The sequence below is a fragment of the Fringilla coelebs genome (genome assembly GCF_963513975.1).
Source record: "Fringilla coelebs genome assembly, chromosome: 2".
NCBI lineage: Eukaryota > Metazoa > Chordata > Aves > Passeriformes > Fringillidae > Fringilla > Fringilla coelebs.
Window position 1 is genome coordinate 97,952,943 of NC_140029.1, and position 72,089 is coordinate 98,025,031.

General features: G+C 39.8%; 1 protein-coding gene across 1 annotated transcript; it reads left to right on the forward strand.

Moving 5' to 3' along the window:
- Positions 1–12,793: 12,793 nt before the first annotated feature.
- GUCA1C (guanylate cyclase activator 1C) lies at positions 12,794–54,479 on the forward strand (the record flags this gene model as incomplete). Its single annotated transcript, XM_084201060.1, has 4 exons — positions 12,794–12,997; positions 48,841–48,990; positions 51,690–51,777; positions 54,349–54,479. The coding sequence occupies 4 exons, from the start codon at positions 12,794–12,796 to the stop codon at positions 54,477–54,479; spliced, it is 573 nt and encodes a 190-aa protein (XP_084057186.1).
- Positions 54,480–72,089: the final 17,610 nt, after the last annotated feature.

Sequence of the window (72,089 nt, forward strand, 5' to 3'; positions counted from 1 at the left end):
CTTGTTCCCAAAGCACAAGCAGACATTTAATACTTGAGGTATTTTCACTCCACTTCTTCCAAACTCTTCCAACCCTTTCTCTTTTGGAGAAGTATTAGTGCCACCATTGTTTGGAAGGGCTCAAACCTACTTGAACTTAGTAAATTTTCTGTCAGCTCTTTGCTTTCACTTGGCTGTTATGCCCAATTTTGTTCTGCCTGGCTGAAGTGGCTGGGATGGTCATCCCTTGCTCCCTGCTTTCTGGACCAAGTGTGCTTTAGGGTTGGAGAAAACCGGAGTTCCCCAGCGCAGAGCCCTGGGAACAGCATTCTCAGCCTAGTGGAGGTTTCACCTGATTCCAGAGCCCTGACTCAAAAATAAGGACGGCGATTTCAGGTTTTATTTTGACACCAACTGTGGTAGCTGTAGCATGTTAACAGCCATAAGAACTGCTGAGGAAGAGAACCTCTAGCTTTCTTTAAGTTCTTCTTCTGCTCTTTACTTATTTAGTGTACTGAGGAAGTCTGTACCACCACATGGAAGCTGGAGCAGTAACAGCATTCACGGGATCTTGGCGTCCTCCTTGTGCATGCGTAGGAGAACACTGGAAGTGCCAATCTCTCATCCAAGACAAGCTTTCCTATGCAAATGCTTTAGAAATCCTGCTGTGCTCACCTAGTGCACAGATTGTTTTCAATCATTTTTCAGTCTGTTTCAGAGCCTTATGGGCAAATATAAACAAAATTTGAGTGCTGTGAAAAACACCCAGAACATAATAAACCTCTGACCGAGTTTCCACCAGTCTAGGACATGTGTCCTACAGTTTTATTCTAACCAGAAATCCTCAGGCACTCAGTGATCACTCTGGAATGGGATTTTGTAACACTATGCTTGGGTCAGAATTAGTTTTGAGGGCTGGGCTGTTCGTTTCTATAGGGGCTGTGCTGTTCATCCGTGTGAGCAGCGATTTTAATAAGGAAGGGAACTGAGAGATTCCTCCCTTCGCACGCTGAACTCCTATTTTACAACATTATATAACTCTAATCCCTGTTTCAGCACTTCAGCAGGATGAAAGTGGCAGGTATTTGGCACTTTTCCTGTCACTATCTCTATAGTGTAATGGTGGATTTAGCAGGGTGAAGTGAGGATTTTCATCTCTTACTGCCTCTTATGTATGTCTCTGAAGCCAGTAATAGGCATCCCTCCCGTGGGTATCCAGGACTGGTGTTCAAGGGCCGAAAGACTGTTCCTTTTTCTGGACAGTGAGTTGAATAAGCTGCAAGTAGTTTGTCCTTGGATGAAGAAAGAAATCTTTGCTTTAGTGCTGAACTCAGCGCTCGGGAAATTATGTAAATTGAATATGTAAGTTTTTGGCAGATGTTGTATTTCTACCAGATTTGGAGGAGGAATGTGGATTTGAGAGTATACCTTTGAAACACTGCACTTAGAATTTAAAACAGATGCATCGTGGTAGCAGTGCTATCTAAATTGTCTTTGTCACTCTCTTTCACTTTTTATTGCATTTTTAATTTGGCTTGTGATGCACTACATGTTTTACTTAGGCATAAAACACCAAATTTACTCATTTGGCAGATTTGTCTCATGAGACTGTCTGGTGTGTAGTAAAAAGCAAAGTGTTAAGTCAGTTTCTGAATACAAAAGCAGTAAGAGCTTTAGATATATTCAGCCCATTTACCATCTGAAAAAAAGGAGCAGTATACTAACTTCTTATTTAAAGATTATCAACTTGTGAAATAAAAAAGTGGAGATATTAAGAAGTTTTAAATGTAGTTATCAGCAAAATGGTGACATTTCTGTTCCAGTGAATACAGCTGCTGTGGCCAGCTATTTCATTAAGATTGTTAATATAATGACTCTAGGTTATTGTCTGAGGGAGAAAAACAGTTTCTTAATTAGAAAAAATGTTGAAGTCACTCAAAAACTTTTTAGTAATTTTGACAGAGGAAAAACTGCTGTGTTTTGTTTTGTTAGTCTTTTATTCAGTAAATGCAGTTTGTAGAAAAGCGAGAGCATGCTGCAATTGAACTGACAGATTTTATGTCATGCATTAAGCAGACTCTTCAAATGTATGTTATAAGCATGACACAGCAGCCTTATCATTATTATGTGCCTGAAACTGAGCAGGTGCCCAATAAAATTGTCAGAAACACCAGTGGTTCCCTAAAGTGGCTTTTCTGCCAATAGGGAAAAAAGCACTAAACCCAGCCTTTCAACCCAATTCTGTGGGAAAAGACAACAACCTTAAGGCCAGAAGCACAGGCATCTGAAGTGCTACCAGTGCCAGACTTGTTGCAGGTAACACTAAGTTTGCACAAAGCTCATTTCCCTCGCTCTCTGAGTGCAGGGGCATAATAATTCAGTGTGTAAGGCAAGGTCTCACACAAGCTTGCAGTACAGTTTCCAGGTGTTCAGCCTCTATTTGTCATTTTGGTTGCACTTCATTTACTGAAATGACATCATTGACTGCTTTGCATCCCTCTTAAGACCTTCAGTAATTCAATCAGAGTTATTAGGCAGTGCAGATTAGGCAACATGAATATTCTGTCTGAAAGAAGTTCCTCCTCCACCCCTTTTCTCTGCTGCTACTCCTACTCTCCTTGCCGAACTCACAACCACTATGAAAGCAGAGCCTTGAGTAAATACCCCCTAAATGGCCAGAGGGAGCTGCTGCAGTCCTGCAGCAGAAGGCAGCTCTTCATCACCCCTTCCACAGATGGAGACAGAGCTGTGGGAGGGGACCTCATCCCCAAGATGCCAAGTGACTAAGTCAGGTGTCAGATCTGCACACACTCTGGCACCAGCATGGTTTTACTGCAGCTCAAACCTCTTTCTGTGCTGCAGCTTCTTATCTGAAATAAAGGAATTGGTTTTTAAAACATGGACTCTTTCCATCATTGAAGTAAAATTAAAATAAAAAAGCTTTCTGCACTACTGGCACTGTGTGGAAGGCACATTGATGGTGTCAGTGCAGATCCAGCGTGAAGACACATGACATAGCAAAAAGAGTTGGCCTGCTGTCCAGTTCTTTAATTTTAATCACAGCACATTATGCACTATAGTGCCCAGATGGTTTGGTTTCACTTTATACAGCTGGCTGAAAAAAACCAGAATTAATTATCATAAAATTGAAGTTTTCAGCTACTTAAAAGTGTACTAAATGAGAAACTGCCCATTAAGGACATTTTCTGCTACGTCTTCCGGTGGAATGGTGTGCACTGAAGTCTTGTAAGCACTTTGTAGGTATAATTTTAATCTTTCTCCATAAAAGCCCTGACCAAGTTACAAGAAGTTAAAGCTTTGTGGAATTTAAAAGCATTGGTTCCATTTGTTGCACAGTTTGTTTCCCTCCACTGTATGAGGAGATAGCTGCATTACAAAATTCTTAGTAAGATGCTCTGACTGAGTGACCAAGACACGGCTTTCCTGGCCTGGCTTTGGAAATCTTCATCACTGCTGTACATGTACATCATTCATGTATTTGCTTTTATTGTCATTGAACTTTTCAGAGATCTGCTGCTGGTTTTTTTCCAAACATAGAGAGAGAACTGTTAAGAGAACAGTTTTCCTGCACACCTGGAGAAGGTCTTACATCTATGTTTACAGTCTGGGAACCCACAGCTGCCTAATTGTATTCACTCAGAACGCAGCGCTCCTGTTTCATGGAAAACCATGGTGACCCTGACTGTGGCATTGCCATAAGTTTTCCAGTGAGTTCTGTATGGGAAGTGATTGTTTTTCCATGCAGACAGGGTCTGCTTTTGTCCCCATCCTCAGCTGCACTGACATTGTGGTTGAAGCAATGTCCAGGGTGCTGGGGGGCTGCAGAGTAGCCTTGGTGAGGAGGGGTGGGGACTGTCCCATGCTGAGCACAGCCAGCTCCAGCTCATCCCACCAAAAGGCACAGCTGAGCCCTGCAGCCACAACAGCAGTGCCTCGGGGAAAGCCCACATGAGAAAGGGTCAAATGCTGCACAGTGAGTGAGGAGGTGTGAAAAAATAGCCCTGCAGATAGAGAAGTCAGAGGAGGAGAAGATGTTCTAGGTGTCCAAGCAGAGATTCTCCCTGCAGGAGATCACACTGGAGCAGGCATCCACACTGCAGCCCGTGGAAAGGACCACACTGTGGGAGGTGGACGTGCCCTGAAGGAGCCATGGTCCATGGAAAACCCATGCTGGAACAGGTTGATCCTGAAGAGCTGTAGCCCATGGGAAGGAGCCACTCTGCAGGAAAGGAAAAGAATGCAGAGGAAGGAGAAGCAAAGAGGAGCTGTTATGGACTTACCACAGCCCACATTCCCTGCACTGCTTGGAAGGAGGGAGTAGAGGCATCAGGAATGAGAGAGTGAAGTTGAGCATGTCAAAAAGAGGGACTTTGGGGAAGGTTTTGTTTTGTCTTTCTTTCTCTGGTTGGTACTTTATTTTAATGGAGTATAAACTAAATTAATTTTCTCCAAGTCAAGTCTGTTTTCCTCATGAGAGTAATTGGTAAGCAAACTTCCCCTCTTAACTTGACCCTTGCGCTTTGTCACCTTCTTTTCTCCCCTGTCCTGCTGAGGAGGTGGAATGAGAGCACTTGGGTGGCATCTGCCAGCTGGCCACAGACAACCCACCACAATCACAGCAGAAATTGTTACACTTGGGGAGTCACTCTGGGTAAGTACAGCTACTCAGCCTGATTACTTTTACCACTCCAAGTTACATGTGCTTAGTTGTCATGTTTTGCCTCTGTGGACAAATTGCCACCCAATTGTTTCTACAACTGTGCAGATGGACAAGGAACTCAGAAGACAGCACTGCAACACCATTCAGAGAAGCTGCAGCTCACTCTGTTCCCATTAATAAGTTGCTTTCCTGCAGCTTCTGGAAACTGCTAATTTAATTTAGAATTAAAAGCTTTCAGATACCTTTACAGTGAAAAGTAAAGATCAGATATTTACATGCAAAGTTTGAATTGCTTCCCCATCAAGGACCCAGGAATTTTTTTCAGACACCTTTACTCCAGTACTGCAGACTTACTATTTTTAAATACTCTAATGCCATCTTTAAGGCATGAGAGGAAAAATCAACTATCAGTATTCACCTGCTGATGATAGAGTTAATTTGCTCAGCTAGGGCTTCTATACCCTCCTGAATCTAATTACTGTTCTCACTCTATTAGCTTTTATTCAATTGTTTCTTCTTTACAAATTTTTTTTATTCCTTTTATACACACACAATACCTTGTGAATGTAAATGCTAATTATTTTTCTTTCTAAATAAGATTCCTCCTAAACAATTAAAATCTTACTATGTCCAGGTAAAAAAATTTCTTTTAAAGACATGCTACTGAATAGGTGTTACAATGCTTTGTGGATGCTCTTTCCAAGAAAAAGAGCATGATTTTATTTCTATTCTTGAATTTATTAATAAAACTATGTCTAATACTTCAAGGAACTTTCGTAAATTATGTGAAGTAGACAAACAGGTCAAGCCTAATTCATGAGCATGGCTTTAGCTTTCAGTTACTGTTGCAAAATATTTGGCAGTCAAAACTACCAAAAGACTAATGAAGACAGAATTTATTTCGCTTTACTGGTTTTTGTGATTTTTTTTTCTTTTTTTGGGGGGAGCATGAATACATTAATTTCTTTGCTAACAGCCTGGAAAATTGGTTTCAAACTCATTAATGCAAAGCAAGGACTAATTCTGAGTAACTCTTCACACTGAGAGGAATTACTCTAAGAGGTGTACCGTATGTTTTAGACAAGTCATATCAACATGGTGATTTTTAAGAACTGTGATAGAAGAAAAACTATTAAAGGGTCTTAGTTTAACAGCTATGGGGAACCTACCTGGTTTCATAAACAGAATATGAAATGCCCACTTCTTAAGCTAAAGAGCACATTTCTTTTCATGAAATTAAACCTTCAGACAGCTTCAGAACTCCAATCTGGTTTTTCCCCCCCTTAGTTTCTTTTCAAATTGTGATTGCAAGTCTGAGCCAAATTTTTCACAGCTTAGAGTTCAAGTGATTTACCCTTAATAGTGAATGCTGATATTATTACCTGTTCCATGATGACGAACACATTTTAAAAATGAAAAAAATAAGTCTGAAATAGATCAGCAAAAATGTCTGGAAACAAGGATCTTTGCATTCTAAATGCTAACAGATTTCCTTGCCTTTATTTTAATTGCATGTGCTGATTAAGCACATTAAGCACATAGATTCCTCCTCTAAATACACTGGAGCTGTGCCTTCTTACTCATAGAGCCCAGCTTCTCAGTGCAAGTTCTCTAATGTGTATTTTTATCAGCTTCTCAGACTAAAACACAAAGCAATACTCTTTGTCAATACTCAGCTAAAAGAACACTCAAATAAATGTTGTGCCTGCTGGTATTTTTTCATATCTTAAAATTTGTTAAGAATTGCAGCATCCAGGAACTACCTTGAGATTGCTGTGGCAGCGTGAGACAACTTTAGAGCACAGTCAGAGCTGCATAGCACAGTAGTGATAAAATTCCTCTTGAGGAATATAAACTATAAAAGATTGAAAGACCTTCATGCTTCTCTTTTTTTTAATTACATTCCATGCTGGTTTTATTTTTGTGCATTGCCTCTGAGGATGTAATATCAAATGCTGATAGTAAGATAAAAATATATTATTTTCCTTTTTGTTTTCTTTGTCCTATCCCATCATTATACTTTGTTCTCAACTCTTCAGGGTCTTTCTGACAGAAAAATACAGGACTAACAAAAGTTACCAGGTTCTTTCAGTCTGAACTCACTAACATAAAAAATTGGCATCATGGCTGGCCAAAGGTTTTGGATATGGTACAAAGTTACTGGAATCACACAAGTCCATTCTATATCAGCTGCTGCTGACCAGGCATGAACCATAGAAGGACCTTACAGGCCACTCCTGGCATGTCCTCTGTTGGGGATTATTAACCATGCTGACTTACTAGCTTGTAATTCTCTACATGCTGAAGAATATTCATAGGAGTCCTCAGTAGTTCTCACTAGAAACGTATTTTGAAGGGACTTTTGGGTTGACTATATTCAGGATATAAAATGAAACGTCTGTTTAGATTTAAAAGACCTCATACTGTTTAAAAATGAAAGAGAAAAATTCTACCCATCACCATGTCCACAAAGCAGACTATGCTTGCAAACTGCAGCAAAGCTGTGAACTGCCAACACAGCTTTTCAAGGAAAACTTAATAGTCTGAGGGGAAAGATGGCAGAATTACTGAAGTCCCTTCACAGGGTAAATTACATTAAATTACATTTAATTTTCAAATATTTCTTGTCATCTAACCAAAGAAGCAAAATGTGGCTGGTTCTGGGCTCCAGAGTTAGTAGCATGTTCGGCTATAAGCACAAATGCACACAGGTAGCGCAGATATCCATCTTTGGATTTTTAGTAGGGAAGCATCTCCTGCTGCACTGGACTTGAACACGCTCATGTTTCCCACTGAGTCCCTGTGGTTTGTGAGAGAATCTGGTGCTTTTTGTGCCATGAATTCCTCTGCCTCTTCACCTTGCACTCATCTTGCCACTTAGATAATCCCAGACTCTATCCCAGGGAGGGACTGACAGATTCCATGCAAATTGCTATCAAGTCAAATTGTAATTTATTAAATGTCAGAATTCATTTAAAGGTGGTGTAAGCATGTTATATATGTTCTTCAAATTGTGTTTAGATAATGACTTACTAAATATTATTTGTTAAATTGTTTCATTAATTCCTTTTGGTGAATTTTATGATATTTACTATCCTTCTGAAGAAGAAAAAAATTTTTTTATCCTATCTCTTTTTTTATACTTAGGTAGAGGAAAGGGGGTGGCTGCCTTTTTTTTCTTTTTTCTTTTTTTTTTTTTTAATACAGAGTAGTGTGTGTTGTGTAAGAGTCCCAGAAAGATTATGGTGTCACCTTAATACTTTATAAGGGGCTTTAGTAGCATTAGAATATTACTTAAGTAACCTTAACAACAACTCAGAACCAACTTACAAAACCAGTTTTAAAAGGCATCTAATGAAGTTTAAGAACCACAAGAAATTATTATTAATTATAAAAAGAGAAGAGGAAGAATTAATGTTTAATTGCCATCTAGTCATCTCCTCAGAGTAGACTATCACAACAATTCGTTCTCTTATTAGTTGATATCAGTAGAACTTTGCTGCCCCTTTATGCTTCATGACTTTGATAGAAGACAGATTTCTCCATAAGTATTTTTGTCCTGTGAAAAAACACATACAGGACCTAAAACAATAACAAGGCATTAATTTACAGGTTTATTATTGTGTATTCAGACTTATGTATTTTCACATACAAGCACACTGTGAAGCTTACAAGAAAATTAAATCAGAAAATGTCCTAATAAAGAAGCATTAAACCTGTGTAAAAGAATTATAGTAAGATGCAAATAGAAGCTGTAGAGAAAATATAATTTACATGAATGCTTTTATGGTAAATATGCAATTTACAAATAAACCTGTTTATTTACAAACAAACCTGGGTACAATACAGGTTTGCCTGCATTGTACCCAGACATCCATCTAAGACATGTTTCAGAACACCATGATTTTTCCAAAATGATTGATCTTCAGTCAGTCAGTCTGACCACCAGCTGGATAAAGGTAAGCCAGTTAAACACTCTCTGGGTCATGTCTGGTGTAAAAATAGCCACACTTCGCTAGACAAGCCTAAGATACTCAGGTCAACTCTCCTGTCTCTGGCAAAAGCCAGGAGACATGCCTAGGGAACAGGCACCCCTCAGTCACCCTCTCTGCTTCCCGCAGCCTATGGCCACACATTCAAAGAAGAGATTCAACAAATCAGTTAAATGGGCTTTTCCTGCCTGAAATTATCTGGATTTTTTTAACTCATATTTACTTTTAGCCTCCATACCACCTTGCGCTAATCAGTTCCACATTATAATTGCACTTTCTTCTTTTTTTTTTGTTTTTTTAAGAAATCCAATTCTTTCTCAAATTGGTTTGCAGGAATGTTTGAAGGAATTCCTGAAAGGTTGCCTTGAGGTTAAAGGAAAATAAGATTTTAATTTCAGTGACCTGTGTGTTTTATGTCTACAGATAAGATCATTGCCTGTCACTGTAGTAAGGGGATCCAATTAAACTTTTAAATGGTGCTGTCTTCCTACATATGTATCCTTCCTATGTATCTCTAAGTCCAAATGTTTTATTCCTGTGGCTTGCAGAGGCTGATGGTGCTAATATATAGCTATGAGAGAGACTCAGTGTGAATTTTGCTTTGGGGAAAAGCTGGGGTCAGAGTTTAGTCTCTTGAGCTTCTCCCTATAATAGATGTGGGTTTCTGTGTACTGATATTGTTGTCCTCATCATCTGCAATTCTTAAGTGTCAAATGCTTCATTGAACTTTCCCCTACATTTTATAGCATCATCCATAGAAAACTTGCAATTTCCTAGATACAGTCTATCACACTCTTAAGGCTTTTTATTTCATAACTTATGTTAGTAGCCTTGAGTCCCCACCATCACATATGAAGGTCCAAGTGCCATCTGGAACAGGGCTAGGAGGTTCCAGGTGACATGGGTGGTTCTTTACAATCATATTCAGAGGCAAATAAGCACATGCCTATTTGAAATGGCAATGGGTTTCTGTGTGTGGAACCATTGATACTGGATTTAAGTCATTGAAACTAAATTTTGTTTTTTACTGTAAGCATAAGTTCAGTTTTTTCTTTTTGGGCCTCACATTTATGGCGTAATTTAATATATATTTTTTTCATCCTTTCTTGAAGCACCTTGCATTCAGTCCCTCTGATAGGTGTTGCTTTTCTTTTCCATCTGCCTTTCCTCCCTTTTGTATTACATGGCTTGCAGATCTACAATGAGAGTTCTCTGCCTCTACATTCTCCCTCATTCTATGTCTGGACTTTGTTGGAGGGTAATACACATGTATTCCACAACTAATGTGGATGTGGACATGCAGTAGGTCTGAGAAAATTGTGCTTTAAATAGAGAAGAAACTTTTCCTCAGAGTGAAAGTGAGGATATTAAATGGCTAAAAAGAACACTGTTGCCAGCATAGCCCTTCTAATCTGTGTGCCCTTCACCACTATAATCCCTTAGTAAAGCTATTCTAGCAGGAACATGGCCAAGAACTCCTTGAAAAGCAGCTTCTTCTCCTACTTGTACCTAATTCTAGCTTCCATGTTTCCATTTTAGTCTGATTTATTGCACTGCTTCTTGAAGTCTTCTCATGTTTTCTTTTAATTTTTTTTAAATAATGACATTGCTGATAATTTAGAATAGCTTGATGATTATCATAAAGAGTTGTTTAAATAAAATGTAGATTTTTTTTTTTTTTACATTTTTACCTTGTCTTCTAGAAGGACAATAACAACAGAGTTCAGAGAGTCTTCCATGCTATCTGAAGGACCTATGCACACTTTCAAGGACGGAGATGGCTTATTGCTTAATATTCCCATTTATGCTGTTGCTTTTTTCAGAAGAAAGTTTGAAAATAATTATGTACAAAACAATTGTCTATGGCTTCTGAAACCTGTGGTTCAAAGCTTTGATTTTTTTCCTTTTGAACACTGCTGTTATTTCAGGAGGGCAGGGGAGCGGGGGGAAAGAATACTGAGTAACATTTGCGTTTTTTGAAACTTCCTCTTTTCATTGAACAAGAAATTTGGTAGATATACACTTGGGAAATTCTGTTTTGGCATTTCCAATTCCTAACTGCATAAAATTTAAATTTTATTAAAAACAATAAAAGACTGAAAATTGCTATTTTAAGCTACCTTTGTTTTGCTTGCTGTTCTTTGTTATTTAGAATATGATATTCTTTGCCGGCTAGGGATATTTGAAGTGACATATTTCCAAATACCACTTCACATGTTTCAGATTCTGGTTTTATTCAGTATTTCATAAAGAAAATCCCTGCTGCTTCTCAGTATTGAAGGTCTTGATCTTATAACTGACAGGATGTTCCTGGGCAGCTATTTTTGCTCTGTTAAAAGTGATGCAAGGAATGAGTAGAGATTAGGAAAAAATCACATTTTAATAATAACTACAGTATATGTCTCTGTTGAAGTCCTTCAGGCATCCATGTGCACTTTTTTCCCCCTTCTCTCCCTCCTCAACAGCACTGCCCTGACTAGCTGCAGACTCTGGCTTGTGCAACATAGGAGCAAATTTGTGCTGAAAGTTTGTTCCAGCAACAGCCCAGATTGCTGCCCTTTTACACTGAAGGTGGGTACCCGTTTCTGAAAAATATCATGGATTTCTGATCTTACATGAGTAGCACATCACAGCTCTTTATTTGCCTAAAAATACTGGAGGACCACATGAACCTGCATGCTGTGGCCCTAAACCTTATGTATCAGAGGCAGCTCGCCCAGCTGGTCCTGCCACCAGTGCACACCCCATGGATGCACCACCACAATGCTCGTCGCTCCTGGCACCTGAAAACCAGGACTCATGATATGTCCAACAGCAGCATTCAGTTCCTTCTCTGTCTTGAGACCAAATTTGTGTCTCCTGACTGGTGCTACTGCTTTTGCAACTGAGCATGCAGGAGCCTTGGCCCAGAGGAAGGTTGATCTTGTGCAGCGGCACAGCACTTGAGGGCAATAGGACTGTGCCCTGCTCTCCAGAGCAAAGCTGCTCAAATGGTGCTCACCTTCCTCTGGTGAGACATCACTGCAGGGCCACTGGTGAGACCACCACCTTGGCAGTAGCCTTAGGTGTAACAGCTGTATTTTTACATTCCACCTGTTTAGTTTCGAACTACTGTATGCTATAGTATCTGCTGTAGGGCTGTGATGCTGCAAACCTCTACACTGCAATGTACTGCAATACAGCACAGCCATTGTGACACTACAAGTTTCCACAAACAATTTTGAAGCAGCAGAAGCAGCAATCCTGCACCCCCCCATACTGCTGGCCATCCTTTTCCACCCTCACTTTTTCTGTTCTCTTGTAAAGCCCACTATTGTGACACCAGGCAATGCAAAACTGTAAGCAATGTTTTCTAAAGCTAACTATATTTATTGGTATTCAATCTAATTGCAAGCTTTTGCAAGTCTGTTCTAACACTTATCCCCAACTCTTCTGCTGGCCTAAGGGAAGGGAAAAGATGGGATTGAAAGAGCAATGGCAGTGGTGAAGCAATTTTCAAGACAACATTCACTAACAGGAGACTCAGTTGCTTGTAGAACTGCTGTCTAAAGACAAGCTTTTTATGCTTAGTGTACAGCCACTTTCAGTTTTTTCAGGTTATCCAAGTCAAATTGTGTTGCAGTTTTAACCTGTAAGGTAAAATTTGGATCCCCTTATATACAGAAATAATAAAAAGGAAAAGTCAACTGCACAAAATGGATACAAGCTCCAAGGCAACTGCACAAAATGTATGCAAGTGTTAAAATGGTTCTAAGTTTTTGTTAAAACTTTTTAAATTGTAAAAATGAAGGTTTAGAAACTACCCTCAAAGTTTCTGCATGTTGCTTTTTCAATATTCATCCAGTTTAAACACCTTTAGCACCACAGATGCAAGTACAAGATAAGAACTGGTATAATCAGTTCATCTGAGGCTCTGCAGACTGTCTGTGCACAAAGACTCTAATTAGCTGCTAAAACCACAGGGTACTAAAACTGGGTGCCAGTAATCTTTCTAGGGTGCTATATTTACTTAGTCTATCTTGGTAGTGATCTGTAAGAGGTTTAAAGTAGCTCTCAAAGGCAGAGTTGGTGTTTGAATGATCATTGTTGGGAAGCAAGAATCAACATTTGGATGAATTAATACTGAAAAAGATTACCTGGTATGTTTGATGCAATGGGTGCTGCTGGATCAGCAGATGACATTAATGCTATGGAAATTCATCACTGGTACACAAAGTTTATGAAGGAATGCCCATCTGGACAGCTTTGCCTGCATGAATTTAAACATGTCCTGGATCTACATGGACTTACTCCGGAAGCTAACAACTATGTTGAACAAGTATTTCACACATTTGACATGAATAAGGTAAGAATTCATTCTTGACTTCTGGGCTTTCTTATGGCTGTATCATTTGATGCACTCAGAGACATGTCTCAGAGGGCTGCAAGCTCCCTACTCAGACGTAATGGAAGCGATTCAATAGAAAACTCTGAGCAGATAACCAAGAATGGCTGGCAAATAATGTTGAATGCTCTGTTCCCCGTACATTTTGCCAATTTGAAAGTTTCATACAGTCATTCTAATACATGCTGATGGTTTCTCATCTTCGAAAACCAGATTTTTATAGTTATTTTCAGTGTGCATTAATAATTTAAACTTTTATTTATATAGCTGCTTGAAAAATCTTTCTACGGCAGTGAGTGTTCAGCTGGATCCATAGGGATTAATGTTTTCAGTTTATGCAACATAGACACAAGAAGATTCCTTCTGTCACGGATTCATTCTGGACACCTTTTGTGGCCTAATTCAGTATCAGTCAATCCCCCTTTTCCAAAGGCACATCTGTTTGGTTTTGATCCATCATCCCAGTTTCACTGGTTAACATCCTAGGTCCTGCTAAAGATCTGTCCAGCAGCTGTAAGATGCATTGCTGCCTTATGTTATTCCAATGCAGCCTTCGTACAGGCTCCTCCTAGCCACGAGACTCACCCAGAGTTATTTTCCCCTTAAGCCACAGTAACACTTTCTACCAAATTTGACAAAAGGAGTGAAGAGTCATCCCTGAAAGAGTCACAGAATTTAGGTTTAGGCTGAATTGTCAATAATACAAACTCAGCTTTCAGCTAACAGAACACATGGGCCCATCTTGGTATAAAAAAATATTTTCAGAAAACAATAAAGCATTAATGTTCTCTACCCACATTGTTTATCTCAATGAGTTCAGAGATACAGACTTATGTAACTAATTATACGTGTTTCAGAAAATGCTGAGAGTATAAGGTACATTGTGTGTTTCTACATGCAACAGTGCCTCTTTTACACTGTTTTCTTCTGTTTCCATATACATCTCCACTCCCAATTCAGCTTGCTTTTTTGTTATTATATAATTCTTTCTTCCATAATCCTCAAGGATGCTTCCTATAAACAAGGCTCCTTGCATGCTCTTTTCTTCCCACTGCCAATTACCAGATGGTTAAACATACTGAAATTTGATTAAGTAGTATCACCTAACTCAATAAATGTGCTAATTACAGATGATGAGCAAACTTCCAGTCTGCCTGACTGGCAGAAATTGTTAATTTGCTGTGCTCTTTTGAATTAAAAATTTGACGCATTAAGTTCTCCAGAAAAGCTTTATGAATGCTAACCTTCCTGGACAGCGCACACGGACAGTGTCTGAGCTCACCTAAGAGCTTCTCCAGTTTAAGTTGTTTAAGCATTTCCAGTTTAAGTTGTTTAAGCATTAACGTGCACTGCAAAAAGCCCTTGACACTTCAGTGATCTTGAAAAGTGTGGGGAGCTTTGGGTGTTGGGCATTTTGGCTTTTTATTTTATGGGGGAACATCTTTTTGGTATTGTTGGTATTTTAGAAGTTCCTAATAACTTTTCTCCCACTACAACTAGCTTATTACCCGTGGGGCAGTTTGCTCAAGTCACCTGAGGAATATTAAGATGTATGCCCTAAACTTCTCAGGTTATATACACATCAGTTAGACTCTTGCTACCAATCAATCTCTCATCCTCTTCTCTGGTATCCCCAGAACTTTTTAATCAATTGGCATATTTCCACCAAATTTCAAAGAGTAGGCATTTCAGTTAATCACTTCCTAACGTTTTCATAAAATTTGGCAGCTGGGTAGCAGGGACACACCCAGAATGAATGCCCCATTCATGCAGAATTAAGTTTTTATTCATTGTTTAAGGCAACAGTTGGCTGACAAAATGATCAGGCACTTGTTTTCTTTTGCCTAGAGAAAATACAGGATGGGGCTGGGGTACCAGTGTTTGGGGTTTTAGGAGACAAAAGACATAGTATGTATGGGTGTAGGCTTTTGTTTTGCTCTTCCCAGAAGAGCTTTTTTAATTAATATACCATGTGAGACAGAAAAAGATGCTTCAGTTTTCTATCAGTTTGGAAGTTTTCCCCCATTTTAATGAAATTTAACAATGATTTGGCCTTTAGGGCTTCAAAAAATCCACTGTAAAACTGCTTTTGCTAAGCTTAAAACCTCATTATTTAATAATGTGCTCCCACTAAATATCTGATGTTCATTTCCTGTTCTGCAAGATGCTGTAACAATCCTCTACTAGCTACTACTAATTTGAGGCATAGATTTTATTGTGTGCTTTCTTAATTGAGCTGTTGCTCAGCTGCAGCAATAGGACCAGGCAAAGTTATTTAGAAGGCAGAACAGGAATGGCACATTTCGAATGGTCAGTTACATAAGATTGTATAGTCTATATATCCATTTGGAGAAGGAAATAAGATGAAGAATGGGGCTTCCATTCCCAGAAAAACGGCCGGCAAACTTTAATCCCTGCCCAATCTATTTGCATAATTTAGTAGTTGGAAAGGCTTAAACACTTGGGAAAATCAATCAAATGAACCAGAATGATTTATTAGAATGTTTTACATTTTTCCTTCAAATACTAATTAAAAAGTCTATTTTTTATTAGATGGCAACAGTATAGCTACATTATTCAGATACAGCACATAGCACCTAGATAAGCTGTAGCTCAGTTTTATTCTTCTCTTGCCTTGAATAAAGTCTTGTGAAAGCCTCATTTGAAAACCCTGTGGCAAACGAGAACCAGAACCTCTCAAACAATGTGCCAGGATTTCATAAGTTTCCTCTTTGGCATTTACACTGCATCTGTTTAGTTAGACATGATGTGTATATTTATCTGTTGTAATTTATGTTTTCTGTGAAGTCATTCTGTGGGGCTGCAGGCTGGCTTAGGGGACTGCTTTACATAACAAGCAGAATGAACTCTGCTCATACCAGCTTGCCAAGAGAAATGCATTTGTGAGTTCTATGGCTTGGCATGGCTTTCTCAGTAACAGTATCCTCACAGAATTTTTGGTCATTCTGACTGCATCAACACTTCTAAGGAGAGCATGGCTCAGGCAGAGTACAATGGAAAAGAATTTGTCTTCTGGATTCTGGTCTTAATGCAGAAATCCAGCTCAAGGCTCCTTTCCATGCTTAGCAGAGACAAAGGATCTTCGAGATGACTCAGCTCTTTCCAAGTTAGATGAACCAAGTTTCTCCACCCTGCCTCATACACCAAGGGAAAAACAACTTACCTGAATCAGTGGAAACTAACTCTTGCTTAACAGAAGATTTTTTTTTTTTAATCAGCTTATGAAAAAATCTTACACATAAATCAAGATTCTGAAGTGGCTTAACACATATAGATGTAAAAAGCCATAATGCCATTTTATTTTGACATTGAAAATTGCACCATTAGTTTTTTGTTTTCTTCACCCTGTCCCCTCCAAACACACTCTGCCCTGAATTCTGCATGTTAATTTTTTCTCATCAAGGATTAAATTTTCTGTGCTGCCATGGTGGTAAAAATCACTGTCAGATCTATGACATTAGTGGATGAGGAAAAGAATTTGAGATGAAATTTCTTGCAGCAGTCATGCATTTATTTAGGAAGTGAGATTCCAAGCAAACAACAACTTATGTGAACGCAAGCTTCTCCCTGAACCTGAAATTGCTGAAGATGACTCTGTCATCTTCCAGTGTCTATGATAACAAAAGTGCTATGTTTTAAATATCAAATTTCTATCACTTTATTAGCTGAAAACCCATCACTGAGCCTGTGAACAGAACATGTGTGTTAAGTGGATTGTGCAAATGAAGCAATATGATTGCTTTTTAGAGTCTCCCCATGCTCTTGCTGTTTCAGAATTATATACATAAAGACTTGTTGCTAGTTGTTTTTAACCTTAGGATTATATTAGGAAAAGTACTTATATCATGCTTGGTTTAGATGGGGTGTTTAATCGAAGTATGTACTTTTAATTGAAGAGCCATGAAGAATCTGTTTTCCATAATAAGTTCCCTTCCCAAATTTCACTAGCTCTGATTTATACCCTTTCTTCAGGTGCTGTCATGCGAACTTCACCCATGTTTGTATTTAAATAACCTGATACTTCTGTGAGACATTTCTGTGAGATCTGAACATTTTTTTCCCAGTGCTGATGATGGTGTATGGTCTATTTCAAGTCTAGCAAGAGTACCGAGGCTGCAAACCTGACACAAGCTCTTATACAATATGAGCAAAAACGTCATGTTTTGTCTTCAAGAGTCCCTGCAAAAGCACCTGAGAACATGTCAAGGTCACTCCAGACAAAGAGAAGGACCCACCTATTGACAAGCTCTTAAAAAATCTCCTAACCAAAGGAGTCTGTTTCCTTGTGGGTGAGGATGGATGGGAGCCTTAAAACGCTCAGGTTTTCCCCTTTCACTACTGGTAGATTGTGTGAATATTTTCACGCTCCTTTTTCAAAATTACTTTTCCCATCATTTCTAAAGTAAATGCTGTTCAGAGGTGCATTTTCAGTCAATTACAATGAATCTTTACTAGTTTTCTTCTTTATTATATCATTGCCATTTTTATTCTAATTTAGAAAGCTTGTAAAAGACATGCAGCTGTTTTACTTCCCTATTCACAACTTTTAAAAACAACTTTTAAAGCTAGGTGGTGGGAGGAAGTCAGACTCCAATTTTTGCATAGATCAGAAAGATTTTTTTACTTCAAGAAGATAAATTGAAAGAATTGATAAGTGCAGTCAAAAAAACCCAGGAATAAACAGGAATAAGTAGATAACAGCTTTTGGGGGGAGGAAAGAAACAAGTGAAATGTAAAAAAAGTAAATTTACAAAATCGAGGCACAAGTATAAAGAGATGGGAATAAACGTTCAAGGAGTGGAAGGAGGAAATAGTGCCTCATCCCTCCTTTGTACATTCATTGAAAACCTTGTGGAACTGAACTGCCAGCTACGGAGAAAAAGTGTTGAAAAGATAGTTAAAATCTTAACCAGAGATTCATTCTCCGTCAGAAAGAGAGCTGATATTTGGATAGAAACAACACACAGGAATAAATACGGTTGTTTGCTTGCTGCAGTGAGAGGGAGAAGGGCAGGCAGCGGCAGCCCCAAGATCCAGCCTCTGGAGATGTCTCTCCAGTGTCCCAGAAAAGCATTGGAGCAGGGATTACTGGACCCAGAAATAACACCAGGAAATAACATCAGCAAGAACAAGAGCCCCTGTCTTGCGAGCCCAGGCCACTAGGAGATGCCAGTGGCTCAGCGTCTGCTCACCTCGGGAAAGACTGCTGGCGCCAGGAAGGAAAATGTCTCCAATCAAAACAATGGCCCCTCATTAGGGAACACAGCCTCGTCTTTGAATTAAATGTTTGCTTGTGACTCTATTGCATTGGCTTTCCTTTTCCCAAAGTGCTTAACTCAGGGGATGCTATTGCTATAAAGAAAAAAAAATGCAAAAAATAATTTCAAATTTCTTGCAAATAGCCATGCTGTGTAGGCAGATAAAAACAGGAAGCCAGGATTTAGAGTTGTTTAAGGATCTATATGTAGCATTATTAGCTGGCAAAATCCAATTTGTCTAAGTTGAAAGCCTTCACAAAAACAGTCTGTGGCATCAAAACTTTGTTGGGGATGAGAGTGTATTTGGATCTATTACCATTAATAATAAGATTTCTGGAGATCTCCCATCTAGTTCATCAGCATGGAAAAGTTCCATGATTTTTTTCTTCTTAGTTGTCCCATTTGGAGCCAGGACATTTCATTGGCCTCTCAGATTTTCCCTGGATGAGAGAACTCTTCCACTTAATTTCTAATAAGACCACTGAAAAATAGCAGGTTAGCAATAGCAGGGATTGTTAGTGCCACTTGCAGTTCCCTGATGCCCACCTGACACGGTGCAGCCCAAGCTCTTCCCCACCCTGAGTTTAGGAAAATCAATGAATTCAAAATAGCTACTAAAAGAAAGTATTCCTGACTTATTCTCCTGACAAAGGAGAATGCCCCTCTTCGGCAGCTAGAAACTTTGATGAAAATAACAGCTTCAGCAGCAGGTCTGCATTGCAAATCATGAACTAAAAAATGGAAAATGTAAAATTGGTATCTCAGAGCACTTCCCATAATCATTGAAACTAAAGGAACGGCACTACAAATGATTCTGTGGAAAGGGAAACTTGTTATTTCATTATGCATGGTTCGCTGGTTATTTATAGGTACAGGCACACTGTAGCATGTGTGGCTAACAACACCCACAACATTACATCTGTAACTGGTTTAATGACCAAAAAAGCCCTCTTAGACTGGGGTCTGCACAATTAAGATAAGCACAGCTGACTTTCTCATCACCAAGATATGTTTCACTGAGCTACATTCCTAATCTCCATGTCAGGAATAATGAAGCAGTACTACAAAAAGAAATCAGACATAATAGGCTGTTATAGCTGTATTGCTTTAAGAGCCTATTATGTCACTGCCTTCTTTATCAGTTTTAAAGCTATACAAAAACTCAAGGAGTTAATTGTTTGTCCGGCAATGGTAGGAGGCACACAAGGAATGTGTCTGTGAACTAGCAATGATGGGCCAGTGCTTGACCAGTGTTTTCAATGAGAGAATAATTGAGCAATTGTGCGTCCCACAATGGTGCCAGTTTAAACACCACAGAAAGCAGCAATGATCTTTCTTTTCCCCACCCTCACTCTTGAGTTAGTAAGAATTTGTGAGTCCTCTTACCTCAGGCATGGGGGTTGTGTCCTCCTAGAAATTTGTCTCATTGGGGCAAAATCTTTCTGGTTCATAAAGGAGAGAAGTACAGCTCTTAAAAGCAAGCTACATTCTGATGAAGATAAAAGAAAGAAGGTCAGCTTGGTCATCCTTGTATCATGCATAGAAGAAATGCAGAATTTAGAAGCTAAACACTCATTCAAATTGTTAGAAAACTGTAGAGTAGTCCATAGGGAAAAGATGGTGATGGTTGGGGCCTAATAGTTTGGGTCTTAAAAATCCTCTCTCTTTCCCCATTGCCTGAGGTACTTGAGAGGTACAGACTTCCCAGAATGCCTGATACCAGAGATTCCCTTCTAATGTATAACCCTCCCTTTTAATTTTTAATTCTTATGGAATTTTAGGGGTTTTTCTTCTCCATTGTTTCTTTCATCTTTCAATGTCTAATTTCATTAATCAGCAACCCTGAAGTTTATTTGTAAAAGCAAATATCTTTTTCCATTCATAAATCAGTGGAATCCTTCCCATTGTATCTTTTACCTCCCAGTGCTAGTTTTATCTACCAGCAGACCCACAGCTTGTTTGTAAAGACAAATCCACTATTCCTTTCAATCCCTCCTCTTTTATTTTTTTAATAATTGTCTTTACAAACTTTAGTTATCATTGACTTAATTGTCTGTTCCTGGGTCTTTTTTTTTGTTGTTGTCGTTTTGCAATTATTTGCAGAGACATCAATTTCTGTCTTTTTGTAGCCATCTTTGGATCAGTAGGCATGGCTATTACCTGCATCCCTTTGATCACATGTTGAATAAATTGAACTAAGCAAGGGATCATACATGGTAAAAATATTAGAGTTGCTACAGTACAAATGAGGAAAAATGCAGTTGTTTAACCCATAGTCCACCAGGTAACTACAAAAACATGTCCCATTCCTATTCCCGTTCTTTCCATGTTTGGACCGGTACATGAGCTAACTTTCTTGTTTCTTTTGTTATTTGTTTCACTACCTTTCCATTGTCATCTATTTGCAAACAGCAGTTTGAGTCATTTAATTTGCCACACACTGCCCCTTCTTCTGCTAATAAATAGTCTAATACCATCCAATGTTGTAATATTGCACTTCTCATCTGAGTGGATTGGTCAGCAAGGAGGTCAAGAGCTGCACCTGTCTGCTTCATTATTACTTCAAAGACGGCTTGTAACCTAATTATCTGATTTAAATTATAAATGGGTTTTCTGGAACTCTATTTTAATTCACTAGGGTTCCATGTTGCTGGTCCATAGTGTTGTATAATTTGTTCAGGTAGCTATTCCTCTTCACCCCATTTTTGGGTGCTTTCTCTAACTATGGACAGATCAATTAACTGCTTTTCTCTAATTAGATCATTACACACTTTGATTCCTAACTGATTTCCCTGAACTTGTGGTAGCAGAAAGAACAATGGTCCAATCTACCCTACGCAAAATATCCCTAACCAGTTTGGGGGCAACCTGTGGTAAGCATATCATCCACAAATCCGGGAATGCCCTTTTAAAGCCCAGGTTCTGGAGGCAAAGGGACCTTTCCAATTTTCATCATCAATGTGTGAGTTAAAATATAGCTTGCTTCCTGGGCCTAGTGGTCCCCCGACAATGGTTGCCCCAGCATAAGAATCACAGTATATTTGCATCTCTAAGCTCCCACCTGGGGTTTCCACCTGCAGTTACATATCAGGCCTGTTTTGTTACATCTGGACCAGAATTTAATAAAAAGGGTTTGAGTTCTAGTCTGGTGTTGCCACTTCTACTGATAGTCACGGACTACATGTGTCCTACTTGTGGAATTATCTTGGGGGCAGCTTTATAAGGGGTCAAAAAACTTCTCCTTCCCCACTGCTTTACAGCCTTCAAAATCCTTTTGGTAATTATGGAAGTAACATAGCTACCATTAGTAAGCTTAACATGTGTTTGATTCCATCTACCTTGACATCTGGAACAATCATAAGGAGAGCAGTTGGGGGTCCAACAATCTAAACCTACAGGTAAAGTCCAGTCACAAATGCTTTTTTCCACATATATGTTTCCTGTTCTATTTAGACAGTAAATGCCTCTTTCAGAAGAATGAAGCTGCCATGGACTTCCTTCTTTATCTCAAAATCCTGTTCCATTATGGACCTCACTCAGGGTCCTAACCTATCATTTAGGCTCAACTGGGCTGGCCACCCATGGCCAGCTTTCAGATCCCCCTGGCCCTCCGCAGACTCAACAATTGCTAAGGTTAAAGTTTTTCGCTACTTCTTCTCCTAAGGTTAAAAAAATTATTTTCCCACTTTTGGCCCCAACCTAACTGACAATATAAGGATAAGATTATTAAGAGAAACATTCTAATGATGTAATCTAATCTCCTAAATCTAAACTACATGATCCCTTCTAAAACTAAGAACTTGTAAACCATTTTCAGAGCAGAACTAAGGAATCTGATCTTTTTTTTCTCGTGGTTCCCTACAGAGACAGTTTTGCTTTTCCTGCAATGTGCATTTTCTGTGTGCCCATGTTGTTCCATTGATTGTCCTTGAACCAAAAATCTTTATTATGGGACTATCATTTTCAGTGTAAGTGTGTAGTCCCATTTTCACCTGTTTGTATGAGGTTTTTTTTGATTCCCAGGATTTTGAACAGGTTCCAGAAATGTTCTTGGCATCTCAACAGATACTGTAATTTTATCTTCACCTTTTAGAATCAGCTTTGTTTGGTACAGATAGCTCATTAGGAATTGTTTCACTGTGTTTTCTATACACAAAGTAGTCTCTACACTCATGGTTTCAACATTCTTTGAAATCTCTTTGTTATATTAATTTATTCAGTTTGGCTCCACATTGTTATCAATTTTCTATTTTTATTTATAAATAGAAATGCTCCAATGCCTTTGGCTTCTGGAACAGGTGATTTCTTTAGAATTTCTACTGTCTCAGCACGTGCTTTGTCTGCAGCTCATTAAGTGCCGTCAGACTATGCAGAGGGTTATAAATTTTAATCTTTTTGTGCCCCATAAAACTCACCTTTCTTTTTATGTCAGGTGTTATATCAACCAAATTATACCGTTCTAGTCCCCTGCTAGGGGTGAGGGATGCTGTGAGACTGAACTGTAAATCAGGTTATTTTTCACCCAGGCATTTTTGCTGTCTTTACAGGTGTTTTAGTTATTCCTATTAAGCTAAAGGGATTCTGAAAACAGGCGTTACTTTAAAAGCATTCCAGCCTTGGCTTAGCATACTCTTATAAGTCTTTTGCCAGAATGTACAAAATCTGACACAAAGTTGGATTTCTAAGGCCTTTCTTTAAGGCAGTGCAGCAGTCTCTCATGTGCTTCAATCACTGTGGACACACCTCCCCAAGACTTGCTATTTGGAAACAACAAACAGAAGTAATGTATGATTTTTTCAGGGGGAGAAAAGAGGAAGGAGGGTAGAGGGATCAGTATGTGTGAGCAACTACCAAGTTCCCTGTGCCTAGAATGAAATCCAGTGACCAGTGTCTCTACAAGGTCATGTGAAGAGATGGAAGGGAACTGTTATTGCCCAGGAGAAAAAGAGAAAAGAGGAAGAATGACTAGCACTGGGTGACTTATTGATGGACAGTTCTTAACCTAACCATATCATGTCAAACTTTCAGCTTGCTTAAGTCTTGTTCCTGATACTCTGTTGTCTTGGTTTCAGCTGGGATAGAGTTCATTTTCTTCCTAGTATCTGGTGCAATACTGTATTTTTCATTTAGTAGGAGTAATATTGATAGCACACTGATGCTTTGGTTCTTGCTGTGTAGTGTTTATCCTAAGTCAAGGGCTTTTCATTTTCTCATGCTCTGCCATTGAGGAGGTACATAAGAAGCTGGGAGGGATCACAGCCAAGACAGCTGACCCAAACTGGCCAAAAGGATACGCCATACCATGGAATGTCATGCTCAATATATAAACTAAGGGGAGCTGGGAGGGGCCAATTGCTGCTCGGGGACGGACTGGGCATTTCTCAGAGGGTGGTGAGCAATTGTATTGTACAGTAATTGTATTTTTTCGTGGGTTTTATTCCTCTCCTGCATTATTAGTTCCTATATTTATTTTATTTCAATTATTAAACTATTCCTATCTAAACTCACTAGTTCTACAATTTTTTTCCTATTCTCCTCTTCATCCCACCAGAGGCTGGGTGGGGTGAGAGTGAGACCACAGCTTTCTACAGTTGCCACTTGGGGTCAAAACACGATACCTGTCTTTGCTGTTTGACGCCATCACTGGTCATTTCTTTAAGAGCAGGGCAGGATGGCTGAAGAAGAAAGTTCAGAATTGTCATCAGACTGTGCATCCCCAAGAGTTTGTCTGCTTTCCTTTCACTTCCCTTGTCCTTGCATCCCCTTCATTCACCCTCAGTGCTCTAGCCAGCACCCACCTGCAGAAGAAATGCCTACACAGGATGTGTTCCCACTCTCTCACTCACTGGGATCACACAGCAGGTCTAGGGCTGGGATGTGGTCTCTGCAGGAAAGGCAACACACTGACTATCCACTTTGCTCTATGTTCTTTGCCTATTGAACCAGTTAGGGCTAAACTGATGGCAATGTCTGTATCTTTCTGTTTGATCTTCAGAGGTTCATGCGCACCTGAGAAGTGTCCAAGGTTTCTTACTCGAATGCCATAATTTGAAGAATATTATAATAAACTTATGTCCTTGTGGAGAGAGCTGAAGCACAGACCATTAGGAGCATGGAAGTCCTTCTCAAAAACTGACCTGATCCTATAATATTGATTGTTCTCTGGCTGAATTCAGACTGGAGGATGGTTGCCATTTTTCATGGGCACTCACCACCTCACAGGACTGTGCTCTCAAACTCCCCTGATTACAAATGAAAAGGATGAGTGGCAGTGTCTTGTTTCTGAGTCACTAACATCCTGTATGTTTACACCGGTATTTATAGCTCCTCATTTCTTTGTCCTATAGTAATGCCCCTGAGCTGCTCATCTCCTTGTATAAAAGTTAATCAGTACAGAAGTATTACTGATACCTAACCCCTTCCCTGAGCCTATGGAGGAAGAAGGAATTCAGCTCCTGAAAGCTGTAAAATAAAAAGCAGGACTACAGCACTGACCAAGAGCAAACCTTTTTTTAATTTACTTACCAGAATAAGTTGATTCCTGTTAAGGAAGTTACTGTAAAAGATTCCTTTTCCACTCAAATTTTGTAACAAGGCTGCTGACCAAAACCGTGTGTTATATCTGTTATGCTGAGAGGGGAGAAATAGGATATGATTTGCACACAAATACAAGATCCCACACAGCATATTTATGATAAAAGGTATATCGAGGAGGAATCCAAAGGGCTCAATTTTTAGAAATGCTTAATCCACTTACAGCAAAGAGGACATAATTACAGGCATTGCTGTTTGCACTCTCAACTTTTCCATCCTTATTTGCAGCAAAAATTATAGATATTCCTTACAACTATTCCAGAATTAGACTCTTGTGTATTGTTAAGAGTTTGTATATAATTCAAAATCGATCACTTTTATAATATCCTCTTTATTTTTTTTAATAACAGGCATGTTTGTAGTCAATGGAAGCGTGATGAACTATAATTTGACCATGGTGCTCTTTGCAATTTGAAATCCCATCTATTTTAGACTTGGGCATTAAAGGTAATCTCATGAGCAGAGATAGGCACTACATAAAAATAGAAACTTATGCTGTAAGATGTTTAACCTAGCCATTTAAAAGCTATATTAACCTGAGCTGTGGTCATGAGCAAGACTTTCAACCTGGGAGATAGAAATGTGAACAGACAAAAAGGGACGCTTACTGTGTAACAACATGGGCTCCCAAGAATCCGTACCAGATCCCCCTGCACAGATGCACCATTATTACAGCAAATTTATGAGAGAATGTCCATCTGGCCTGCTTAGTCTGCATGAATTCAAGAAACTTTTGGATCTTCAAGGGCTGGATCCACAGGGAGACCTATACATTAAACGAGTGTTTGATATCTTTGATCTGAACCAGGTAAACCTTCTTTTCTTTTCTTTTTTTTCTTTTTTTTTTTTTTTTAATCTCATACTATTGCTTTGTTTGTGAGTTGTAGTCTGCAGGCTCTTTTTTGTACTATCCTCCCAAAACTGCTCTTGTGGACAGGTTTGGCATTAAGGTGCACTAGAAGTGAAAAAGTGAGACTGTGCTTTGAGGGTTTGGATTAGGACTTCTCTCAGTACTTTCTGGGGACACTTAAAAAAATTTCAGGAAACAATTCTTAAAAAGAGAGGCAATTTCCAGATCACTGGTTATTTTTGTATTCATTGCTTATCTGGTGCTTGTATATAAGCATACGAAAGGCTGGTGCGCTCAAAGTTAATAAGTTCTTACAACAATGTTAGACAAAGGGGAAATGTGGTCTGCACATAACTGAAGATGAAGTGCAGTGTATATAAATAGATTTGAATGGATTTTCTCAGAGTACTATACTGAACGTGTGGCAGAGGTGAAAACAACTCAGATGAGAAGTTCCCACTCAGTGTACAAGTCACAAGACCAAATACTACTGAATGAAGAGGTTCAGCAGTTTCTCCAGGCTATACTTCTAATTTACCCTCTTTTCTACTGCAATAACTGCTTATGATTGCAATCAGCTCTCTGTAATGTAGCTGGCTCCCAGACAGACAAGATATATTTTCCTTAGTAGTACAGACAAGGTGAGGACAGGTGCCTGGGGGGACTTAACACACATTTTAAATGTAGACAGGAGGTATGTATGGCGTCAAAACCAGAGAGGCATGAAGACTGCACCAGGACTGACAGCTGGAGAACACACTGCCTTTTGAGCACAGCTTTCAGGATTGCTGTCCTGAAAGATCTCAGCTGCCTCATCTGTGTCACTGAACTCCGTCTTTTACTGCCAACTTTCTTGCTACATCTTTCTGAACTTTCGTCTTCATCCTTGTGCTAAGATCAACCCAGGCTAATGAATGGGGTAATGACCAGAGTAATGACCAGGGATTCAGTCTCACAGAAAAACGAGTTCATCGCCCATCCTGTTGCTGACTATCACAACTTTCAGGAGCACATCCTCGGGGGACTGTGGGGTATGGCTGTACAGTCACCACAGGAGAAAGCATTTCCCCCTGCTGTCTTATCCCTTGTCTGTACTTTGTAATTCTTGGGGTCACATATACCAGACCAGTGAGGGGTGTCCTGTTGATTACACAGACTGGGTAGGCTGGAATGCAGTCCCTTCACCAGAGAAGGTCATGTGTGTCTAGACGGTGTCTTAGTGTAGCACCTCTACCAGTCCCACCTTTCTTTTCAGGTGTTTCATAACTAGTTCTTCTAAAAATTTCAGCTTTCCACGTCATGTGGAGTTGAATATCAAGGACATCCCAACCGGTAGATCAGTTTCTAAGTAAAAAGAAAAATGAGGGAAAAAACCCCAGAAAACAGAGCAGAGAAATAGGTATTAAACAGCAGAGCAGCTGGGAATCAAGCTAAAGTGCAGCAAAGCTCAGAAATCTATGCTGATCTATAGCCTGTGAGCATTCGTAAAGGTATGTTAGATATTGAGAGGATAAACCTTGCTAGGGAAGGCTGTCAGGCAAACGAAACTAAAACTGGCATATTTGAGACCAACAGATATTTTTATTCAGAAAAAAATGAAAAGGAGCAATTTAAGATGCAAGATTTATATCCTGTGCCCATGGCAATTTTTTACAGAGCTTTACAGATTTGCTGTATTTTAATTTCTATTCAGTATAATGACTGTATTACTTTTCTTCTTCTAGCATTGTTAAAAGCACTCTGTTTTCATGAATTTAATTTTTTTTTTATTTATTACCATGATGAATCGCCACTATGTTTAAGGAATACTTTTAGAAACAAGAAGCATTGATCAAACACTTTTCAAATACATAGCTGTGATGTTTTTTATGTTATTAAGCTGCCAGCTTCTTAGGGCAGGAAGAAAGGAATGCTGTATGTTGTTGATGAGGTAAAATAAGAGGATCTCTTTTTTCCATATACTTGCTTTTTGTCCTATAAGCTTTCTACAGATTTTTATCTGCCCCAGGATTTTTGGCAAAAATGTAGGATTTCATCCTGAAAAGTTTTTAGCTAAGTAGAGATGCGTGAAGAGCAGTCAATGGATGGCTGACTAGGGGTATCACACTGTGGGCTCCGAAATGACAACTATTATTGTACAAATAAGGGGTCTGTGACATTATGTCAGAACATTTATGTAGAGGAATGGTTACAGGGTAGAGGTCACTTTGACCTTCTCTCATTAGCGGACCCAAAACTGGGAAAGTACCGAACCCAGCGTATCTGAGTTCCTTGCACCTGCAAAAACATTGTGTCCTTGAGCATAGCTATGGTACAATAACAGTAAAGAGGATGAGATGTGAGAAGTAGAAATTTAATTTCTCAAGAATGAGGAAGAGCTGATATTGTAGTATAACCAATAGATTGTTTAGCTTACAGAATATGCATGAGCTTATTACATGTTGTGTATAAATGTTTGGTGCTTATCAATAAAGTCAGAGCTTGCTGATTCTTACATTAAGAGTCCCAAGACTTGCCTCACCGTGACACATTTAGGCACTGTGCTATGTTAAACAGATGAGAATCGTTCATCTTCAAGCCGCAGAAGTTATTCTGTGCATAATGCACAAATTCAGAAAAAATTTGGTCATTTTTGCTTGCATTCAGTTCCTTCAGTACTTTAACAGTTTCTGTGGTCTAAAGATCAAAATTTTATTTTATTTTCTGCCACATTCTGTCGGTGATGGAGAGAGATGGGGAGACTGACTCAGTGATTAGAATCCAATTTTATTGTGGGATACAAACACTTCTATACTAGTTCAGGGAGACAAGTAATGTGTCCTACAATGATTAGGTTAAAATCACATACACAAACTTATGCATATAACAACACCTCTTGATTGCAGAGATTAATGAGATTTTCTTTCTCCGATAAACCTGTCTGATTTAATCTTCTTGCAATCTAGGTCTAATTTTCAAAGTTCTTTTTGCTTTTGCCAAGACATCCTGTTATCAAATCTCTTATGTTAACCAGGTCCAAAATCCATAGTCTGTCTTGTGTCTCCCAACATCCCAAAATCTCCCCCTTTCCTTTCAACCAAAAATACTCCTTTAATTGCCTTACTTATTAATCTCTGCACAGATTGAAAGGTAACATGATTAATACAATTATTATCATCAAAATTATCACATACAAACCTATCCTAAAAAGAATCTTTTAGTTAAAAAACTCCAGCCACTAAACAGTTCAGGCTTGATCTTTATAAATTAAAAACATTCCTGATGGCAGCCACATGGGGGGCATTAATGGATTTAGAAAGGCTGCCAGAAGTGTAATTGTACCAAAAGGTTTGATTCTTATTCAGGGTGATAGGGGATACATCCCAAGCTTTAGACTGATTTCTTCCCACATATCTAAAATTAATACAAAAATCCAATTTCACAGGACCCAAGAACTCTAATTCTTGGGGTTCCAAAGGTGTTTCAGGAAGGTACGGGATTCATTTTGATATGATATGATTTGATTTGCTTTCAAAGAAAAAATCTTTTTTAGTGTAAAGTTCTGGAGGAGCTATATTCCCCCTAATTTTTTGGTTTTTAATAACATGTGTGTTTCTCATTATGAACATAAAGGTAATATAAAAGCAAAACAATATGTAACATAACAATAAACTTATACTAATTACAAATAAATCAGATAATGGATACAATTAGTAGCACATGAAAAATAGAATGGTGATTTAAAACAATGCATTGCCAATTTCTTTACTATTGTACTATTACTTTGAGTCTATAGTAATTGGGAAGCTTTATTTTTTAAAGTGAGGGCTTGGAAAATCATTCCCGGGTGAGATTTTCAACTTCACCTTAAAAGGAGGTTTAGCTGTTATAGGTCCAAATTTAGTAAGTCAAAATTACTTGAATATAATTTTGGTGCAGAAAAATTTCTCTACTACTTAAGGCCAGGACTTGGCCAGGGTCCAGGCTTCTAACTGGAAGAGTCTTTTTAATATATTTTAAAAACCTCTTAGTAATAGTAGTTAGAAAAATAATATATGTCTAATAAATAGCTATAAAACAATATGTGAAGGTTTGTAAATCAGCTGGCTTTGTCATTTATGGTTAATTAAACAGTTAAACATAGACAAATAGCAAATTAATAAAGTAATACTTGTTATAAAAAGTCAGTGAACTCACATCATAAAATTAACAGCATAATCAGGGTTACTTAATATATCAATAGAAATTGTCTTAAGAAATTGAGGTTATATTTTCCTAGACATATATGACATTAAAGCAAAAAAGTAAAAGAAAGCATTTAATAACTCATAACTAATAACAGTCATAATATGGAGACTCATTCTTCAGTACTACTTATAAAAAATAGAATAGCAAAAACTGTTCTTATTTCTATAGCAAAATAGCTGTATCTTGTAATTTAAATGAGCAAATTTTAACAAAAAATCACTCCGTCTTTATGTTATTCACTTGTACAGAAAAGGAATTATAGTTTATAACTCAAACAGGTATATTTCAACAAAACTTCAAATCAACTTCACTAAAACTTAACCTTAATAATTATATCTAAAAGAACTTCAAGTTAACATCACCGAGATTAAACAAAAATCAGTCTTAACAAGAATTAACTTATTTAAACTGTATTATTACAAAAAGGTTACTGAAAATTTGTCATATAGCAGTTAAACATCAAAATAAACAACATGCAAGTAAACAACTGTACTGAAATCTTTACAATAAAATTGCCTTGTTAGAACTATGGAGTAAAAAGCAAGCACTTAATAAACCTGACATTGGAGTTTATATATTAATTATAGTTAAGTCTCAAATAACTACTGCAGATCAAGTTCAAGGTTTGTCGAATGTGAGCTGAAGAATTTTGAATTTATGACTTATCTAATTTCTCTCAGTGAACTATGCAGTTTTGCTATGTTATTAATAGGTAAACAGACACCACCTCTATACCTTTCAATACCTTTGATTTTTTTCTAGTAACAATCCTGTTAAAAATCACAAATCACAAATTAGAAGGTAAATCTCAACACTGGCTGGTGCCAGGCGGGGCCACACCCCTGCAGCAGCTTTAAAGATTACTCGTAGGATAGACTTAAGTTTGGCTTAATAAAGAGTAATGGGATATAAACATTGAAGGCTAAAACAAAAAGAGATTTAGTTACATAGTACTAAATAGCTCTACCAAAAAAATTCACAACAAAATACATTGTTTAAAAAACAAGCGACTGGTAATAATAACCCACTTGACAAGGGCTTAGGTGTCCCTCAGGGCTTCAAATCTGTATCAAGCGTCCCTTTGGTAGCCGCTGCTCCAAAGTGCCTGGGGCACTTCAGCCAGGGACCATTGTGGGGGCATCGAGCGTCCCAAATGACTCCTCTACAAAATCCGAATGCATAAAAATTCCCCATTGTGTTAACACATACCTCCCCGACAAAACCAGGGGCACAGACGTCACAAAAAGTTTAACTGCGGCCATCAGCCCATCAGGCCCTGTTATTGGCGCCGAGTGTTGGCTTTGTAGGCTTTCACGATTCCCAGCCATGCCCGGGAATACCGGAGCCACAGTCATTAGCGGCCACTCACTGCCCATCGGCTTTTTGAGACAGCAGTGGGCTATACATCGGCTCCTGTACCAATGAGTCCCGTCTGGACCACGTCTTTACCTTCCAATGACACTTTGCATTGGCAGGCTGGACACCCAGATGTCATAAGTTGCGTCCATAAAATATGCAGGACTCCTGTAGAAGCAAAACCCCCATCCTTCTGTTCAGCTATCGGGGGTGCAGACAGGGGTGCTGCAGCAAAGGTGTAAGTTGAGCTATATCGCTCTCGGCCGGGACTGCACAGGGCAGCTGGAGAGTCCATGCCGTGAGTGGGAGTCAACAGCTCCAGGAAGAGCAAACAAACAAAGTATGCATGCGCTGTCCAGGTGGTCCAGAAATCCCGTGGGAATCCAATGAACCGATGAATGAAGTAACATTACTGTGGCGGTGGTTGGTATGTCCAGTCCTGCGCTCCCTGGTGTGGCTGGTCATATGTCAGCAACAGTGGCGTGGCCAGGGCCACCTGCAGTCCGGCAAAGGCTGCTTGGAGAGACTGGGCTGAGGCTGGCGGCGGTCCCTCCGAGGCATGGGCTGGGATTTCACCTGCTGCCGCTTCGCACTTTGGCTCCGGTTTCCCGGTATCAAAATCATACTTGGACCAACATTGCTTACGGCACCGAGGGCAAATACCGGGAGTTTTGGATCTGGCTTCCCCCTTTCGAAACAGTCCTTTTTCAAATGCCCAGATTTCCCATACTCGAAGCAAGTTTTGGGGTCCCCCTCCTCAAGAGCCTTTTTCTTTAGTTGCATCCAGTTATATACCAGGAGGGAATGGATCAGTTTCATAATCTGAATCTATCGGCCCAGGATCGAAGGGCTCCCCCTGCTCCCTGCTAGATACGCAGTCAGTGGTATAAACTGCAAATGATTGTGAGAAAGGATGCCTCCCCCTCCTTTGGCTGGGCAGGGGCCAGGGTGATGGCTGTGGCCGCTCTTCAGTACCAGAGGTGCCAGATTCGAGCGCGCAGGGAGAGTCAGAGTGAGGACAGCCGGAGCAGGGTAGGGGCCAGCAGCATCCGGCCGCTCTAGCTTTTTCAGTGTCTTAAAAAGTATTCTCCAGGACGGGAGTAAAAGTGACTTAAAGTCCGGCTTTAGGATGGGGGAGTCATGCCTGCCCAGAAGGGCAAGCATGGTTTCATAGATGTCTCTTTCGTTGGAAATGTCCTTTCCCATTTTTAGCTCTCCTGGCTCACCTGTCAGCCACAGCAGGGTGACAGGGATTGCGGGCCCAGACGCGGTTCTCCCAGCGTCACGATCAGTTCCAGGGGCTCACCAGTCAGGCCAGTTCATTTCCTTACAGAGAGGCACCAATTGTGGGCGACAGAGAGAGACGGGGAGACTAAGTGACGGTGATCAGAATTCTGACGGCAATCAGAGTCCAATTTTATTGTGGGATACAAATGCTTCTATACTAGTTCAGGGAGACTAGTAATGCATACTACAATGATTAGGTTAAAATCACGTACACAAACATGCATATAACAACGTCCCTTGCTTGCAGAGTTTAATGGGATTTTCTTTCTCTGGTAAACCTGTCAGATTTAATCTTCTTGCAATCTAGGTCTAATTTTCAAAGTTCTTTTTGCTTTTGCCAAGGCATCCTGTTATCAAATCTCTTATGTTAACCAGGTCCAAAATCCATAGTCTGTCTTGTGTCCCCTAACATCCCAATAACTTTCTTTTCTGGTTTTTGCTTCCTAATCAAGGGGTCACTATCCCAGTGACTGGCGGAGTATACAAAACTTCTTGATAGAAATTATTTCCTTTGTCTTAAAAGTACCCTTCATACTAAAGTGCTGTTATAAATAGATGGCTGGCAAACTTGAACCTCCTCCCATGCTTCCTCCGGCTGACTTTTTATAGATATATGACCTGATTTTTTTCCTGCTCTAACCATGGTTTAATTGTGGCCTTTTACAATTTAAAATTGTTGTGACTTCTATTGCTGAAGCTTATAAAAATAATATTGTTTAGTGACTAGTTTACAGTTGATCTAAATCTAGAGAAACCCAATATGGAAAACTTGAGTCATTTGATGTGGTCTTCTCAGCATAAAATATATTTTTCACATGTAGACTTCCATTTTCTTAAAATAGGAATCTGCTCAGAAAGCTCTGCTAAAGAGTTAGTCCTGTGATTAATCTACAATTCCAATTATAGCAGCCTAATGCCTCAAGTTAATCTGAGGACATCCATGTTTGGAGGTATTTAACATAGATCAAGATGATAAAACACTCTTGAAAGATGCACAGATTTTCTCCTCTGTGTTTCATGTGTGCCCAGTTTAATACCTCTAGCATGTAAAGTGTGGAATATTAACCTCATAGGCTGCCAGTGTGACTGTAGGATGTAATTACAGTAGTGAATTTCACATTCTCATCAGCTTTGCTGCTTCCAGCTGAAGCCTGTTACAGACGCTCTTCACACTCTTAAGATTTCCAGCAAAAACCCTAAATTCCAGTGAACTCAAAATAGTTTAAAAGGAATAATAGCAGCATGGTAAGATTTATATGACAATTTTTGATAGATTGAAAGCCCTTTCAAAACTCATTACACTCAAGTCATCCATACAAATACCAACAGGAATACAGTTGCAAACCAAACCTTATAATTCCCTGCCTTTCTATAGATTGGAGATAAAAAAGTAGTTCAGCTCCCCACTCATAGAAATTAATGGCCAGTGGACAAATGACAGGGAAGAGGACATCTTCACAGAGTAATTTAATGCCATGCAGAGATTGTGGTCTCCTCTGGTCTCAGCAGCAGGGAAATAATTTCATGCCAAAGAGGCAATGGTGCTGTGGCCGTTTGGCTTCTTCTTGGGCTCAGTTATCTCCCATGCTATTGTGCGTACAGGTATCTCTGTGAGGTGCAGGTACCCCTGTGAGGTACAGGTACCTCTGTGAGATGCAGGTACCCCTGTGAGGTACAGGCACACCTGTGAGATGCAGGTACCCCTGTGAGGTACAGGTACCCCTGTGAGATACAGGCACACCTGTGAGACGCAGGTACCCCTGTGAGGTACAGGTACCCCTGTGAGGTACAGACACACCTGTGAGGTACAGGCACACCTGTGAGGTACAGGTACCCCTGTGAGATGCAGGCACACCTGTGAGGTACAGACACACCTGTGAGGTACAGATACCCCTGTGAGTACAGGCACACCTGTGAGGTGCAGATACAGCTATCAGCACTGCACAGATATTTGTGACTCTGGCTCAGCAGAGTGCCCCTGCTCAATGTATAAAGGCCATTTCCAGGCAGTGCCTGTTTCTGTAGGAGATTAGTGACAAAGGCTGTGTCTGAAAACCTTTCTTCTCAAGAGCATAGTAAATCAGCACTAGAGTGTCTCTTATGCAGACCACCAGTGGTTTCAGAACTAAGTGACCATATGCACCAGGAACACAGATATCTTTTAAATGTTTTTTTTTAAATCTATCTATAGATTTTTTGGGGGGGTGGGGACGACAATCATGTGATGGTTTTTTCAGGCCTTCCTCCCCCTTCGTGGGATGCTTTCCTTATAAATAAACATACAAACAAGCAAACAAATAAATATGCTAGTGAAGTTTGAAAGCTGTTCATCATTCTTAACAGCATTGAAAAATAAAGGTGCTGAACATTCAGAACTGTAATTGCAAAATTCACTTCCTTGAGATTCTCACAAGGAGTGCAGAAGGTAGCATTTCAGCAAACATTTTGTTGATGACTCGTACATTAATATTTGTAAGCATTACTTATATAATGACATTGGCAGGATAATAAGTGGTAGATTTATCTTTTGCCACAGCTTTTCAATGAAAACTTTCAAAAATAATGTGTTTATTAAAATACAAGCACAACCAAATTAATTTTTAAAGTATTTCCTTTCTTAGATTTGAAGAGTCCCTTCTTAGGGAAAAATTATCTGTCTTCTTCACCCCTAAGCTATTTGTAATACAAAAAGCATAAATCTGCAAGCACATACAAACACACTTAATTCTTCCTACTTTTTTTCCTTCCCCTGTGTCTCAGTCCACTCATAACTGGAAGTCCTAGTTCATGGATCCTAATGATGAATTTTAGAGAGGAAACAGTTATGTTCACCTAAAATATCTCAGTAGTTGCCAAGTATACTGATGTATATTTGGTTTTCAGTAAGAATATATGAGGTTTCACGGACGTTAAAGGAGAAAACGTATATGGAAAAATAATGTGTATCCATAATACATTGCAAGTGTTATTTGCTCTTAGGCAGAAATAAGGATAAAATCTACAGTCAGCACTGCTACTATGGAACACTTATTCTGAAATATCCTCTTTCTTTAAATCAGAAACCCAGATCACTGCCATTCATTTCCCATTAGCTTGCAGATAGGTTTTGCCACCACTAAAAATAAAAATTGAACACTGTGATTGATTGATTGATTGATTGATTGATTGATTGAGTTCTGATGACCGCTGAAGGACAAAATTTGCATAGCCATTTAACAAGTGAGCAATGGACTGAAAATTGGATGCTGCTGTTGTAGTTCTCTTACTGCTTCTTTTGGCATTAATTGAAACTAGCTACAGAAATAAGTGTATGTTGCTTTGTAAGAAAATTGGATTTTAAAAGGTAGGATTACTGTGAAGAGTAAAGAAGATTAATAGGTATGTGGCACTGAGGAAAAATTATGCAAGTTCAAGGATTTTCTGTTAAAATTTATAAAGCATTGGACAGACCATGTCAGAGAACAGTATTTTCTGCTACTTCTTATGCAGAGATAAAGTTAGTAGATGCACAGAAAGGACACTCCACAGCAGTTTTAGAAATCTTTAGATAAGGAGCCACCAGCTGATGTCAATTCTTAATCATCTTTCTACTTTGTGTTTTTCGTTTAAAATGTAAAGTAGTTCTCTGATAGAGTTCATCTGACATCATTATGCAGATTAGAATGATAAAAAAGACTTTAAAATTAATCCATTTAAAATATAAAGAAGAAAGTTTTAAAAGAATATTTGATGTAGAACAGATATTAAGAAATGCACAAATATGTTACTTCAATAGAACTTTGTTGTGTGTAGGGATGACAACATAGCAATGTAAACTAAATCTCAAGTTAAATCTTTTTTTTCCTTTTCTCCTTTCTTTTTTTCCTGAAGAATAACTGTTTCCCTTCATGCCTTATACTTTGAACAAAGCTAAGAAGTGTTGGGAGGCAGACACTTTTCCTTTTTTTCTCATCCTAGCTCCTTCCCCACTGTCCTGCTGTGTCTTTATAATTCAAATCATCAAGTAGACTTTCAGCATCTGATTTTGTGTTCTGGATATAAATAGATGTTATCTTCTGGTTATAGGGGCATGAATGTGGTTAGCCAAGTACAACATCTTCAGTACTATAATAGAAGGAAATGAGAGTCATTTGGCCATGAAATTCTCTATTAAAGCAGTGCTTGCACCTCATATTCCATGAAAAGCATACAAATGTCCACAGAAAGATTTCATCATTTTCAGAGGTCTTTTGCTGCTTATTGTAATTTATTCTTCATTTGACTTTCAGCTGTTTTTTTCCTTCCACTTTTTCCATCTTGAGAATTGTGAGAGAGAGAGAAGAATGTTATTTTCATCTCTATGAAGCATCTAGTCTGGAGATTATGGTGAAGATATAATTTTGTTAAAGACTACAGGGCCAAACTGAGCAATTGGTACCTAGCATGATTGGAATAATTACCAATATAGCCGGACAGGACGTGCCTCAGCCTGTCTGGCCCTGCTGCTGAACCAAATAGCAGCAACAGTGATGTTTCACTCCAGAAAAACTTTTGGTTAGCTGTGTGCTGCAGCTGGGCGCTTGGAGACAAGGCCAGGCATGCAGGAGCTCCAGGGGCTGTGGGATGGAGCTCTCCCTGTAACAGGGTCTGCTCCTCAGGTTTACCCCTGGCGGAGAAGCTTTAAGGCGAGGTGAAGGAAAGGAGTTGGTTCTGCTGGAGGGTTTCGATCCAGAGCTTTACTTTATTCCGTCCCACATGCCTCCAAATCCCATAACAGCTCTAACAGAACCTCCTGAACCTCGTGGTTGCTTTTCCTTTTAACCCCAGGGAGAGGGGGAGGGAAGGGGTAGCAATCCCACCAACCAGGTACAGGAGGGGAGGTCTTAAGGGACAAAGGACACCTGGATAGCCCAATGCCCCCCCAGGGGTAGAGGGCATCCTTTGAATCTGCCAATCACTCGATGCTCTTCTGGAATGCCAGGATTGACAGACAGTGCTCAGCAGGGGTCAGAGAGGGAAAGGAGAGGTGATTGACACACCTGGCTGGGAATTATCAGGGGAGGGACTGAGGTTCTGAGGTAAACCCTGGAATCACAATGCAACATAGGGTGATGTGTTAGCTGCCTTCCACATGATCATGGAAGGTATGAAGAGCTCTTAAAGGATTAAAAATATGGGTGCTAGAGAGCAATGCTTCAAAAACTACCAGGAACCTAAATATTAAGCATTTCCACTTCTTGTGGGATTAACTATAATGGCTCAGGATAACTTTGCTAACTGTCCTTTCCTGGAAAATATAATTTTCAGTTGGGCTTCTTTTCCTAGACTGTCTTGCTCTGCTGTGTCCTCAGAACAGCAATAGCTGTTCTGGAATAGCAGCTGTGATATTAATTGTCAGGCTGCCTAAGCAGCCACTTAGCCCCTTTGCTACATCCTTACATGTTTGCAGGCATTACCAGAACTGACACAATAAAATTGGGCGCAATATGTTAATAGAAAGTAAGGATAATAATCAGAGAAAGATTTTCCCAGACTTTCCTGAACGATTTTTCTCTTTTGTGTCATGAATCTCTGAATAATTGAGCAAACATAAATTCAGCAACACACATAACTTTAGGGATGTCTTCAGCCTGAAATTATTCCTTGGTGCCTTTTCTTAGCCTACTCTAACCAACCAGCTTATGTAAATCAACAAGGTTGCAGCAGCAACATCTGCATGGCACTATGGGGCCAATAACCATATAAACTGATATTGCATTGAGGTAGGATGCTTTATGTTATTCCTTTTCCATGGTTCTTGCATTGGCCCAGCACTTCCACTTTGCCCAGAGAAGTCTAACTCTTGCTTTTTCTGATTTTGAAGATTGTGTCACTCTCAAAAATATCTCCACAACAAGAAAACCCCAGAAAGTTTATTTTTATCACAGTCATTGCTATCACACTATAATCTGCAATAAAAGCCTGTATGTGAAAAAATTAATCAGCTTCTAAACCAAGGGCTAGAAGAAAATAAGACTCTAGGTCAGTCTTAGACAGAAAGAATTCTTCTGTCAGAAGTAACAAAAATCTACAGCTTTTACTTCCTGATATATTTGGACTTTTTGAAGCTGACACTTAAAAATTCCGTTCCCATTAGTTTCAGACACAATCTAACAAAAGAACAAAGTCAAATCATTTGCTTTTCCTTAATATGGAGTAATGCTGCATAAAATTATCTCAAATGTAAACTAGCCTGATTACTGTAAATGAGGAGGCTAAATTATGCTTTGCTGTGTTAAAGGCAGTATAGTCACCTAATTTTTCTCAGTATGCTTAAGTGCCTTTGAAAGGTGCAGTGCCTTGATAAACAATTCCATGTTCTATGAATATTTCACCCGTTTCCAAATACTACTCTATTAATTTACAGACTATACTAAAGAATGCCTGTGTTTTCCTTCTAAACTGTCTCCCAAAATTCTTACATTCAGTTTTATATCTTGGTCCCCCCCCAAAAAAGCATTCTGTAATATTATAAATACTTCACACAGTTATTGGTGCAATTCCATAATCTTAAGTTTGTTTTCCTTTGGTTTGTCACAGGGCACACTGCTGTGATAGTACAAACTTATGCTATAATAATGTGTCATTACCAGCTAAAAGCCTACATCATTATTAAAATCATCACTTGCTTAATGCAAGTACAATTGAATTCTTGACTGAAGGATTTAACATTATGAGTTTTGAGTTATGAGCTAAAAGTTTTAGACCAGAGGTAATTCCCCAGTAGTGACACAGCACCATCAAGCATGGGAGACCAATTCTTTACATAGGACATTAAAGAAATGCCTGCTACAGCACTGCAGAATTCAGTGGCCTTCTTTGTTCTGTTCTTGGTTTTTTGTTTGTTTTTTTTTTTCCTTTCCAAAACGGTAATCTGAATTTCCAATAAATGTTTCTCTTTAAAATCCAAATTTTAAAACATTCAAGTAGGTAAGTGTTACAGATTAATACTCCATTGAATTTTCCTTGCATCATACTGTCTTGATATGTAACTGGTTTGGATTAGGTTAGAGTTTCTTTGCAATGTTAATTTAAGTGCAAATAAATTAGCATGTATTCTGCAGCTGTCACTGAGTTTAAGAAGCATTTGGAGCATGCCATTATCAGGTAACACTGTAATTTTGTCATGTTATGTGAACAGGCAATGGAGATTGACTTTGGACAAATAATCATAATTATTTTTAAGCATTACTTTTTAAATTATTTTTAAGAAAAGGGGGAAAATAATTTTAATGGGAAACAGTTAGGAAGGTGCTTTTATTATTCAAAGAAATTGTAAGATTTCTTTTAAGGCATAACTATCTTTTTTATCTATTTATTTATATGTTAATTAAGAATAAACCAGTTATTATAGTAACAGTCTACTATAATAATACAAGTAGTTTAGGCAATGATAGTATATGCATGTAACTTTTAGGAGCTGTCTTTCATACATCCCTTGAGATTCACAGAGCATTATATAGAATCACCCAAATCTGCCCAATAGAACATCTTTGCCACTAGAAAATTGGTATGTTTTCAATGTACCTTTGTTGGGGGTTAGGATTTTTCCTTTTGTTTCTTTTTTGTATGGAATTTTGTCCCATTAGTTGGTAAGAGACAGACTAATGACTGATACCTTGTAGGTGTAGAAGAAGGGATTACAAGTGCCCTTGCCCCTGATAAGTCACAGTTGTACTAATTAGCAGAAGAGGAAGAACAGTCTTGCCCTTAATGGGTTGCAGCTGTGACTAATAAAGATAAGTGTGATAAAAGGGGTGGGTCCCCATTCAGGGGGAGCATAGAGGAAGAAGACCTTGAAGAGGTAGAGGAACCCTGAGGAAGAAGTATTGATCCAGAGAGACATGAAGAAGACTGAAACAAGGATGAGAGTTGCTACTTCAAAAGATTTGCTATGAAGTTAGTCTAGGTCTCATAGAGCTGGAGCCTGCAGTCATAATTGAGCTAGTAAAAGCCTGTAGTCAGAGGTAGCGAGGAAGTGCTTGCAGTCATATTCCAGCAGGATATAGCCAGCAGTCAGTCTGTCAATAGTAGGAATTTGCTGTAGTCAGAGTCAGGATGGCTAAGCTGTAAAGAAGAATAAACTGAGACCCTTTTCCCGTTGTTAAATGAGAGTCTGTGTCTTGGCTCTAATGAAAGGTCTGCTGTTAACAGAGAGACAAGAGAAATAGCCAAGGTGGAGGAATTCATGGAAGGGATGGACAGCATGGTAATGATGCTGACAAGGTCAGGTGCACAGGGTGAATGTTGTGGGCTCTGGAAGAGCTAGGGCCATCTCAATAAAGCACCTCCATTGCAATAATTAATGCCATGCACAACCAAGAGACAGTGGGTCCATTGCTGACAGGCTCAGGTATCAGAGAGTATGGTCAATGGCCCAATGCAGGCTCATGTCTCTGTTTTGATTTAGGACCTTAAATAGATTAGGGAGGTGAGGAAGAACAGTGTGGTACTAGTGCGAGTCACAGTCCCCAATATCAGAGCCTGATGTGCCCCAGCTAGGGAGAGACAGTACTTCCCATGAGCTGTGGTTCTTCCTGTGTGACCACGGGGAAGACATGGGAAGGTGGGGTGGGAAACCTACTTCTGTCCTGGTAGCATGGGTGAGTGAATTCGAAGAAGAAAACAATTACTGAGGGAGTTCTACTAAAGTGAGCAGCCTCAGTCTCCCATGACCAAGCTGCCAGGTAAAAGAGAAAGGAGGATGATCTGTTGGATCCCCTTGAAGGTACCTCTATCATGTATGCCCAGGAAGAAAAGAATAACCTGGGTTAGAGGGTTATCTGGCCAGGGAGAGGCATGGGAAAACTGGATTTTCTGGACGGTGTGGATCCGATGGCCTGGCACATCAGAACCACAAAGATACAATGCTTTAGTTGATACTGGTGCGCAGTGTACCCTGATACCATCGGGACATGTGGGGGCAGAACCTGTTTCTATTGCTGGGGTGACAGGGGGATCACAGCAATTGACCCTTTTGGAAGCCGAGATGAGCCTGACTGGGAAAGACTGGAAGAAACATCCTATTGTAACTGGCCCAGAGGCCCCGTGTATTCCAGGCATAGACTTTCTCTGGAATGGCTATTACAAAGACCCAAAAGGACGCAGATGGGCTCTTGGCATAGCTGCTGTGGAGGCAGAGAACATGAAGCAGTTGAACACCTTGCCTGGACTGTCAGAAAACCCATCTGCAGTAGGTCTCCTGAACGTGGAAGAGCAATGAGTGCCAATTGCCACCTTGACGGTGCACCACTGGCAGTACTGGACGAATCGAGATGCCGTGATCCCCATCCACAAAATGATCCGTGAGCTGGAGAGCCAAGGGGTGGTCAGCAAGACCCACTCACCCTTCAACAGTCCCATCTGGCCTGTGCACAAGTCTGACAAAGAATGGAGATTGACTGTGGACTATCGTGGCTTGAATGAAGTGACTCCGCCGCTGAGCGCTGCTGTGCCAGACATGCTGGAACTCCAGTACGAGCTGGAGTCCAAGGCAGCAAAATGGTACGCCACTGTTGACATCGCTAACGCGTTTTTCTCCATTCCTCTGGCAGTAGAGTGCAGGCCTCAGTTTGCTTTCACCTGGAGGGGTGTGCAGTACACCTGGAACCGACTGCCCCAGGGGTGGAAGCACAGCCCCACCATTTGCCATGGACTGATCCAGACTGCACTGGAAAAGGGTGAGCCTCCAGAACATCTGCAATACATCGATGGCATAATTGTATGCAGGAACATGGCAATGGAAGTATTTGAGAAAGGAGAGAGGATCATCCAGATTCTTCTGGAAGCCAGCTTTACCACTAAAAAGAGTAAAGTTAAGTGACCTGGTTCATGGGAGTAAAGTGGCAAAATGGATGGCATCAGATTCCCACCAAGGTCATCCACAAGATCACCACGATGTCTCCACCAACCAGCAAGAAGGAAACACAAGCTTTCCTGGGTGCCATAGGCTTTTGGAGGATGCATATTCCCGAGTATAGTCAGATCGTGAGCCCTCTTTACCTGGTCACCCGCAAGAAGATCGAGTTCCACTGGGGCCCTGAGCAACAGCAAGCCTTTGCCCAGATCAAGCAGGAGATCGCTCATGCAGTGGCCCTTGGCCCAGTCAGGACAGGACCAGAGGTGAAGAACCAAGGTGCTCTACTCTGCAGCCGGGAACAATGGCCTGTCCTGGAGCCTTTGGCAGAAGGTGACAGGGGAGATTCAGATCACTGGGATTCTGGAGCCAAAGGTACAGAGGGTCTGCAGCCAGCACTGCGGTGATAATACAAACTTCTGCTGTAATAATTTGTCATTACCAATGCAGAGGGCTAGGTCTTTATAGTACAGTCTTCCTGGGCAGAGGCCCCAGCCTGGTGACTTCCTTGTCTTCTCCAGTAATCTTAAAAGAAAATTGTCTATGATGGCAAGGAGTTAGGTGGTAGTTGTTAATTTTAAAGAAATACAATTGTTTGTCATCTTAACATTTTGGATTTCACCAGGTTTTACCTGGGTAGCCTGCAAATCTGAGAGCCAGGACATATGGCTGGCTCTGCATTTCCAACTCCTCCAACACAAATGTCCTGGTAATTTTTAAGTCCCCAAACCACGCAGGTCCTCTCCATCTGGGCAAAGCAAAACCTTGTGTAACGACCTGGTCAATACAGCCTCATCCCTTTACATAACCACGAGAATCAAATGATTACAAAACCGCTTAACAATCTGCAGCTCCTAATTCCCTGCTTTGTTCTTCATCTTTATTTAATAATCTTTGCTTGCTGAGGTCTCCCCCACCCCATGACAAATTCCAACTCTTTTTACTTACAAAAGTTGTGAGTCTGACCAAGCCCAAGCTCCAATATCAGATCCTAGGGAAGTATCAAAGTAACAGAATTACAAGTAGCTCTTTATTTCTCCAATAACTGCATCTGCAACCTCTGAGGAACAGATGAAAGTACTCAGAAGCAAAAACAAACCCAAGGATGGTTGGACTCAATGATCTTTGAGGTCTTTTCCAAACAACATGATTCTATAATTCTGTGATTCCATGAAACAGGGGAAGAAGAAATGGAGTGAAATGAATCCTCCTTCAGGTTTCTGAGGGCAGAGAAAGCAGTGCTACATTTGAAATTGGATCCAGAAAGAAGCACACAGGATTAGCTATAAATTTCACAGTTATTCTGAGCTGTTTGACCCATGCCTCCTCCCTCTCCCTTAAGAGGTTTAAGGACTATTCTGAAAGACAGGCAGTTGGGAAAGAAGGTGGCTTAATGACCTAAGCCCTAGGTTTGAAATACCTGCACCATTTATGTTTGCACGCTTATTAATCCTGATAAACAATTTGAGCTATTCTCTTGCTGTCAGACTGCCTTTAGAGAACAAATTTTTAAGGAACAAATTTTGGAAAAAAGGCACTGCTTATTGTGTATAGACTCTTGGTGGAGCCCACAGTGGTTCAAGTAAAATGATAAGCTCACTCACCATAGGGTTTTCAGGGACAGAAATTGTCCCTTTCCACACGCCTGGCCACAGCACGTGGTATGAGATGGCTGCTGTAGGGGATCCCTGTCGCTGCCAGAAAATCACTCTCAGGGAAGAGCTAGGCAGCCAAAACACCACGTTCAGATCACTCTGGCACAGCCTTGGATAACCATGCTGTTTCAGGTCAGCTGTGTATTCATAGCTGACAAGTCAATTATTTTTAATCTCTACTACAGTTTGGAGTCCTAAGAGTTTTTTAAGGATCTGTGAAGATTAGCAGTGCTGTTCTGGAAGCCTGTAATGCCCTCCTACAGCTCCAGGGCTGGAGTATTAATGGCCAGTTGTATAATGTGGCAGGCCCCCAGGGACACACATCTGTGTCCTCACCAAATAATGGTGAGCAGCCTCCAGTAAAGGTTCAACTGACAGCCTGAAGCAAAAATCTCTCATAAAAGGACAAAATTAAATTCCTTTTTCCTCAGGAGATGCAGTAGCTAATGAAAAACTGAAATGGGCTCTGGGCCTTAGGCACTCACAAATGATAGTGCCCTGAGGAACAATTTCATACTATCAGCAAGCTCTACTTGCATTTTTGGAGCCTCTTTCTGTCTTTGTTGTATGAATCAATCTGTTGCAAGAGGCTTAAAAAATCACTCATCAGCAAAAGCAAAACAAGTTACAAAAGCACAGAATCAAAGGGCACACACACATGCATGACCCTAAAGTGTCCTTAAACTTCTAGTTCAGCCAGTCAAGCTGTTAAAAGACTAAAAATAGGTCTACATTTTTATTAAGCCCACTATGTACAGAAATACTGGAGACTTTGAGGCATGTAAAAAGTTCTGAACCCATTCTTTTGGTATGTCTCCTCAGAACCACATTAGGAGAATTCTGTCCCTCTACTTCACACCACACCCAGAAGGGTACCCTGGGGACTGACTCCATGTACCCCTCTCTGTCCATTTGGGCAGGGGAGGGTGCAGGACTTCACCATCCCTACAGGTGCCCATGCAATGTGCTGCAGGCAAGGAAGGCAGAGCCAGCACCATGCAGACATGGAAAAGAAACCTTCACACACCCAAATTTGTCTTGTATCCTAACCTGATGAATAAGCAGGTTTCACCAGCATTAATTCAATTCAATAAAAATATTACAAATATTTGACAATTACAGAGGAGTTAAACACCAAAAGTAAATAATTTGTATCTTCCACCACTGGTAATCAGCTCTGCTTGATGTTGGGTATTATTTAAAAATTTAGGTTTTTATTCTTAGAGTAGCTGTTTGTTTGTGAATTAATGATTTCCTAACAGGCAACAGATACATTGCTGTGCATGCTGAAGAGAGGTATTTTACAGAGCTCAGAGACACATAAGGACCTACCTAGATACTTGTATTGAGAATGATTATAGAACAGCAGATGGGTAAATCAGCGCAGCAGTATTCTTTTAATAACATCATAACACATTTACTGCATTATTTGTTGTACACACAGAACCACGGGATGATCTTCTTAGGTTACTGTTATGATGTTTTTCACTGTTTAATGTAGTATTTTGAGATGCTACCGTAAAAAGTGCAATATTTCTCTTTATCTCAGAAAGTTCTGTATATGTGCAACAAGATCACTGTAGCCTTCTTTATCCCACAAATGTTTTCTTTTTTACCTACAATGTATGTTTTTTGGTGTAGAAAGGAAAACATAACATTTCTCATCAATACTTTTATGAAATGCTTCTGGTTCCACATCAAGTAGACAAACATGTCTCAGTATTTCTATTCCTGAGAAACAGAAACCGGCTGCTAGCTACCATGTCACCAGTAGTGTTCCCATGACTGCAGAAAGTGACAAGGGCTTTCCTGTCAACTACAGTTTCTCCCAGGTGTTTTTCAGAGGTGGGAGGTTTTTCATCCTGGCCTTCAGTCCCTTCCTATTTGGGACAGGCCATATAATCCACCAGATCAGAATTACATACAGATTAGACTGGTTATTACATTGTCCAGATTCCTGATGTTTTGTCAGAGCAACAATAGTGACACCAAGATGAAGAAAGAAAGCAAACAAAATTATATTTTTCAAAATCCCAAGTGAAATGTAAGGGAGTAAGAAGAAAATTAATCTGCTCATGGATATCCAGCAATCCTTAAATTAATCTGTAGTTGCAATAAGCAGAATGAAATGCGGTAAAAAAGCAGCAATGTAAAATGCATTTAACCACATTCTTAATAGATATATCAAATCAGATGATGGAAATGCAATCAGCAAAATACATTTTGACCTCCAGTAAAATACTTTATTAGATCCTTCTTGAAACAATACCTGCAAAATGGAAATTAAAGCCAGTGTGCCAAAAAGAAGATTAAGTTTGTAGTACATGATATGACATTCTTGGTTAAGCATCTGCTTTAACACTGGGCCTAATTGAAAATTATATGTAGTTATTGTCAAATTTTATTTAATCTCAAACAGTGGTTGAATGGTGTCTTTGCTGCATTTGCTTGTGATTGGAATTACAGTAAAACAAACAACTACTAGAGAACCTGCAGAGGGTCTGTGAAGCAATGGTCAGTCTGCACGGCTTATGCACACACCATTTCTGCATGAAGGCTGAATCCAGTGTGTTTGAATACATTGGATTTATCTCTTAGGTGCCACTTTGCTGATCAGCCTTGCACAGAAATCAAAACAAACACTACAAGAGTCTCCCAGGAGCTCTGACCCCGATCAGTATCATGAGGGCACAACTGTGAGGAATCTAAGAGGAGAATGAAGAAAAGAAAAAAAAGAGAATGGACTCCTATTTAAAAAAATATATCCAATCTTTGAGAACCTACATTCACCTCCACAATCTATTGTGATTGAATCTAGGCAGATAGATGTGGGAATGCTATTAATAAAAATTAATCCACTAACACCAGAGGTTTATGTCCAAAAAGGAGGCAGAGGAGTCCTTTTACTTTATTCGAATAAAGATACAGGCCATGGGGCATTCCCCTGGGATCTCTCAGATTTTTGGAGGACCCAGCCTCCTTTTATCCTAATTTCCCGGCCGCATTTCCCCATTGCCTGAGGTACTTGAGAGGTACAGACTTCCCAGAATACTTGATACCAGAGATTTCCCTCTGATGTATAACCCTCCCTTTTAATTTTTAATTCTTATGGAATTTAGGAGTTTTTCTTCCCCACTGTTTCTTCAATCTTTCAATGTCCAATTTAATTTATCAGCAACCCTGAAGTTTCCTTGTAAAAGCAAATATCTTTTTCCATTCATAAATCAGTGGAACCCTTCCCATTGCTCCTTTTATCTCCCAGTGCCAGTTTTACCTACCAGCAGACCCACAGCTTGTATGCAAAGACAAATCCACCATTCCTCTCAAAGCTTTAGGCATTCTGGTTTGTTTTCAATGGAAGGTTGGTCAGAAGGGCTCTCAATTTTAGTATATTCTAGCCCTTATAAATTCCTGTTTGTTGTCATTCTTTGCACGTTCACATGTTTGGTTCCTTGTCACAAAAATACACTGAGGGGAGGTTTTCAAAAGACATGTAAGGTGTGGCACTTAGGTACACAGTTTAGTGATGTACTTGGTAGCTGTGGGTTAACTGTTGGACCTGGCGACCTTGAGGGTCTTTTCCAACCTAAATTACTTTAGGATTCTGATTTTGGCAATGAGTCACAGTGCATCCTTACAGATCTTCTTTTCCTGTAGTACCATATTGAGGACTGATTAATGCTTCAACCTGGCAAGATGTCTGTTGATGTATGGCAATACAACTAAGTCACATGCTAAACCTACTGGATACTCATCCAACCTTCTCTTTTCAGTCAAAGGCCATCTGAAACTGACAAGTCTTTCCAAGGTTTTCTGAGCAATTGGATTCTGACCAATTGGATTCTGATCACAAGACTAAATGTACCAGTTTTTAATTCTTTTTGTATGCACATGAGAAACAGTTGGAGCAAGTAGGATCCAAATTCAGCAACTGTTTCTTCCATCCTAACCACATGTCTACAGAAATGGAAGAACCTGACTATGGAGGCCGGTCCTTGACAGGCTTCTATCAGTAGCTTGAGCAAAGCAGTAAGAAAATGAATCTGAAATCAATCTGAAATGTTGTCTCCCTATGAATATCCCCAATCCTCAATATTTAGAGTCTGGTTTATGCCTTGAAGGTTTTGTATCCCATGCAAAATGTTTATCAGAGAGACTTGATTTTTATTTGGATAAACCACAGTACTTAGGGTTCATGCCAGATTATTGGTTACACTTATTACATGATCCCTCAGATGAATAACACCTGGAACAGCTCTGGAAATCATACATAGTTCTGCAGTATAGATGTAAACAACTCCACTCTAGATATATCATTAGTACCAAACTAGATATCCCAAACTCCTCTTTTCCACATGTCAGTCTGTCACAAAACTGTTTCTTTTCCTTTTAAAAACTGCCAATAACAATTGCTCAGAACAGATTTGCCCCTCACCTCCACAACACCTGGATTTCAGGGGAGAACAAAACTGTCATTCCTAATACCTCTTCCTATAGCTCTTCCAGTTGAGCGCATCCTTTTATCCTTTTTTGATTCCACAGAAAATTTCTATATTAAGATGATTCATAAATCAATGTGTATTGTAGGGACTTTGATGACCTGTTTCTGTGCAATTGCCAGAAAGAACAGAAAACCAGTGTTATTAAATAGGTGTGTTTTTTTCTCTCCCTCTCTCTCTTAGGATGGATTTATAGATTTCTTGGAGTTCATAGCTGCAATAAATTTGGTTATACGAGGGAAAATTGACCAAAAATTGAAATGGTATTTCAAGCTGTATGACGCCGATGGAAATGGATGCATTGACAAAAAAGAACTATTAAGCATATTCAGGGTAAGTAAGTTATGACCAATAGCAAGAGCATTTGATATAGTGCATTGCCCTGAAACAGTGGTTCATCATGTGCTGTAAATGGATTGTCAGTACTTTATCTAATGCTTTATGGTTGTAAAACCAGAATTAACAGTGGCTAGTAATGACATTCCTGACATTAGTTTCTTCCTTGAACACATCTAAGTAGCATTTTACTTTAAACCATAGTTCTACAGATAAAGTACTTTACTGAAAGTGAAATGTTGTAGAAACAGTAGTGACATTACTGTGATAAACTGTGCTATAAGGCAGGGCAAGACAGTAGCAGCACAATGAACAAAACAGATGGTGACAAGTATATGTGCCAGTCTATTGTGGAAAACTGGCTTCTCAAACTGATCTTGCAGCAAGAAATATATAGATGTCAATAAAATATTACAATATTTTAATTTTTTGAAAGGCTTTTAGATTTGTTTACTACAAACACCATTATCTCAATTTTAAAACTAAATAATGGAAATATAATTTTACTATTAAATCGTGCAGTAATATTTGAATAAAAATACTTCCAAAATTTTCCAGAAAATGGGTCCACGTCAAACCCATAAAACCAAAGAAGTGCAATTTTTTCTTTAAAATTATCTTCATAGTTTTCAACTTGCTCTAATGAAATACCATTATCCTCTTCATTAGCTGCTGTCATCCAAAAGGTATGTTAAGGCTCCTTAAAAATATATATGACCCAATACTGTGCCCTAAATGTACAGGAGTCACTACAGATCAAAGTTTTGCTGCAGGGAGCATCTAAATAGAGTTTTAATGCCATAACAAACAAGGAGCTTACTTTTCCTGGATTCCGCATTACTGCTGGTGCCAAGCCAGTTGCTGTTAGAGACTTTAAATAGCTGCTGCCAAACTGAAGGGAACTGGAGACAGATGGAGCTACCAGGTCAAACAAATAAAGCTAATCACCTAAAGAGCAGCTTTCTAAAGGTAGAAGGAGAGGCTGAATCTTCCAGATTTCTCCTTTGAGAATAATGAAATCTTTCTTTCACAAATATTCTCCATTAATTTTCACCCAGAGCCAATGAGTCAACAGTGTTTTGTCTGGGGCTTTATCCAAAATGAGATTTAAAATTAAAATCCTTCCAATGTAAAGAATATTTATTTTTTTACTTACTTAGCTTTAAAACCAATTTATACCTCTTTGTGTTTCCATCTCTTTTGTAGTATAACAACTTTACCTTAAACCTGCCTAAATCATTGACCTAGACTAGATTAAAAATGGTGGGCCCAAAAAGAAAAAAAGAACAAACAGGCTCACAGCCATTAAGGGGTGCCCAGCTTATAATAAGCATCAGTAAACAAGGGCTTGTCCAAAAAGATGTGTAATATCTGAGACATTAATTTAGAAACACAGAAGTGCTATTAAAATGAAATCTGTCTCTACAGCTATGCAAACCATGGACCAACACACCACTACCAAACTCCTTCCAGATAACCATGCACCCTTTCAACACCCAGTATTTACTATTTAAGGGGCTTCTGTAGTCAGTGACACAAACACTTAAGGAACCACTGCTTCACTCTTGGCACCGCAATAAATTTAACTGTGGAAGTTAAAGACTGCGGGAGGGTCAGACATATAAAACACCAAAAGTACCTAAAGTATGAATTAGTAATAGAAACAAGTTTATGTAAGTATTTTTGTAAAATTATTGCTGCTTTTTGAAACAGACAGGAAGTTGGGGCATTTGGAGGGGGCATTTTTATGATTTTATTTGCTCAAGAATTCTATATCAGTGAATAGATGAATAGATTGTTTTAAAATATGAGGTCTAATATAATGTTTGGAACGAGACACCAAAAGAAACAAGTGGCACATACAGTGACTTATCTTACACAACACAGTTCACCTCAAAATAATTCAAGTGCAGAAAAACAAATTCTATAACGTGCCTATTATATAATGCGTATGCATGTTTATATATGCACATATTTTCCCAGTCAATGGGACACAATTTTGCAAAAACATACATTTATACCTTTACTCCAAATATTGAGTCCTTTTGCCACAAAAAACCCCAAACAACAAAACAAGAAAAACAAAAAAAACAAACAAATAAACCCCCTAAAAAACAACAAGCAAACAAAAAACCCCCACAAACCAAACAAACAAAAAACAAACAAAAAAAAAAGTAAAAAAGTAGAGGGGTTTCTTCTGGTTTTCTTAACTTCTGTGGAGGACAAGTAAACTGCCAGCTTCCAGGACGGTCAGTCTGACTTTATTTGTGATTACTAAACTAAACACGTCTTAATAGAAAAATTACTAAGGCTTTCTCTGCATGTGCTTTCAGATGGGAAAAACAATACTGTATTTAAATCACACAGACCAAAGGGCACTCTCTGAAGGCATGGAACTCTCTAGAGACAGATAAAAATGCTGATGTGGAATCGAAAGTGAATTACAGAGCAGAGGTGCCACAGGGTTCTTCAGACCTTCAGATGCAAATTAGTCTGTAATCTCTGGGCTGTGTTATGTTAATTACATTTCCAGTCCTTATTACTGACGATTTATTTGAAGCAACTATTTATTTAGTGATTTTTGAAAGGGTTTGTGAACTAAAGAGTTGCACTTCAAGTACTGCTTCTGACAGTGTATTGTTTTCACAACTTGATAGGAAAAACTCTGAAAGAACTTTCTGTGTTTCTGCCCTCAGGCAATCCAGGCTATTAATGGCTACACCAACATGAGTGCTGAAGAGTTCACAAACATGATATTTCAGAAGATAGACGTGAACAATGACGGTAAGAATCTAGATTTTGTTGGCATTGGCAGGGACTCTTCTGCAAGAAGGTATTTGAGCATGCAGGATGAACTTCTAATCATGAAGATAATCCTTCCATTGGCAACTATGTTTTACAGCAATTACTGCAATCATTGATAAATTAGGAACATTAGGAAAGCTAAAAAGAGCAAAGGTCACAGACAGTAATTTTGGGCCGTTTGGCAAAGGGAGGGACATTTTTATGGTCTTATTTAGTGTATTGAAGTTAATCTTTTAAAGAGTTGTTTGCAATATATGATCAGAGTATAAATAGTGGTCTTGTGATGCATGTGGAGGATGCCTTAGCGCAGGATTTTTTTGACCCACCTCCTTGGCGCACTCTTTAGTGAAGACAAATTATGAAAGGAGTGCAAATAACACAGTCAAAATCTAACCCAAATTCTATGATTATTCACTGCTTTGACCATACGTTTACTGGCAAGTAATAGTTGTATCTGAACTAGCCCATCATTAGTGTCATACATTTTAGCAAGAAAATTCCAAAACATGACATATTGAGGACTATCTTCACAGTGGTTCCGTTTCAAACAGTTTTCCATAGTTTCTTAGTTTTTAAATTGCTGGAAAGCAACAGGGCTAGCTCCACCTGAGGCCAAGTTTTACCAAATTTAGCTTCAACTATGCTACCTCCTGTAGCTTTTTAAAGAAAAGTGCAAATAGACAAATAAATTGCAAAATCCTTCCTTATATTAATATACAATAAATAATCCCATGGGTTCTAAAGAACAATTCTTAAAACACATCTCCTGTTGGTTTTGCAATTTATTTTCATTATCTCGCAGAAATCTGAGGCCCATCACAGCAGGAGTGAGTCTGGGCCTGCCAGTGTAACCTCATCTGGCACCTGCAGTGTGGTTTGTATGCCTGCTCTTGGTACCTCAAAATGCAAACTTGGGATCAAGAGGAGGGAATCCAAGACCAATTCCTGAATAAGCAGGAAAATGGGGCAGCGTGTCCACGTGATGAGTCAGGAACCCCATCCACCCAAAGACCTGAGTCAAAGGCAATACAGGGTGAAGGAGAGGGGAGCTAAGAGGAGTGTCTGGGGTAGGAGGAGAGTTGAGAGGAAAAGAGTGGATCAGTGACAAAGCAGGACGATGCATGCAAGTGTACAGAGATGGCTTGTTCTGAGTCTGCTTGTGGAATGATTATACAGGCTGTTGTTGAAAAAAGAACAAACTTCCTCAGGGCTCTGCATGCCAACTCTTGGTGAGAGTCCTAGTACTTTCACTGAAGCCTAAGATCCAGGACTTCTGTCAAATGAGGATTTTCCTCTTTATATGAGCCTTTCACCAGCGTAGCAAGAACATATGTGACTAAACAGAAAGCAAACTTTACTGACTATTGCTAGAAAGTGGTTTTCAAATTTTTCAAATGCTGATAGTTTTCCTTTTTCATGTCAGATGATGTTTCCAAGGCTGCTGTGGACAAAAAAAAAAACAAGACACAAAAAAAACAAAAACAAAAAACCAACCAAACAACCAAAAAAACAAAACAACAACAAAAACAAAAAAAAAAACCCAACCAACCCCCCCCCCCCCCCCCCCAAACCTACAGGGACTACTTACACCTGAAAACAGCCAAAATTCAGCACACTAAGCATTCACCAGACATACACATGACTGAAACTGCTGCTCCCCTGCACCATGGGGCCTTAACTCATCCAGCTATTTTCCTCTTTGCCTGGCCCTTGTCATTTCTAATTTTACAGAGAAATCATTCATTGTTGTGAATTTAACAAGAAACTTTAAACTATTCCCAGAGGAAACAATCTGGCTCTTCTTGTTAAACCAAGATTTATTTCTCCTCTAAAGGTAAAACATTTTCACTGGAATAACCCCTAGACAGAGAACTATGGACATTTCTGTGTACTATGCAAACAGACACATGCCTAGAACTGGCCTTTGTTGACAGGGAAAAGAGCAGGAAAAGAGGAATAACATTCAACAATATTCCTACTCTTAAATAAAAGAGATTTTATTGTTGTCTTGAAACTTCGAAGTTATTAGCTGATTTTGACATGAGCCCAAAAAAATCACACTCTAAATGGCCACTTCAGTCCCTTGAAAGAATTTATCTTTTAAACCACCTTGCCGATTTTTTTCCCTACATCTGATAACGGCCCTAAATAATCCTAGTAGTCAACACGGGGACTATGACCACTAATCCTTAGCAAATCACACCCTAATCTCTTTTAAAATCAGTTCTAGTATAAATTCCAGTTAGCTCAGTGAGAAGTGGCCAGTACATCCAAATTCAGCCCTGATGGAGGCTTCATTAGAGCCTCTTTACACACATTTAAGAGCACTTATAGCTGTTTCAGCACTTTCAGCTGTTTGACCGGTTTTAACAGAAAAACAAGTGAGTGAGGATCTGACCGATGCAAAGTGAGAAATCATTAGCAAATACTCTACCTGCATTTGCCTAACAGCAACTTTCATAAGAGATTCATTCTGGCGTGAATGGTCTTTTGTTCACTAGAGAGACTGCTGCGTTTCTCAGCTTCTAAAACTCTCTGACTTTCTTTTAGGGGAACTGACTTTAGAAGAGTTTATCAATGGTGTGGAAAAAGACGAGGACCTAATGGAACTAATTACGAAAAGTTTTGACCTTTCCAACGTACTCAAAGTCATACAGAACGGCAGGAGAAACAGCGTCTGAAGGATCCAGTCATGGAGGTGGTCTCTGTCTCATAATTTCAAGGAAGATAATATTTGCTATATTCAGAGAGGCTGATGTTGTCAAAGCCTGCCCGGGCAATACTGAGCAGCCTTCTCCAGGAGTAACAATTTTCAATCTTTCTGTATCTCCTTTTATTTTCTTTGTTCTTTCCCTTGCTAATGACTGTGGCAGCCACAGGAAAAAAAAAAAAAACTGAAAAAAACCCAAACAACTTTTGCCTGCATATAATAGAAAAGATATTTGATGCAGTAAAAGTCTCTATGATCTAGATCTCTATTAACATGTTGTGGTCAAACCCTGGCTGGCTAGCTGCTCACTCACTCCACTCTAGTGGGATGGGAAAAAGAATGCAAGAGCGAAAGTGAGATAACTTGTGGGCTGAGATAAAGAGATTTTAATGCGGAAAGAAAATGCGTGCAAGCAAAGCAAAGCAAGGAATTCATTCAGTATTTCCTACAGGCAGGAAGATGTTCAGCCATCTCCATGGAAAGCACGGATCCATCAAGCATAAGGGTGACTTGAGAAGACAAATGCCATCACTTTGAACATCCTCTCCCTTCCTTCTTGTCACCCAGCTTTCTATGCAGAACATGACTCCACATAGTGTGGGACATCCCTGTGGTCGTTTGGGGCCGGCTGTCCTGGCTTTGTCCCCTCGCAACTCCTTGTGCAGCCCCAGCCCACTCAGTGGTGGGGTGGGGTGAGAGGCAGAAAAGGACTTGCACTGTGCAAGTGCTTCTCAGCAGTAATGAAAACATCTTTGTGTTATCAATACAGTTTCGGTCACAAATCCAAAACACAGTCTCATACCAGGTACTATGAAGAAAATGACCACTATCCAAACTGAAAACAGCAGGTTCTCTTCTGTTCAGATTAATCGATAAAATAATGGAAATTATGTAAACTGCAACTCTTCTAGAAGACACAAAGTTAATAATTTTTTTCTTTTAATAATGTGTTCTTTAACCTACTATCTAAAGTGTGGCACAAACTTTTTAGATAGGACTGTGTTCTATCCAGATGAATTAAGAACAAAGCCTGCTTTGTATTAACCTAACATTTGCTCTAATCAGTACTCAAAATTGGATTAAGTTCTCTGGGAAACACTTCAGCTAGTTTAATATTCCCAAGATGTGTATCCTCCTTAACAAGCTCTCTACTACTCTTGATTTTTTACATTTGTTAATTAAAATAATGTGGTATTTTGATGTTTTTTCCAGGGCTCAGCTGCTGTTCTTTTAAATGAACCTTTTATAAAAGTGTTGGAATTAAATGATGTTGTCTTTGTAAAGCAAAATTAGATGTTCAAAGAATAGCAAAACTCAAATAATTTTGTCAGTGCTCCCAGAGATTTGTATCCTTTGACTTTATGTCCTCCTTTGCAAAAAAAAATATTTACTGGGCTCTTTGCCAGGGCTGTATGAAACAAAAGGTAAGAGATATAGGGTCACTTGTACTTCTGCAAAACAGACAGCCTTCCCCTGACTAACTTAGGTATCTTTGCCCTGTCGAAATACCTCGGTGAAAGCTTTCAGCAATGGAGTCTTTCTGAGATTTCTACCTCCTGTCAAACTGGCTTGCAATTGTCTCTGAAGGTGGTAGCCAGGACTGCAGGGAAGGCATCTGCAGGTGGCGTGATCACATATTCTTCATTTAGGAAAGCAGGCTCAAAGCACAACCTTACTTTGTAAATAACAAGACTAATTCTATGAACTGTAATGGAATGGCATTAAATGTGTGCAAAGGGAAAACTATAGCTCTTTCTGGTTCTATTGGTATTGATTCTCTCAAGCCTGTAACAAGTTTTATCAAACTACTATATTATATCATAGGACTAAGTTCTCCTTGAGTGACAATGCCCTGCAGGAATTACACTAATATTAATTACTGTTAGAAACATCAGAATTAAGCAAAATAATTTGTGGAAGAATTGGTGCAAGATGAACAAAACAGTTATTAAGACTTCAATATGAAAGAGTTTTTCTTCAAAATTCACTCCAAATCCATGTCCAGCTGCACATGAAATATACTACTCCATCATCTACAGTTATTATACCAGGTTCTGATTGATCAATGGAATATAGAAAGAATATGCAACATGCATCACTTGACATTACAAACAATTCCAACATTATAGATCTGACATTTGAATCTTTTACATCCTTAATTAAAAAAATATATATGAGATTGCTGGTGTTTTGAATGTTATGTTTTTGTATTTATTCATCTTTGACACATACATATGTCACTGTCAGCTTTCTCACACCCAGACTTCAGAAAATCACTGTTCTTAGTATGATGCTTTTGTATTTAAAGCCTATGAGGGTCTTTCAGAATCGGCTTTACAATATTTAAAATAAAATGGTCCAATCTAAGCAGCTTGTGTGTATGGAAGCAGCTGTATTTGGGATTTTTTGTTTTAAACTAATGAAGTGATAGACTTGCAAAAATAGCTACTGTGATAAACACCAATCACTTGTTTTAAAAATTTTTAAAGTTTAATAGTAATAAAATGGTTCTAAAAATAGTAATACAATTAGAGTAATAATAATTTGGACAATTTTAATTAGAACAATATGAGACAATAGAAACAGAAAGTTACGGAAGTCTGGGTACCTTTTTCTGGGCAGCACAAACCCGAAAAAGGACACCCGTTAACAGAGGATTAACCCTTAAAAACAATAGCCTGTTGCATATTCATACACCTCATACATGATACATAAATTCCATTCAAATACAGGATTCTGTCTGGTCATCGTCAACTTCTTCCTCGTAAGCCTAACAGCATCATTCTGGCTGTGCAAGGTGGGAGGAAGTTCGTTTCTCCTGATAATGGAGCAATAAATTCTCTTTCTCTGAAAGATTTAGGTGTCCTGTGGCTGCTATCTCCGTGTGAGTCCTTTCTTTAGAAAAAAAAGTATCCTACATAGCATAGTTTCTATTTTAACATTTTGTTATAACCTAAAACTATATTTACCGCACTACTTAGGAGAATTAATACAGCATAACTTTCTAACGCAACACATATAATGTTCATTTTGATATTTGAGAAAAGCCAATCATAAAATACACATTTTTCACACTACTATCTATATTCACCGACTCTTTTTTTATAAATGGATTTTTTAAAGAGTATTTCCAGTTAAATTTGCCTATTTTTTCTACATAACGGTAATTATATGAAGTGAATTACCAATTCTGGGAGAGTTCTGTGTTGCATTACAAAACAATGTATGTAAGAAAATTCTTGGTCACATACTTTTAGATTAAATTAGGAAGGTGTAGCTGAAATGCTCATTTCCTACACTAATTTGAAATCATTTAGCAGAAACCTGTGCAATTAAGATGCAAGCATAGGTGTATTTTAATGTAAACACTGTGGCTCATCATTTCAAAAATTATTTATCTACAGTAACTCCACATGTTGGCAACTATACATAAGATTCTACCCAGATTTTTTTTGTAAGTTGATTAACATACATTTCCTTTGATTAGTTAAACACAATTTGATCTCAAGCAACTGCTTGAGATAAATGCATTATGGCCATAACTTCTATCTAAACTTGTCAGCTGCCCATCAAGTGTATCAGTGAAATCAGGCAACACATGGAAAACCTGTCAAGTGTGACCCCTCCTCCCAAAATCTTGTTCTGAAACAACGTGAAGCTGCAACTTATCATTCTGGAGGCAATTTGTAGTCACAAAGGTATACTGTAAATTGACCATCAGAATGCCTGATTGAGTTGATGGTTTGAATGGACAGCAGAAAGGGAAAAAGAAAGCCCAGTGTTAGTGCATGTTACATACACACCTTAGCAAACACTTCTGTGGTTCAGAGCATTGCTTACCTGATGGTCCTGAGGGTGCTTGAGCCCACAAGGTGCTTTTGCTTAGAAGCCCTGCATGAGAGAAAAGGTTCTTTGCCCACAGGGTGATTGGGCACTGGAACAGGCTCGCCAGGGCAGTGGTCACAGCCCCACGGCTGCCAGGGCTCAAGAAGCATTTGGACACTGCTCTCAGACCCAGGGTGTGACTCTTGGGGATGGTGCTGTGCAGGGCCAGGAGTTGAACTTCATCATTGGATGGACCCGAAAAGGACATCTCCTGCTTAGGCTTGTGCTGATTTTTGCCTTACAGCAACCATGTGACAGAAGATTCAGCCATTAAAGGTAACTTAAGTTATTCTACAGGTGATGCTGTATCACTGCTTAGTTTTTATTTCCACCTCCTCTGCAGCAGAATCATAGAAGTGTTTGGGTTGAAAGGGACATTAAAGACCACCTAGTTCCAAATCCCCTGCCATGGGCAGGGAACCTTCCACTAGACCAGTTTACTCAGAGCCTCATCCAGCCTGATCTTGGACACCTCCAAGGACAGGGAGTCCACAACCTGCAAGACAATTCCAGACACCTTGCTAGGCAGATTTTACTGTGCTTAAAAACAACACTGTATTGAAACAATAACTTTTGAGTTCCAAAGAACCATCTGGCTCCAGTTGGAAATCAAAGCCTGAATTTTTTGTCACATTTCAAGCTGCACTGTTTACAGAAACTCATGTCCTGTGCGGAATACTGGAGATGCTGGGAGGGAGGACTGGATAGAGTCACAGAACACCCAAAAATCATAAAGGAAAAGAAAGGGGAAGAAACCTTAAAAGGGAAAGGAGGTAGCAAAGATCAGGCCTCACCAAAGGAATATCATGATGTGACAATCTCTGTCCATAAGGACATATTCTAAAGGTAAGTCTAAATGTCAAAGTAGGGAAAAGAGGAAAAGGAAGAGAGACTGAGTCTGTGGAGAGGCACATTCATGTTCTGTACCTCGGACAATACCCAACAACAAGTGCACAACAAAAACAGAAATATATGGTACTTAATCTGAGGGTCTGTCTGAAATTTGGCGTTCCTTGCTGCCCTAATAGAACCAAAATCTTTTCCAACAATGCACTGAAGGTAAAGCTCAAAAGACGTCAGACACGTTAGCCTGTCATCTCTTTATCATCTCCTGTGCAAAGGTACAAACATAAATAGTCTTCTGAAATTTTCTAGCATTCAGAAAAAATCAGATTAGCACTGTTATAAATAAAGAATCTGAAATAGTGCTAATCTGCCCAGCAGTTTCTTCTGCATTGGTACTGCACCTGATTTCTCCAGTACCAAGGGAACTAACCACTCAAGATGTCTTCTGTTTATTCACTGAGAATGTTCAACAGCTCAATAAAATAAAGGTACTTTCATTGCTTCTCTCTAGATTATTTTCATTAGCTGTGCAAGTTAGTAAGGTAGCAACTGATGTGTTAGCATGGAGAGTTGTGGAAAACTGCTATTTATTTAGGAAACACAGTAAATTCTTCCTCACAAGTTCCTTCTGAATGGCAATTGTTAGCTGAGCAACTGACATAAAGAGAAAATGTAGTATTTAGATCTCCTATCCCATGAGCCATCTAGTCAGATGTCTTAAATTTCACCTTTCCTGGAAAACTCAAAGTACACTCAGAATGATAAATTAACATGAAATTGTAGTCCATTTGTGGTCCCATATAAGTCAATGATCCCATTGATTGCAAACCAGAACAGTATTTCTGCACTAACATCTAAAGAATATTTCAAATCCTTGATTTATTCAGACTCTTTTTAACCTCTTGTGCAGCACTCATTAAACTTTTATTAACCTTTTATGTATTTCAGTGGGTTACTGGTGAAGGATGTAGGGAAGGAATGAAAGAAGTATTTTGAAAACATTTTCTAAAAACAGGGGATGTATTAGAATCGTGATACTTTTCCTTTTAAAGGCCAATGAAATATTCATGAAAAGGGTTGACACAGTTTTGAGGGCATCGAAAGAGACTAAACTCCCATCAGGCTTCAGGGACAGCTTTTCATTCTTACCATCCATTCACATGCCCCTTCCATCTTTGTTCCCAAAGCAATAAAAACTATATGGGTTATTTTCTTTTTTTTCTTTTTTTCTTTTACACTTGCAGCATATCTCCAGCACTTAGCTTTACAGGTTCTGGACAATATTGGAAGAGTTTGCACCGTTTCTTCTATTTTTTTATCTAAATTACAAATATTTGACAAATTGCTTCTATCGTGGAAGATTTCAACCTCCTCCAATTTCAAATACAGATCACTATTAAAAAACTGCGAACAGAAGGAATAGTTGAACATTGCAATTAAACATGTGTTTATTGTTCTTATTATATTAAGGGTGCTCATATCAAAAGAGAATCTTTTTTCCCTTGTCCTCATTTATTTTCTAATTAGGTCAGTCTTCCCTTTCATATGTTGTTCACCAGCTCAGCCTCTAATGGCCATGTCAGTTAGCAACCAGATTCTAGGGAAGAATATAATAATTTAGTCATTTTCTAAGTCATGAAAAAATACGCAAAAATGCACAAAAAATCCAACATGATTTTTAATAGTCAGTCAAAATTTTTTCATTATTAAAGATGGTGAGATTCCCAAGTACACAAATTAGGAACTGCTTTTTCTTAGATCATCAGTGAAAAGAGGAAATTCTTGTAGTGGTAGCACATTAGACCCACCATCTTAAGAAGCTTAATTATTAAAAAAACCAAGCAAAATAAATGAATAGTCTTGCTCCCCAAAAAGAGTAGCTCCCAGAAACGTGTTCTGTCTGCCAGGGTTAGTAAATGCCTCTGGAGAACACAATTATAAATATTAATTTGCTATTTTCTGGTGGTTTTGAGTGTTGTAGAAAGCACATTTGTGCCCACTCAGATTCACGATGTGTTCTGCTGTTCCCTTCACAGCTTCCTCTTTAGACAAGTGCCAAATGCTGCCACACCCTTGGAGAGAAGGCAAATGTGCACAATAGGCAAGACTGAAGGGACCTCAAAGATCATCTGCTTAGAGCCCTTTGCCATGTGCAGGGACGCCTCCCACCAGACCAGGTCGTACACAGCCCCACCCAACCTGTCCTTGAACACTTCCCGGGATGGGGTGGTCACAGCTTCTCTGGACATGTTCCAGAGTTTCATCACCTTCACAGAAAAAAATTTCTTCCTACTATCCAATCTAAACCTGCCCTCATTCAGTGTGAAGCCGTTCCCCCTTCTCCTGTCACCACCTGCCGTTTTAAAAAATCTCCCTCAATCTTCCTTGTAAGCACCCTTTGGGTAGCAAAAGACTGCAATTAAGTCACCTCAAAGCCTTCTCTTCTCTAGGCTGAACAATCCTAATTCCCTCAGCCTTTTCCTTGGAAGACTGGATCCATCCCTTTAATGATCTTGGTGATTCTCCTCTGGACTCACTCATTGTTTGCATTGTTTTTCCTGTTCTCTGTTTTGGTCTGCTTGTTGCTGAGGTGGGGTTTTTCCCCATGCAAATCCTTTCTGCTTTCTTCTACTTGTCCAAAGTACTGCTGCAAGATCAAGGGAGAGGGAAACAAACCCTAAGAACAAGTAAGAGAGGACAGATAAAAATGGCTTTTTGGCATCTGGGGAACAGCTTTGTGATAGAGAAAACTTTTTACTTGCATATGTGCTACTCATGCTGCTTGGTTTAATTTCTTTCCTTTCTGCTTTGCATTAACATTCAAGGCACACTGAGAAGAAGAATCTTCCTTTTTACTGAAGAGATATTATCAAGCATCCTTTCCTATATATCTAAAACAGAGACATCTGGAAATGAGAGCCATGGTGCAAGGAGGCCTTGTGACACTATTCCCCTGACAAGGCTCTACTAATCACTGAGATACATTTCACATGTTGTGGTAATTTGCAGTAAAAACTGCCACAGATGGTGTTACTTAATTTCTGTGAAGTTTGTGAGATTAGTATTTGGCTACAAGTCTGTCTTCCCATATCATATCTGTGATACTGAACAGAGCGCAGAGATGGAGCAGCCCAAATAAGCAAAACTTTTCTTATAGGAGATTTTGTTGAAACTCAGTATCACTACAACTTCCATTGTAATCTGGGGACCAGATACAGTGAGCTGTATAAATCCAGTTCTAACTTCCCCTCTATAAATAATCCTACTATATATTTGTAAATGATTCCTGATCGGCTGTTGTTTCGGTACAAGGCTTTCACTAGCAGCTCCTTTGCTCCCTCCCAGCACCCATCTCCTTGCTGAGACCCCCCACTTCACAGTATAAGTCTGTTTTGACCTTACCAGACATCCTCTAATCACAGAAGAATGTCTAAGCAAATAAATGTTAACCTCATGCATCATAAGAGTAAGGCAGAAAAAGCAACTCTTCTGAATTATTTAATTGTGCCAAAAAGCAAACTGAATCTTTAACTGAGCATATTGGGTTAAATTACAGGGAGCACAACATTCATCTTGTTAAAGCATCACGATAAACAGACAGGAAGCTCAGAGTTACACAATAGGCACTGGGGGTGCTGGATGATGGGAAGGAGCACTGTGTAACAGTGTAGACTGGGAACATGTCCTCAAATGGGGCATTCCCAAGCACAGGTTCGATTAGGAAGCACTGTCCTGGCTTGTGTAGAGGGTGTACAGCTGGAGCTAGAGGAGCTGTACTATGAATCCATAAGTGTGAGATGCAGGATTGGATAAATGCATGTAGGCAAGGTGCCTCAGGACACCACAGCTCTGCAGAACCCTGTGCTCTGGACTTGCTACATGGACTGTTCCCTTCCCAAATAAACTATAAGAGGAATTAGTTTACATCTTCTTGTTGGTTTTGTGTTGCTCATTGGCTTTTTTCTCAAGTGGGAAGATGCTGTTCCTTCTTCTTGCCTTGAGAAAGAGCCTACATGCATCCACATGCATCCACATTGTGTGCATCTGTTGATGGTTCAAGATTTTCAAGGCTTTCCCTGTTCCTCTTGACCTTGCTCCTAATTCTATCTACCTGCACCCAAGCTACCCCAAACAATGCATCACACGCTTTAATTTGCTGCCTAGCAATTGCTTCCAGGTCTTTTATCCCTTATGATTTTTTTTAACACTACAATTTTTCAGCCACCTTCACACAGACACTATCTTAATTTTAAAGTATTCTTCCTGTATGACATTTCCTTCCACTTCCTTGAAGAGATCTCACAGAAGGCAACTGAAGGGTGGGGGCAGAAAGAGAAAGGAGAGAAATTCAGAACTCCAGGCACCAATGCAACTGTCCTTTACATCTCAGAACTGACAGGCCAGACAAAGAAACTTTAGGTCTATCACACTTTTAACTCCTCATTTTCCAGTTCACAGTCATCAGGAGTCAGAGAACAGAGACAATCAGGACAGGTCTTAGAAGTGATGCCGCCCACCAACCCTTTAGCCATAAATTCCTACAAGCTTTGCAAAGGGGGAAGGATTCACAGCACACCCTTTTTTGGGTAGGATATGTCAATTTTACAACACATAGGTTTACATACCACGTAACTCTGATTTAGCCTACTATACAAAAATACCTGAGAACACCGCAGCATGTTTGAGGACTTCCTGGTGTGTAGAGAAGGTGCCCATGCCCTGTGTAACCCGACTATCCTTGTTAATGCTGCAGTCTCAGTTATTTGGAAGCCTCTGAGATACCTCTTCCCTGGCTACATTCACATTTCCCTTTGCAGGACAGATCCAGCAACAACTGAATTCCATAAAGATTGCCACAGGTGTAAGAGAAGCTGAGGATTGCTTCTTGAAAGGGGAAGGGAAATAGTAGCTCAGACATAGCTCTTATTTAGGTTTTGTTCTCCACAGCAGTGAGCTTAGCTTAGAAAAGTGTAAGTCTTCACAACCAGAGCCCAGAAAGACAATTTCCTGTTTTCTCCTGGCAAACACTTCTGCTCTTTAACGTCATAGCCTCTATAGCTAGACACTACCACAGCACTTGTGCCATTCTGAACATGACCTGTCACTCCCTGCACACTCCCTGCACACAGTTTGCTCAGCCAACTGTAAATGTTTATGAGCAGTTTTCTAATTAAGACATAGACACATCCTTATAATGAAACCAATCTTTTCTAGCTCAGGAACCATTGGAGTTTCATCTGATTTGAGGGACCAGGCATATGTTTTTCAATTATGAAGACCAAATATTTATTCTGATCGCTTCAAAAGTATCTTGCGGGCTATCATTGGCTTGCCCAGCCATTGTTAAACAATTGCAAATGAGAAACATTTACAGCTTGTTTGTCCTTAATTTGTACACTTGGTGCAGAAAGCACTGTGTGTAAATCTCAGCTAAATCACTTGCAACAAATCATTCCACCATTCAATACAGATGCTAAGCATTGGAAGCTTACAGAACATTATGGAAATGTACCTTCCATCCTCAGGAGATGGGAGAATTTTAGTTCCTGGCACTGAAGGCATGCTTGACCGAGAATATGATTAAACTTTTATAACTGCTCAATGTTTTCTTGGCACAATCAATATTCTTTTCAATAAGCCCTTAGCCTGTTCTGGAAACACAGCCAATATTTGTTGTTCAGTAAATGGGGTTTTAGTCTTCATTCCCACTGATCTGAGTAACAGAATGACATTGATCACAATGAGGACTGTGTTCAAATATTTTAAAACAATTTAATCGGCTCATGCAGGACAGATGTTAGGCAGCAGTGATGATTACAGCACATCTTTTAGTGGTCTCTGTTACAGATGAATGTGCTTTTGTACCACCTCCAATGTACCCGACTGCAATCATCCACTTGTGCAAGCTGGCAGGAATGAATGGGATCACACACAGTGGTTGCTTCCTTTCCTTCAAAGGCAGATTGAAAGGGACACCACAAGTAACCGTGCATGCCTCACGAGGACCGGTATCCAGGGGGAAGATCCTGACCTTTCCATACTGGCTTGTGTGGGAGCACCTGGGGCAATTTGCTACCATTAGTTAAATGTTAATACTGTCAAGAAGGGGGATGCTAGACCAGAATTTAGGGTGTGCTTACAGCCGGTTCACCAGTGTGCCGACAGCATGTGCACAACCCTGGGCAAATCACCCCACTTAGTGCCTTGGGTTTTCTGTCTAGCAAGGCAAGGTTAATAATTCTTGCCATGTTTTGTGAAGCAGTTTGTTACCTATGCAAGAGAGGCATGATGTGACTATTGTGTTGTGGCATTTATTCAGCACATTGGTGACACTCGGTTCTTTGCCAACCCAAGCAGGAGCTAAAGAGCTACTTCTACAAAATGGCTGAGAGAGTGAAGAGTTTGGAGCAAAAGTCAATCCAGACAGTTTCAACAGATGCTGAAAACTGAGAACAGTGGTGAGTAGTAAAAGGGACAAGAATCACTCATTCCTTTTCAAGGAAATTCTCATCCTTTTCTTCAATTGTAATAATACAATTCTATTGTACCCTGAGTCCTAAATGATTAAAAATTACTTTTGTTCTCTCTTATGCATTCTCACATGTGATGGAAAAAGGATTGACCATTTCTTGGTGACTGTTGTCCTAGTAATTGCTTATTCCTCTATCCACAGACAGAGTGGTTGAACGTGGGACCTGTCTTTATAAATGAGCTGGCAGTCAAACATATTTCAGTGATCAGAAGGCTTCAGAAATAACCAGGTTATACCGCAGAAACAACCCCCTGTAGGCTGAGTCCTGCAGCAGCCAAGCATACACATGCACCCCAGGTCAGAGGAGAAAACAGGAAAATGTAAAACAGAGAAGTCGAGGTAAAGACGCTTAAGTAAGTGACAGAAGGGGGAAAGCATCCACCTTTGAGAACTAAGTGAGAGCTTAGTGATGCAAAAGAGTCCTATGAGAACTAAGTGATCCAAAAGCAATGACTCATTATTTTCCGCAAGAGAAGTCTCCAAGTAATGGCCAACCTGAAAGAAAAAAACCTCTCATATTCTTCTTCCTCTACCTCAGGTTTTATTGCTGAGCATAACGTTGTACAACATGGAACATCCCTTTGCTCAATTCAGGTTTAGATGTCTTATTTGGTCTCCTCCTGACTTCTTGCATAGGTCCAACCTACTCATCCTCACTGGAGTGGGGGAGGAGCAGCACAGTGGGAAAAACGCAAAAGCCTTGTGTTTACAATCGCTGCTCAGCAATAGCTACACAATTACTGTCTTACCAGCATCACCTTCTTTAGCCACAAACCCAAAACTTAGCACCAAAGGGCTGCTATGTAGAGCTAGCTTCATCCCGGCCAGATCTAGTAGATCAGAACCAAAAAATGAAAATAGTGAAGTCCCATTCTGGCAGTGGAATGATTAGACTGGAACTAATAAAATTACTCCCAAACAAAATTGCACATGGTCTTGACAACTGGGGGCAGTACAAAGCCTTCAGAAAACAAGGGATCCAGTAAGCACAGCCTTAGAGCCTGCTCCAAATGGGCTTCCAGCAGGACTGCACACAATTTTCAGAAATAGGGAAATAATAGAAATAATATTATTAATAGACCTGCCAGAAACAGGGTAAGGCCGTAGTGCAGATCTTGTTAGCTGAGAAAACTTCACAATCCTACTAGTAGGAATGCTTAAATGTGGACCAAAGATGTATTTTTCTGAAGTCCTAAGGTTTAAAAAAAAATTTAATAAAACTTTATAATAAGCAAGTAAATACAGGTCAGCTTTAAACAGTAGGGGATTTTGAAAAATCCATCTGTCTTTACATGACCAAAATGGAAAATGTTTTTTTTTTAATGGGAAGTTCCAGGGAAATTGATGTGCTTGATGGTATTTTACTTTAAGAAAAAAATCTTTATTTATAGAAAACCAATGGTTACTTGAAGAATATTGGGAAGGAACAGAACGGTATCCAAAATACCAGCACCAGTAGGCAGGTAACGCTCCGGCTTTGCTCCTCCCCAAAGCCCCGTAAGCTCCGCGGACCAGCCAGAGAGCGACTGGGGAGGGCGTGACCGCCGGCCACTGAACACCAAATTCCCCAGCGCCCACTCCTCTGGCCGTCTGTGCCGAGTCCGACGGAGACACAACATTTTGTACATTTCTGTCCGGAGCTGCCCGCCCAGGCCTCCCCAGCGGCGCCGCGCCCCGCCGGCGGGACACGGGGCCTTGTGCCCCGGTAGCGCCGCGCGCCGCAGCCAATGGGAGCCCGCGGCCGCCGTGACTGACAGGCGAAACACGCCCCGCGTCGCGCCTGCCTTGGCGCCCAAAGCCAGGACGTGGAGGCGGGCACTCAGCAGCGCCACCAACCAATCAAAATATAACGTCCGCTCACCGCGGATTTTTATTGGCTATAGCGCTTGAACTGAATTTAGCAACAGCCAATCGGACGCGGCGAAGGGGCGGCAGTTTGAATTGGGGCGGGAGCGGCCGGCCGCGGAGCGCAGAGTGGAAGACGGCCGGCGGTGGGAACGGTTTCTTGTCATGGAGTTCGATTCGACTTTGCAGGAGGGGCTGCGGCGCAGCAATGCACGGTTCATGGCATCCCTTAATCGGATCATCGAACAGGTGAGCTATGGGACCGGGGTAGCCGCCTGAGGCGCCGTCCTAAGACGGGCGGGGAAGCGGGGACTGAGAGCAGCCGTGCCGTCTATGCTGGGCCGCGCACTCCTGCGCCTTGGCAGGAGAGGGCTGGTAAGAGCCAGGTCCCGGGATACAGCCCCAAAACGGACACCTGGGACTGCCCGTGCTGCATACGCGACTTAGTCACAAGTGTCACGGTGTCCTTAACCCCGACCAGCTTGCGTTAGACGGGGGGTTTTCAATGAAACTACAGAAAGTGGGGGACTCCGTGAATCCTTCTCCCCTGGGAGCCGTTCTGTGTTTAAGGTGTGGGCATGGTCCTCCTCCGTGCATAGACTTACGCGTTTATCTGGGGATGCGGCCTTTCCCGTTCGGGAGATGTTTTGTGCCGCCGCCGGGCTAAATCTGGCTCTAGATGGATTTTCTCGGCTACTGGCACATCGGATATTTTAACATGTCATGAGCTGTTGGTCTTAGCTGAGGGCTGCTTTTAGTTTCTACAACAGAAGTTTGGATGAAACTCTTAGAGAGCGACTTAACTGCATTTTAAAGCTCTCTGGAGCCCCGTTTTGGCACTGGCTAGCTGATGACTTAGATTGAATGGCTTGCACACATGCTTCAAATACACTGGTTTCCTCTAGGAGTTAATATTTCCAGATTGCTGACTTATAGCTTTAGCCAATAAAACAACATACTGATAACTTCATGTTTAGGGTAAAAACAAAAATTGTTCTAAAAACAATACATAAAACATTAAAGATATTACTTTGATAGTTTGTTCCAATATTTATTGGTTCTTTTTCTTTAGTACAATCATCCTTTCAAAAATGATATCTTGGTTTCAATCGATTCCCTGACCTACGAGACACCTGAGGGTAAGAATTCCTTAAACCTACAATGTTTACATACTGTATGTGTTGACTTAGTAAAGCATGCAAGTGTTGGCTTCTGCAGAATATTTAAGTGTGACGGATACTGAATTTTGTTCCCTAAGGTATGATAAATCATATGTACACTTTGGTATAGTACCAAGAGTTTACTCCTATGTGCACTCTTAGTCTCTCGTGTGCTCCATTCTAGATAAGACAATAGTTATTAGCAAAGTTCAGGATATAAATGGGTAATGTTTAAATGACTTAAGTGAAGAAGGATCAAAAAAGAAATTACTTGAGAGGAAGAAAAGGAATACAGACATAAGCAGGAATTAATCTGAAGGAATGGATTATGTATTTTCATCTCCACTTATTATTCTAAATAATGCTCTGATAAATTACTGCTGTGCCAAACATAAGGGGGGAGTAGGTAGACAGTATCTTTAAATTTTCATGAAATGTTCCGATGTGGTTAGCACTATTAAGAAAATTTAACCACTAACAACAGAGGTTTATGTCCAAAAAGGAGACAGAGGAGTCCTTTTACTTTATTCGAATAAAGATACAGGCCATGGGGCATTCCCCTGGGATCTCTCAGATTTTTGGAGTACCCAGCCTCCTTTTATCCTAATTTCCCGGCCGCATTTCCCTTCTCTCTTTCCCCTGAGGTATTTGAGAGGTACAGACTTTCCAGAATACCTGATACCAAAGATTTCCCTCTAATGTATGACCTAACCTTTAATTTTTAATTCTTATGGAATTTAGGGGGTTTTGTTCTCGATTGTTTCTTTCATCTTTCAATGTCCAATCTAATTTATCAGCAACCCCGAAGTTTATTTGTAAAAGCAAATATCTTTTTCGACTCATCAATCAGTGGAACCCTTCCCAGTGGTTCTTTTACCTCTCAGTGCTAGTTTATCTACCAGCAGCCCCACAGCTTGTTTGTAAAGACAAATCCACTATTACTCTCAGCATATATCTAAACCATGTATGATCATGACATAATTTATCCAGTTTTTCATTGTAATGGTTGATCAGATTTCTGCAATGCTAAAAGGTGGTTCCCATCCGGGCTCTGCAGAGGGAATTGCTCCTTGTGAAGGCGAGGTCCCCGCCGGTTCCATTTCGTGCCTTTTCTTCATGTGGGCTCCGAAAAGGAAAAGCCGCCGCCCTTGCCCCTCTGTGTGCAGCACGGCTACCTGGAAGCGGCCCGGGGAACTGAGTTCATTGCGAGCCCTGCCAAGATAGCAGCGGCCCCCCCATCGCCAATTCCAGCCCCGCGTTCCCGGCACGTGGCCGCTCCTGGCGCTGGTCTCGGCCGCGGGGTTCCTCGGCCGTGGGGTTCCTCGCCGTGCCGGACGGCCCGCAGCATGGCCCTGCAGGCTCCGCCAGGAAAGGGAGAGATGCCACTCCTCGGAGACCACAGAGATAGAGAGCTTCTCGCAGTTTTTCTGGTTCTTAAGTACATTGTCGTGGAGGCATTGCCAGCTTCTCTAATTGGCTTAGCAGCATGCCTCTTCTCAGAGCCAGCCCGCGGTTACTTTTGCCGGGCACAGGAGAAGCTCTCAGCAGCTCTTCCCAAAAAGTCACTTCCCTGAAAAGCCTTCTCCCTCTTCACCAAAAATCAAGCCCTATAGAAACCACCACATTCCTCAATTGCCCTATCAGTTTTTATAACTGATCAGCAAGTACCAGTTGTGCACTAAAGGTTTTGCAGACTGGCAGGCTCGCATTTCATATGCATTATCCAACGGGAGAGGAAGGAAGCATTCATAGAGTACTGTAATAGACAGCTTTGCATTTCTAATTGTTTGGTTATGCTTTTGGGTTAGTGATTTCTGTTCAATATGGAAAGAACATGGATCTAAGTCCCGAAGAGCCTTCATTTTGGCTTTAATAAGCTCAGATACCATAGAGTCTGTATTCATCAATTAAAATCTAGAAGCTAAAATCTTTTGCCTCTTTTCTCCTCTTGGTAGAATATGGGACTGTAATGCTCTTTACATTTTATCTCAGTATTGTTAGACTCAGCATGTGATTATCTTTTTTGTCTTGCCTGACTTCTCAACTTGAATTGCCGTATTCTCCTGGTTTGTTTTCCTTTAAATTTTTATTTCAGCAAATGTGGTGGTAGACAGTTCAGTTTTTCTAATGCTTTGTTATACCATAACATGTTGTTGCTCAATGTTTGCTTGAGTGATATTCAGTATAGATGGTATTATGGGAAGTGGTAATGTTATTCCTTTTCTGGTTTTCTCTAGGACCTAAAAAATGGAGCAGGGTATCAAGGAAAGATGTGAAAACCTGGATGAAAGAATTTAAGGTATATAATAGTAGAGTCCTACTGTGCAGCCAAATGCAACAATATTTCTTTATGGATGTATAGATAGATAGATAGGATTACATTCTAATCTAGCCGTGCTGTATCATAATTTCAGAGGTGCTGAAGAGGTCAACATCTGTTTTAAGGTGTTTCCGATGCATTAGGCTTGAATAGATGACCATTTATCAGTGGTTAGCACCACTTGTAAAGCTGGAGAAATTTCTTTTTCAGTTGCTGTCTGTTGGGAATGTGTGTTTTTGGAACTCATCAGAATGTATTCCGTGCAGTTAATGCATTGTATCAATTTGTCTTTGTGCAGGCAATCATCTCTTTGATTCTGCCGGGGTTTCTGGTTTCATCTTTAGTTTCTTTTTTTTTTCCCTGTGAAACAATGCCCGATGAATTAAAGAATCTTTGCAGTCTCACCAGTCAGAGTGTCATGTAAACCCATGGCCTGTATGGGCTGCCCTGGCAGTGACACAGAAGCTGTTCTGAACGCCACCGAGTGAGGGCATGAGGAATGAAATTCAGTCTGAGGCAACATGAGGGGATTTAATGGAGCCCAAAAAGAGGCTGCATTTAGGGTTGCCTTTTCACTCCTGATAATGGCTTTTGCACAGCCCACTAAGCATTGCTGCCCAAGTACATCAAAGCCTGTGAGGGAAATTGTCTGTCTTAGCCTCTTATGTGGGCCCAGGTCTGTCCTTGCAGTGACTTTAGCAGCAACAGTGAGGGAAAAAGTGAATGATCAGGTAAGTTTTACTAGATACTTGTGTCTTTTCTGGTTAGGCCGGGGGAAACCTGAGAAAATTGAATGGGCTTGTAGTTGTGGGCTATACCAAAGTAAATAAGGATAATGGGTAAAAATATTTTGCTATTCTTTTATGATTCTGACTGTTTTTTTCTATTGCAGCATAATAGTCGAACACCAAGGAAAACAGGTAGTGTTTTTTTAAAAAAAATCTATTGCAAATATCTATTACAAATTTAGCCAAGGGTCATGACCTAAAGGAA